General features: G+C 32.0%; 4 protein-coding genes and 1 long non-coding RNA gene across 12 annotated transcripts in view; 3 read left to right on the plus strand and 2 right to left on the minus strand.

The window, feature by feature from the left end:
• Window positions 1–644: 644 nt before the first annotated feature.
• Window positions 645–6,188, minus strand: LOC115717462 (peptidyl-prolyl cis-trans isomerase CYP63). Of its 5 annotated transcripts, XM_061105407.1 has the most exons (15): window positions 6,145–6,188; window positions 5,653–5,854; window positions 4,523–4,605; window positions 4,338–4,392; window positions 3,856–3,944; window positions 3,699–3,723; window positions 3,560–3,598; window positions 3,362–3,479; window positions 3,089–3,249; window positions 2,619–2,970; window positions 2,419–2,516; window positions 2,148–2,319; window positions 1,673–2,011; window positions 1,496–1,579; window positions 645–1,322 (listed from the first exon to the last, which is right to left on the minus strand). In XM_061105407.1, exons 3-15 carry the CDS (start codon window positions 4,598–4,600, stop codon window positions 941–943), a joined length of 1,992 nt encoding a protein of 663 aa, XP_060961390.1. In that variant the 5' UTR covers window positions 4,601–4,605; window positions 5,653–5,854; window positions 6,145–6,188; the 3' UTR covers window positions 645–940. The 5 variants fall into 5 exon arrangements, with proteins under 5 accessions (XP_060961390.1, XP_030502393.2, XP_030502322.2 ...); XM_030646533.2 differs by lacking the exon at window positions 6,145–6,188 and having other exon boundaries at window positions 2,419–2,513; window positions 5,653–5,864; XM_030646462.2 differs by lacking the exon at window positions 6,145–6,188 and having other exon boundaries at window positions 5,653–5,864.
• An 11,035-nt stretch (window positions 6,189–17,223) lies between these two features.
• LOC115717691 (calmodulin-like protein 11) lies at window positions 17,224–29,606 on the plus strand. The gene is made up of 4 exons (XM_030646689.2): window positions 17,224–17,431; window positions 17,535–17,692; window positions 19,323–19,400; window positions 29,360–29,606. The coding sequence occupies exons 1-4, from the start codon at window positions 17,362–17,364 to the stop codon at window positions 29,492–29,494; spliced, it is 441 nt and encodes a 146-aa protein (XP_030502549.2). The 5' UTR covers window positions 17,224–17,361; the 3' UTR covers window positions 29,495–29,606.
• Window positions 21,610–24,571, minus strand: LOC133032464 (uncharacterized). The gene is made up of 2 exons (XR_009685092.1): window positions 24,252–24,571; window positions 21,610–22,838 (listed from the first exon to the last, which is right to left on the minus strand). It is a non-coding gene; the product is annotated as an uncharacterized LOC133032464 (long non-coding RNA).
• Window positions 29,607–53,093: 23,487 nt separating the features above from the next.
• LOC115717846 (uncharacterized) lies at window positions 53,094–61,389 on the plus strand. Of its 4 annotated transcripts, XM_030646863.2 has the most exons (4): window positions 53,100–54,059; window positions 54,654–54,724; window positions 56,548–56,875; window positions 56,993–57,196. In XM_030646863.2, the coding sequence occupies exon 1, from the start codon at window positions 53,301–53,303 to the stop codon at window positions 53,943–53,945; it is 645 nt and encodes a 214-aa protein (XP_030502723.1). In that variant the 5' UTR covers window positions 53,100–53,300; the 3' UTR covers window positions 53,946–54,059; window positions 54,654–54,724; window positions 56,548–56,875; window positions 56,993–57,196. The 4 variants fall into 4 exon arrangements, with proteins under 4 accessions (XP_060961187.1, XP_030502692.1, XP_030502723.1 ...); XM_061105204.1 differs by lacking the exons at window positions 56,548–56,875; window positions 56,993–57,196 and adding an exon at window positions 61,053–61,389 and having other exon boundaries at window positions 53,094–54,059; XM_030646939.2 differs by lacking the exon at window positions 56,548–56,875.
• A 7,544-nt stretch (window positions 61,390–68,933) lies between these two features.
• The window catches only part of LOC115717997 (calcium-transporting ATPase 12, plasma membrane-type), a 3,785-nt gene continuing 629 nt past the window's right edge, over window positions 68,934–72,089 (plus strand). Inside the window, exon 1 of the mRNA XM_030646978.2 lies at window positions 68,934–72,089. This exon is cut by the window's right edge and continues 629 nt beyond it. Within this exon, the coding sequence (XP_030502838.2) occupies window positions 69,261–72,089 (2,829 nt within the window). The 5' untranslated portion in view covers window positions 68,934–69,260.

Consider the following 72,089-nt stretch of genomic DNA (forward strand, 5'->3'; position numbering starts at 1 on the left):
GAAAAGTTCGAAGAAGAAATGATTTGATGAAGAAACTAGTTTTCATAATAGAATACATTTAACTTCTCTAGTTTATGTTACAAACAAAACAAGGAGAGAAACTTTAAAATTATAACATTAAGTATAGGATTTAGAAAAATATTTACAATATTATGGAAAACTTAAACCCATAAAAAGCTCAAAAAACAAGTCATAAAAAATAGACAAAATTAAATTTGCCATATTAAAATAAAAAGCTTTTAAAATCTCATATTAAATGCAATTTCCAACCTTGTAAAAATATTCTATAAAAATTATTATAAATTATATAAGATACTATACTTAATTGGATCAATGCTATAGCCTATAATACCACAAAATGTGCTAGGTAGCTCTGTTGCCTTTTGGCATTTCTCAAAGATAACTAGCAAACTATGCCCAACATACAACATGGTCAAACAATGGCGTTGTTTTATGATATTGATCATGGTTTTTATTTCTTTTTCAAAAAAAAAATGGATTTTATTAATAGTGCTCATGTTTGTGCAAAATGACATTTTTATAAGTGACCAAACAATGACAACTTTTTTTCCTTTTTGGGAATAAATAATGACATAAAATTTCAGGTATTCGTTCTTATCAAACCTATTTGAAAAAAAGGGTCAGATCGAAATAATCAACTCATACTCACTGGGTTATTTTGAGCTCCTACATCATATTCAACCAAGTTTTTGTAGCCAAACATATCCATAAATATTCTACTAATATCAGTCGCTGTTTTAATCACGCATATCACAGATTCAAAGCCAACTACAGGGACGATCTCGTCTTGCCCTGCAATATTTGCGTTGAGATGGATTTGACTGAAAAGGTAGGTCAGCCCTTTTGAGAAGGGTGATTCCATCCATCGGTAAACGAAAAAACTATTGCCTCTCTTCATGACCAAAAATGCCAGTGCAAACTACCTTGTATCTGGACTAAGATCTCCATATGAAACCAATCCCCTTTGTCCTGGTGGAGAGCTTGATCTTGACTTGCTGGAAGATGCCGGTGTTCTATTACGACGCCTTGGCGGTGAGGGATTTGGAGACCTGGAAACAGATGGTTCTTTGCTCCCAGACCTGGACCTGGACCTGGACCTTGACCTCCTGCTACTCTTAATTGGGGAGCGTTGATGATCAATCCGGGGACCCAGACGAGATTTAAGTCTCTCACTAACAAGGGGTCGCTTGTCTGAGGGACTAGGACTACGGATAGGACTACGGCTACGATCCCTGTAACGCCTATGACTGCGCCCTGGACTACGAGAAATGCTCCTACTTCGACTTCTGCGACCTCGATGCCTATAGGGAACATAGGAGAACAATAAACAAATGAAAATATGCATAAGTATAACAATTCATATTAAATGCCAAAACATCAAGAAGCAGCATCATTGGACTATCAAAGATTCAAGTGCAATGAAAAAAGCAAGTCTGATAGAGTTTCATTATATTCTTTGAGAAAGAAAGTGAACCTGGGAGGGCTCTCCCCTCTAATTGGACTTCGGTTACGCCTATGTGGTGGTGATCTTTCAGGATAACGTCTGTAGCTTGAATACCTTCCAAGATGAGGAAAGCATAAATAAAAATATTAACTGCATAAATGTTTTAATAATACCATTTTAATTATCAAAACAAAATGCTGAAGTTACCTATCATTTCTTCTAGGTAAATTTAGTCCTCCATAACGATAACCACGAGGCGAACGATCTGGAGAAGGAGTTCGATAGCGACGTGCATATGAGTAGCGGTCAGTAAACCCACGGCCTTTTCTAACACGCTTTGGATTGCCATTAGGAGACGGGCTTCTTGTTAAGCCCTGGACAAGATTTGGAGCATTATGTTCAGGGGCTTTGCGAATGGGACTCCTTGAAGATATTCTATTCTCCCTACCAAAATTTCTAACAGGGCTATCACGAGGGTTTCTTTTAGGACTCGAGCTAGGACTTCTCACAGGGCTCCCTCTTAACCTTCTTTTGGGAGATGGACTTCTGCAAATCAAAGTAATATCCAAACTCAGCTTCAAAACTCCAGATGTACATGGTTGCCACTCCAGTAAAGTATCCAATATGCAGCAAAAAAATTTCATGACAAAAACAAATAAGGCAATAAGCCAGTGAAAGAAACCTTGACTGATTTGAGTCAGAATGTCGAGTATCAATTTTAGCCTCCGCATTGTTTACAAGTTTCGGAGATAATTCACCCTCCTCTTGGGATGAAGTCCCCTTATTAGTCTTCATCTCAGAACTCCTATGCCGTTCTACATCAGTGTCTCTAGCTCCTCGAGAAATTTCCACATCTGTGAATCCAAATCAACCAAGTTTTAAGTTGATTTGTCAATGTGACAATATAAATTAATGAAACCAATTAAAATGCAAGTCTTAAGTTGGTTTATTACCCTTTTTCTCCAATGAGAGACGGCCATTTTTACGATTGTCACGGCTACTTCCACCACTGATACTTTCACTATCTGTGCCACTGGAACTATCTGATCTACTGGACAAGCAAGGTCATGATCAACATTAGTTTTAAAAAAAAAAAAACCAAGGATACAATGAAATTTAGGAAAGTTTGCACTTAAAATAATTATGATCACACCGTTTGGATATGCGCCTTGATCGTTTGTCCTTCCGACCTCTCTTCCTCTCCTTTTCTCTTACTTTCCTTTTCCTCCCCTGCTGGAATTTATCTTTTCTGGCAGATTTCTTCTTCCTATGCTTTCCATCACTAGAGCTTGAGTCAGATAATGATGAATCTGAATCTGAATCTGAATCCGATTCAGAATCAGAATAAGAAGACTCAGATTCAGAATCAGAGCTGTATGAATCTGATGATGAGTATCTTTTTCTTCTTCTTTTCTTTCGTTTGTCCTTCAATGACTTCTTTTGTCTTCCTCCACCCTTATCAGCACTATCATCAGAGGTTGGTACTTTCCCTGATTTTTTCTTCTCTGGGGAAAAATAAAACAATATCATCAAATAGACTGACAAAACAATCAATACTATTGCATCACAGTATGTATGAACCAAGCAACAATATCCAACAGCACCAACATTTACTTTTATTACCTTTCTCTTTCTCAACTACATCAGTAATTTTACTTGCAGAAGTTTCGCCACAATCTGCAATCTTTACAGGTCCGGAAGGTTTACCATCAGCGGATCCCAACTGCTCAATTCTCTCAAGTACATCCATTCCCTTCACAACTTTTCCAAAGACAACGTGTTTCCTGCAAAATTAGATTGAGATCACACAATTATTAGTAAATTCAGACTAATATAAGGAGAACAAGAATCCATGAACTTGAACATGAAATTTAGCAACGAGCATTTTAAAAATACCCATCAAGATGAGGCTGCCGCCTGAAGAGTATGAAGAACTGTGACCCGTTTGTGTTTGGACCGCTATTTGCCATAGAGAGAAAACCAGGTCCATCATGTGTAAGCTTAAAATTCTCATCTGCAAAGCAAATGAAATAACGCATCACCAATGAAGAATATTTAATAAGCATGCCATTAAGTGCCCACACAAATAATCACCTGCAAACTTTCCTCCATAAATACTTTCTCCACCAGTACCTACAAACCAACCAAGTGTTGTTAAATATAAGGGCACGAATGTAGGAGTCAATAGGAAAATTGCATTGGTAGGAAGGGATTGCAGAGAAAGATGTCATACCATTTCCCTTGGAAAAATCCCCACCCTGTAGGACCAAAGATAAACAAAATGCAAATGTTAATTATAATTAAAACTTGTTGAATAGATAGCTAAAATCACACTTGTACAGAAGCAATTTGAATGATGCAAATGTTCAAAAGAGATTTAAACAACATACTTGGGCCATGAATCCTTTGATTATTCGATGAAAATGTGAACCCTTGTAATGAAGGGGTTTGTCAGTAGACTTCCCGATGCCCTTCTCACCTACAGCCATAAGCAAAGCAATTTTGATAGTGTTGGCAACTGCTTTTACACCCAAAAAGAATAAAAATGGCAGATCACACAAATAAGACAAGTTTGAGCATTATTTAGTTTTTTGCTTTCTTTTTCAAGCTTGAACTAGTTGAAGCATGCACAAATACTTCCAGAATCTAGGATTCAAGATAACATAATAGAATATAAGAAAAAGCCAATTAGGATTTATTCATTTATTGATTTAGTCTACTTTTGTTAACAAATCATAAATAACAAGACATGAAGATTTTTGTTCCTGCAACCACTCTTAACGGAAACTAAATAATACATAATAGCAAGAAAATCAAATCATCAGCAGAATACATAAAAAAAAATAATAATAAAAGAGAATGGCTAAATTACCAGTGCAGAGTGCTCGGAAATTTTCTGCTGTCTTGGGGACCACATTAGCAAAAAGCTGCACATTTCAAAAGAACAAATTTATATGCACCCTAAAGATAAACTGCTTGGCTTAAAGTTTCTTCCATAAATTGAAGGAAAGCCAGAAGCTCAAATAAATGAAACAAGCTGCTAGTTTGGTGTTTCACCTCAATAACAATTCTTTCCACAGAATCTCCATCAATTGAAACATCAAGAAAAACATGAGGGTTTTTCTTCTTGCTCATAGCTCCTTCATTAAAAAAAAAAAAAAAAACACACACGCACACACTCACAGGGGTCAGAGAGAGAGAGAGAGAGAGAGAGAGAGAGAGAGAGAGAGAGAGAGAGTGACAGCAAAGGACGCTTGAGAGAAAAAAGAAGCACTTAGCAATGTAGCATATCAAGAGAGAGACCGGTTACAAGCATGTCTTCACATCAACAATTTGTGTTATGAAAAGGAGACCAATTAACGCTTAAGCATTGAACTACGAAATTAGGATCATAATGGTGATACAATCCATATGTTGGACAACTAAATTACCAATATACGACTTCTAAGTTTCTGATAGCTCAGAAAATCAACAAAATCTGCTATGCAAGTTCAAGTTTCTGAATCAGAAATCTTTAGTCCTTCCAAATGATGACAAAAACTAGTTCTTCCTCAATCTACCCAATGCCTAATTTACTGCCTAAACTGTCTAACGATAAATGTTTTACAAGAATATTATCAAGGACCGTAGATTTTACTGCTTTCGTGTTCAACCTCTTGATAAGGAAACTGATTCGGCTCTCAAACTAGAAACCTTAATGTTTAATTATAAATTATTTTCACCTTGGGTTTACTGGTTCATAACTATAATAATCACAAAGGGAAAAAATTCGAAAAGTAATGTGAAAGAACCCACTTAAAGAATAGTAAATATGATCATAATTCCACCAAAATATATACATATATTCATTCCAAATTAAACCCTTAAACCCTACCTACTCCAATCACATTGCGAGAACTGAGAAGTTTCATCTGAATAAATACATACTTAGTAGCAGTGTGAAATTAGGCACTTTTTAAACGCATTTTATTCGAACACCAAGAAACACTAAACCCTAATGTTCCGTTCAATACCCAGAATCCTACAAAACCCTAAACCAAATTTTCCGGTCGACCTAAGTTTCAGGCAGAAAAGATGTGTACTCGCGACCAGTACCACCCAAAACATCGAACATTATACCAAGTATAAACGAAGACAAAGAATTTAAACACGAAAAAATGGAGTAGAGAAGAAAAAGGAAAGCATACCGAAGCTTGAGAAGCAACTTCAACTTCGTAGGGAGTGAACTAGTGAAACTGACTCAGTGAACTCAGATCAGAACTCCGAGTTACAAATTACGGTGGCGGCGAAGAGAACAATCAATGAAAAACATAAGAACTTTAGGAATCTTCGGTTATCTTTTAAGACAAAATGGGCTTCGGCCCATGTTTCTTCTTTAAACCATGGCAGCTATACGTTAAAATAGGGAAATTTACAAAAATACTGGAATTTGGGTTAACTTTTACAAAAATACTGTTACACGGAAATTTTTTCAAAAATACTGTATTTTTATAAAACACCAGTAAAACACAAAGCAGAACAACTCAAAACAACAGTAGAACACTAGTAAAACACTAGTAGAACACCAGTAAAAACTTAACACAGTATACTGCAGTATGAAACTTATAAAAAAACACAGTAAAAAAGTAAAAAATACGTCTGGCAGTATTTTTGTAAAAAAATGGCAAAAGTTAGTATACCATGTAAATTTCCCTTAAAATATTTACATCCTCAGCAATTCAGCATGTTACAGAAAAAAAAATAAAGAAATCTTACAAAAAAATGTTTTTTTTTTAAGTTTTAACAAAAAAAAAATATATAATTTTGTGTGAAACTACTACATTATAAACTAAAATAGGCAATATAAGGGTGAAAATCGTTTTTCGCGCGGCTAATTTAATTTTTTTAAGTAATATAATAAAAAATAACTATTTATTCATTTAAAATTGTTGTAATTATTGTATCTTATATGTTTTTATCACGAGGAAATTACACTCTATACCCTTTTTATATTGTCCTCTTTTATTTTTACCTTCTTTTTTAAAATCTATCATTTTTACCTCTTTTTTTAAACATTGTACCAATTTTGCCCCTGACACTTCAAGATACTCTCCATGTGATTCTCTTATGTAAGGGTATTTGGGTACAATACATATAAAAAGAGGTATGTTTCAAATAAATATAAAATTAGAGGTAAATTTGATTAATTGATGAATAAAAGAGGCATTTTTCAACTTACCCCTTTTATCACTGTATTTCACATGTTGTCATCACCGTAACTAATTTGTTGTCAGAGAAAACCTTTCCGTCCATGTTACTCGTTATTCTTAATTGATATGTTTAAATTTCATATGATAACGTGAATATAAAATTTTAAATTGTTAATATAAAATATATGGAAGGTTATTTTTAAATATTTTATGTTAATATTGTTGATGATATTTTTAAAATTTAGATTATTTTTGAATTTGATATTTATATACATTTTTAAAAAAAAAATTAAATTTAATATTAAAAAAAGTAAGAATGAAGTCAAGGGTGGAGCCAGGACGAAAAATTTAGGGGGGCCAATTATTAAAACAAAATATTTTTATAAAATTGCACGTTACAAAAATTATTAATAAGGAGTGTTTAGATATAATTGTATAATTACTATGATATTAATTTCCTAATTATACATTTTAATAATTATATTATATTTTAAAATAAATTATGTATTTTAATGTAAAAGTGATAATTTCATATTAATTTTTATTGTTTTGTTTCGTAAAATAATTAGGAATTACATAAAAAATCATATTATATAATAATTAATATTTAAGATTGAATTTTTTAATAATTATAATAAATTTTTTAAATATTTTTTAATATACTAGTAATTAATTAGTCAAAATTCTTTTTCGTTCCAAATATTCATGCCAAGTGTTAAAGTTATTATATTTTTTTTCTAGATTAAAAATAGGGAAATTACCTTATATATTGTTTTTTTTAATTTTTTTTTCAAATTTACGGTTTGGATTTCTAAAGTGGTTACAGTGCTAGTTGCAATAGAGATTTTTGTACGATTTTTTGTTGCAATTTAAGTTGTAGCGCTAGTTGCAATCGGGATTTCTATGTAGAATTCCGTAAAAATACAAAAAAAAAAAAAAAAAATGTTTTAAAGTGTAAAAGTAAAAAAGCCCCAATTTTTCTTTTTGTAAGCAAATAAAAATATCATTTTGTGTAACAGTAGATAATAGAAATTACAAAATAATATTTCTGTAAAAGAAAAATGCTATTGAACTTGGAATACAAAAGTATATGTAATATTTTAAGTGACACATTTTTTATTTAATAAATTATAAATTTTAATTATATATCTCTAAAAAAATTTAAAATAACAATATTTTTAAAAGTTTTGTTTTAATGGTGCGAGATAGGAGCTGCCATACCTGAACTAAATTTTCAGGACGTTCAGAGTTATTAGCTATGACAATGAGAGAAAGCTTCGGCGATTAGAGAGCTTCATCTTTTTTTCTCTTTCTAGAACTCGAAATGTTTTGATCCATCTTCAGCGCAATAACCTCCTCCCTAGTTCAGTTCAAAGTCACTTCAGCGCACGAAATCCAATAAAAAGCTAATATATTAAATTTTTATTTGGTTTATTAAATTATTTTTTTATATATTAATACTTAATTCAACTGTCTTGAATTGTTAGATTAAATACATTCGGATCCTATATATAAATATCTTTTTTAATTCTTGTATTATTCTACAATTAAGTTGTAATATATCTTAATTTATTTTTTATAGTAATAAAATTTCTAACAAACTATCCTTGTCTATGTTCAAATCTCGGGAATTGTTAGATTTTTATTTGCCCCATAATTTATGGTATGATTGTTTGTTAATTACGATTATCCTTGGTCGTTTTGCTATTTCTTTTTATTTTATATAATAAATAATAGGATTATTATTTCTCAATTTTTATTGGAAAATATTTAGCTAATAGTTATTGATAGGTGTAATTTGTCACATGTTTATTTGGATTGGAGATCTAACATACTTCACCCTTCTTTTTAGTCCTTACAATTGAGTTGTAATATATTTTGATTTATTTTCTATTATAATAATTAAAATTTCTCACAGACTATCTTTGTCCATGTTCAAATTTGGGAGATTTTCAAATTTTTATTGGCCCCATATTATTATGGTGTGGTTGTTTGTTAATTATGATCGTAATCGTTATGGTTGGTTGTTTTGTCATTTTCTTTTATTCTAAAATAAATTTTTATTGAAAGATTTTGAGTGATAGTTATTGATAAGTATGATTTGTCACATATTCATTTGGATTGACGATCTAACATATTTAGCACATCTTTAATGTTTCAATGCTAGCGACTTATTGGAATGGTGTAATTAGAATTTTTATTCCTATTTTTGTAAACGATATGGTTTGTCTATCTCGTTAATTCTATTCTTTTGGGTGATTATCATGTAATATTGGACTATTGTCTTCATTTTTAAAATAATAATAATAAATAAATCAATAGTTTTCTCGTTAGATAATTATTACTATGTAATTCGAAATTTAAGAAAATAAATTATTTTAAAGAGAACTTATGTAACTAATTATTTTTAAAAAATAAATCTGTTGAGAATCATGGGGTTCCATCTCAAAACCAATTGATAATGAGTGGAATAGTCCATGTTCTTATATATGGCTCAATTCTCTACCATTTATTCTATGTGGGACAATGTCCACAACATTTCCCCTCAAGATGATGACTATGTTTTGCTCATCAATCTTGAACCGTATCAAAGTGGACACGGTCACTATCTGTATAGGTGCGGATCGGATAAGATCACTTGCCCGCAAGAGGATATGGCTCTGATACCATGTTGATAATCATGAGATTCCATCTCAAAACCAATTGGTGATGAGTGGAGTAGCCCATGTTCTTATATATGACTCAATTCTCTATCATTTATTCTATGTGGCACAATGTCCACAACAAAATCATTTATATAAAAAATTCCTAATATTAAATTTTTCAAGAAAATATGAGTAGTAGTTGTTAGACTTTTTATTTGGGCTTACATTAAGTTTTATTGGTTTTATTAAAACTTGGGTTGATTGGATAGTTCTTTGCTGTGTTAGCCCATGTTGTTGGTGATCAATTGTTAATGGGCTTAACATCTGTGAGTAAAGTCTAGGTGAAGCGAAGTGTGGGCTTTTCTAGTTATTGAAGCCTTTGATGAGCGAGCCCGGCCAACTAGGGTTTTGTAGCTAAGTCCTCCCTAACTCTATAAATACATATTGTCTCATCACAATTGTATACCTTTTGATAATCAGAGAAAATAAACTGCTTCTGATTTAGAGATCTAGGGAGGAAGACTTAGTTGATAGTATTGCACTATCGAATTGGAGTAACTGTTGTGGATCAATCAGAGATAATTGCTATGGATCAATCAGGTACACATACTCAATTATCATATACTATTATTGTGTTCTATGTTATATACAAATAGATCTTGGGTTAATTGTTAATTTATCTAACATGTGGTATCAGATTGCCTATTGTATATGATTTAGAACCTATAATTTTTTATAACAATTAATATGTATATGTTATTTTTTTTTTTCCAATTACATATTAATTTCGTTATTATTTTATGTTGAATTTTTTATTTTTCGATCTCAATCAGTTTAGGGGTTTTATTCCTCATTAAATTCTCTTTCTTTTGATATATTACTTGCATAAAATCATTGAGTAAATTAGGAAAATTTTAAGATTAATTTTTTTAGGGTTTATGTATTTTTCTTTATGAAATTCAATTTGGGATTTTTGATTCTATAGTTTATACACTAAAATTGGTGGTGCAAATCTCATTACCAACCAATTTACAATGTTTCTACATAGTTTAATTAGAATTCGGCTGCAACAAAAAAAAAAAAAAATCAAAATCGGGCATTTTTTTTGTTCTTAGTTTTCGGATTGAACACAATTCGATCGAGACCCTTATCATCATTAATACCCGAAATTAATACCATAGATTGATGAGAAATCGTGTCCCGAACAAAACCCATCAAGAATCGCGAGTTTTCGTGGTGTTTTTTGGCCGGAATTCGTCCGAGACCCGCACAACGGCCGAACCGGAGTCGTGCGACCCACCGGAGATCGGCTCGAGGTAGAAGATGACATCCAGCCAGCAACGCCCACTCGCGCAGGCGGCGCGTGGGGGCGCGTGGGACCCCGTCGGAGGTCGTTTTTCGACGTTTTTTTTTTCCAGCGTGCTTAAAATTCAATTTCTAATTTTTCTATGATTTTTAATTAATTTTTTGACTCCGTTTAATAATTATTATTATTTTAATGATAATTATGTAGTTAAAAAATTATTAAAAATAATTTTTGATAATTTTTCGAAATCTGTCGATCATAGAAAATTTTTTGAGTTCCTTCTCGTTCCATATGACATAGTCACTCTCTTATTTAATTTATTTTGACTATGTAGTCTCCACCAATTTTCTCATTAATCACATCTTTTGATTATTTGTTGTTCTAAAATTATAAAACTTGGTTGTTTGATACAAAAATAATGTGTTATGGTGGACACTTTATTTTTTTTATTATCAATATATTACAAGCAATTTATATATAACTTCTTGGAAATTTGGTTGAAAATTATTAAATTTTTAATGATTATTTTATTACCAAATTTCATATGTTATAGAAAATATTTATTTTGGTTGGCTATATGTGTAATTACTTGCCCAAAGGTAGTAGTTATACATATTAGTTCACATTCCATGAAGTGAGTTAATATTAAATGTGTATATTTTAATTATTTGCCCAAAGGTAATAATTTAAATATATATATTTATTATTATTTTTTGATTGAATTAATATATATTATTTAAGAAATTTATTTGCCCAAAGGTAATAAATTCTTAATTGATATGTATTTTTTTCTTTATTGTTAACTTCATGAAGGTAGATCATGTGTGTGTTATATTCTCACCCCAAAGGGGAGTTTATAATGACCAGTTGACTCTACAATATTTTCTAATTGCTTGGCTCATATGGCTTGATCAAGTTTTAATTTTTGGATTTTTCGGTCTCCTTTCTGCGAACAACAATAACGTTTTCATCTGAATTCTGAATGCTTCAACTTTAAGACATGGAAACGAGATGTGAAAATTGCTTTAGGCATAATAGATTTGGACTTATGCTTTCGAGAAGAAAAATCTGCTGATCTTATTCTAATATCAGAATTGTTGCCCAAAAATTCTTCATGCACAATGGAAAAAAAAAAAAATTCAAATCATCTTAGTCTCATTGCTGTGAAACGTTTAATTCCTGAACATCTTTTGGTGGTTTGCCAAACACCACAAATGCTAATGAATATTTCAAAACTATTTCACACTAGTGAAATCGCTGCAGTTGGACATCTTATGAATGCAATGACAACCATTCAGTATGAGGAATTCAAAAGAAGTGCGAGATTTTATTCTGCATTTTTTAATGTTCAGTCCAAGTTGAAAGATCATAATATTCCTCTTCCTAACTCTTTCATTATTCATCGAGCTCTTCATGCACTTCCTGCCTCTTTCAGCCTTATCAAGACAACCTAAACACTTATAGTAAAATATAAAGTGTTAGTAACCTTATTTCTCAGTATAAAGCTGAAACAAGCAAGCTAACAAAATGAAAAGAATGAGGCTTCTCACTTTGTTTCTCACCTCAAGCCCAACAAAGGATAAAGAAAATATGAAGAGAAACAACCACAACCAGAGGCTAAAAGATTTTAAGAAGATAAGTGAGAAGGAGTCAAAGCTTAAAGTGGCACTTATGTTAGCGATGATGTTATCTATGTTGGCACACTTATTCTTGAATTACAATTTAGTGTTCAGATTATTTTGAACAGTAATTTCTTGATTCCTACTTTTAAAGTAATTCAGTTTCGCTTCCGCTTTTAGTTAAACAAGAATTTCTTTTCATTTTGCAAATGATAATGTTGACATTATGATTGACTCTCGAATTATTGGAAATTGCTTTTATTCTGATGGTCTTTACAAGTTGTCATTGGCTCCTTTAGATTCCTCTTTTAATGTTGTGAATACTGTGGGTAAAAGACCTCATATTAAGGAAACATCCTTATTGTTATGGCACAAAAGATTGGGTCATATTTCCAGAGAAAGGGTTGATCGTTTAATTAAATCTGAAATACTTCCTCCTCTTGATGCTTCTGATTGGGATACTTGTGTTGATTGTACTCGTGGAAAATTGACTAAAACAAGAAAGAAAACTGCAAACCGCAGTCAATCTTTATTGGAAATTATCCACACAGACATCAGTGGTCCTTATTCCACCACGTTGTGCAGAAATAAGTATTTTATCACTTTTATCGATGATTTTTCTCGTTATGGATTCACCTATTTAATTAAAGAAAAATCTGACGCCCTTGATAAACTCAAAATTTTTCGAAATGAGGTTGAGAAACAATTAGGAAGAGTCATCAAAGTTGTTCATTCTGATCGTGGAGGAGAATATTATGGTCGTTATACAGAATCTGGACAACACATGGGGCTTTTTGCAGAGTACTTACAAGAAAATGGTATAGTTGCTCAATACACTATGCCTGGTTCACCTGAGCAAAATGGCGTTGCTGAAAGGAGAAATCGCACTCTCATGGATATGGTTAGAAGTATGATGAGTAGAACAAATCTTCCAGAGTTTTTATGGGGTGAAGCACTTATGACTGCAACTTATATTTTAAATCGTGTTCCCAGTAAATGCGATTCCCAAGACCCCTTTTGAGTTGTGGGTCGGGCGGAAGCCTAGTACGAATCATCTTCGTGTATGGGGTTGTCAGTGAAGTAAAGATTTATGATCCTAATTTGAAAAAGTTAGATCCGAGAACAAATCGCTGTTATTTCATTGGTTATCCAATGCGCTCAAAAGGCTATCGCTTTTGCTATCCTACTCGTGGTACGCGAATTGTTGAATCTCAGACTGCTAAATTTCTTGAATTTGATGTTGCTAAAAAAAATTCCTTCAACATCTCTTGAAATGGGGGAGTCCTCTAAAGGAATTTGTATTCCTATGTCATTTTCAAGAGATGATAACAGTAGTCTCCATCCTACTCCAGTTGGTAATGCTCCCATTGTTGATGAATATATTGCTCCCGATATCGAAGATGATGAAGGTCCTATTATTGATGAAGGGCCTATTAATGATGAAGCTCCTATTGTTAATGAGAATCCTGTTATTGAAGAAATTCCAGTTGTGGAAGATGTTATTCAAAACAATGATCAACAAAGAGAAGTTATTCCGAAAGTACCTCCTACAGAAGATCTCGGAGACAAAAGAAGTCAACAAAGTGTCATGATAATTTTGTTTATCTTGGAGAAGGAGAATATGATATTGATCATTTTGTGGATCCTGTCACTTTTAGTGAAGCACTTAATAGCCCACAATCTTCAAAATGGTTAGCAGCTACGGATGATGAGATCGACTCCATGAAGAAAAATGGTGTATGGGAGCTAGTTTTATTACACGATGGTTTTAAACCAATAGGTTGTAAGTGGATTTTAAAGGCTAAAAGGGATAAAAAGGGAATGATTGAAAGGTTTAAAGCGCGTTTAGTGGCTAAAGGCTTTACTCAAAGAGAAGGTATTGATTACACTGAAACTTTCTCACCTGTTTCCACTAAAGATTCATTCAGAATTATTATGGCCTTAGTTGCGCATTTTGATTTAGAGTTGCATCAAATGGATGTTAAAACTATTGTTCTGAATGGAGAATTGAGTGAGCAAATTTTTTATGTCTCAATACGAAGGCTTCGAGGAAAATGGAAATGACAATTTGTTTTGCAAATTGAAATGATCCATTTATTGTCTCAAACAGGCATCTCACCGGTAGTACTTGAAGTTTGATAAGGTTGTGACAACATTGGGTTTCATCGAGAACAAGTTTGACTAGTGTATTTATATGAAGATCAGTGGGAGTCGTTATATTTTTCTTGTTCTTTATGTAGATGACATTTTACTTGCCGGCGGTGATTTGTCACTACTAAATGAGACCAAAAATTTTCTGTCTTCCAATTTTGATATGAAAGATCTTGGAGAGGCATCCTATGTTTTGGGGATTGAGATCCATCGTGACAGGAATCGAAAAGTTCTTGGCTTATCTCAAGAAGCTTACATTAATCGTGTGCTCAAAAGGTTCAACATGGATTTGTGTAAAGCTGGTTCTGTTCCTATTCTGAAAGGGGACAAGTTCACTAAGCAGCAATGTCCTAAGAACGACTTGGAAAGAGGAGCAATGAAGAACATCCCTTATGCAAGTGTAGTAGGGAGTTTGATGTATGCTCAGGTTTGCACTCGACCTGACATAGCTTTCGTAGTCAATGTTCTTGGGAGATATTTATCTGATCCTGGCCTTGATCATTGGGTTGCAGCCAAGAAAGTTTTGAGATATTTGCAAAGAACGAAGAGTTTTATGCTTGTGTATAAGCGGAGTTGACAATCTTCGAGTTGTTGGTTATTCGATTAGGATTTTGGTGGTTGTGTAGATGATTTAAAGTCAACTTCTGGCTATATTTTCACTTTTGTTGGTGCTGCTATTTCTTGAAAAAGTGTTAAATAGACTTTAATCGTATCATCTACTATATATGTTGAATTTGTCGTATGTTATGGTGCATCTTTGCAAGCTTTATGGTTAAAGAATTTGATTTTAGAGATACGACTAGTTGATTCTATTTCCTCTCCTATACTAATCTATTGTGATAATAATATTGTTGTTTTCTTTTCAAAGAATAATGAGATTAGTAGTGCTTCCAAATATAAGGAAATAAAGTATCTCACTATTAAAGACTTGGTCAAGAAAGGAGACATTGTGATAGAATATTGAGAGACCAAGTTGTTGTTTGCAGATCCTCTAACCAAAGGATCAAGTGCCATATTGTTTGATAAACATGTTTTTGATATAGGCATTTTATAATCTTTTGTTCCTTTGGGTTAGTGGGAGTTTCTTGCTTTATCTTTTGAGATTACATTTATATGTAATTTACTTGTTGATGTTATGAACTACTTTGTGGGCCAATAATTTTTATTATTGGATGTTTATGCTTTCAGTTAGGCTTTGTTATATTCTCGAGAATAATTGAATTGAAAGCATGTAGTTCATATCTTGTTGTGATCATTGTATTTTAAGTATATTTACTAAAAGACAATGATATGTTATTGGCTTAATTCTTTAAGCATATTTAGTGACACTTACTTATTTTAAGTGGTGTATGTTTAATTTCACTGGCTTATTTATTAAGCATCACGGTATCAGTGAAATTGAGGAATCGATAAGGATATTATGTTATTTTAAATTGATCACATGTTGAACATAATTCCTTACCACACTGCTAGACTTATTGACCATGTCGATTTAATACTTTGGTATTTGTGATTATGAATGTCTTTTGTTGAGCTAAAAACAATATGACTGTCATAGTTCATTATCAAAGGTTAAATTGGACCGGTATGTTGAGATGCTATCAGAGAACTATCATTTTTTAAAGTGGCCACAAATGTTTTCCTGTTGTTCAACCCATGAGTCGTTTTCAAACAAAATTATTTTGATATATAATATATATGTATTAAAATCAATGTAGCCCAAGTGGGAGAATGTTAGACTTTTTATTTGGGCTTACATTAAGTTTTATTGGTTTTATTAAAACTTGGGTTGATTGGATAGTTCTTTGCTGTGTTAGCCCATGTTGTTGGTGATCAATTGTTAATGGGCTTAGCATACCGTGAGTAAAGTCTAGGTGAAGCGAAGTGTGGGCTTTTCTAGTTGATGAAGCCTTTGATGAGCGAGCCCGGCCAACTAGGGTTTTGTAGCTAAGTCCCCTCCCTAACTCTATAAATACATATTGTCTCATCACAATTGTATACCTTTTGATAATCAGAGAAAATAAACTGCTTCTGATTTAGAGATCTAGGGAGGAAGACTTAGTTGATAGTATTGCACTATCGAATTGGAGTAACTGTTGTGGATCAATCAGAGATAATTGCTATGGATCAATCAGGTACACATACTCAATTATCATATACTATTATTGTGTTCTATGTTATATACAAATAGATCTTGGGTTAATTGTTAATTTATCTAACAGTAGTTCCATTGCTTTCCGATTCTTGATCATGCATTACGTTAATGTAATTTTTCAAGGAGGGCTCTTCCTCAATATAGTCACAACAACAACTCCCTTTCAAAAAAAGAATAAAAAAGTCACAACAATCATCTTTCATTTCAGTTGGACTTTTTCTATGTAATTAACAAGTAATATACACCTTTCTTTCTGTTGAAGTCACGCATTAAAAAATAAAATAAAATAAAAACATTTATAGAATATGGAGCCTATAGGCTAGCTATATACATTATATATATCTCTACTTAAAACTACAGGTACGTGTTTGTACATGTGTTCATATTACAAAATATGTATAATTTACGTTCCCATCACTAATGTGACCAAAAAAGTGAAAAGTATGTTGAGATTATAATTTACGTGACTTTGATGAAAACATTATATTCATATATTTAGACACACAAAAAAAGAGAACCAAAAGTCAGGGCCATGTTGACATTTTCATAAATAGAATAATACAAAAAGTCATTGAAAACTTTCTTTCTTGCTTTAGAAAAGGTCACAAGACTCCAAATTCTTTACAAGCGTGTTTGACTATTCTCATATATATGTAAATATATAATTCAATAAAAAAACGTTTTTCTGAATATATAATAGCCTCTCACATATATTCTCAAAATTAATCAGTACTTCAATTATTAACTTCATATATCTCTTCGAAACTGGTTTTGTGTATCTTTATTTCTGTTTGGTTCCTGGGAAAATTGTAATTACAATTTATACTTGACATGGCATTGACAGATAACCAAATCGCAGGGTTTCGGGAAGCATTTTCTTTGCTCGACAAGGATTCAGATGGTGCGTGATTTTTTTTTTTTTTTTTGCATTAAGTGTATTATTTCTATATATTTTATTTTGTAAATGTTAAATATTGGTGTTGGATATATAAATATATATTTAGGATTAGTAACAATGGAAGAGCTGGTTGGGATTATAGATTCATTAGATGAACAACCCACAAAAGATGAAATTCGGGACATGATGAATGAGGTGAACTGTGATGAGAATGGTACTATTGATCTTGATGAGTTTTTGAGTATTATGACAAGAAAGACAAAGGTACGTATATAATTATAATGTAATTTCAGTTTTTTTACCCTTAGAATTTAATAATTAATTCATATTTCTACTCAAATTAGTGCAACAGTGGCGGACCTATACCCTCGGGGGTAGAGGGTGCAGCTGCCCCCACTCAACCAAAAAAAATCTTTTAAAAAACTAATACATGTTTTTATATATTTTAACATATTTTATATATATGTTATATTAAATCTGTTTATATAAAGTTTATATAACAGAAATTGTTGCTTTTTAAAATATATATATTACAATTTAAATTTAAACTCACAATACATATTTCTTTATATTTCTTTTATCTTTTAGGTAAATAAATATTTTTTTAACGTTTACAAAAAAAACCAATCTTTCAATAAAATATATGATATTTCTAAAAAGAAAAGTATTAACTAAAATTATAATTAACAATAATTTTAAATATTATTATATATTTTTTTTTATAAATAGCACTTAAATTAAATATTTTTTAATAAAAAATAATATTATTTATTGAATAACATAAAAATAAAACTAATTATATATATACGTGCATTAACCTAATTATAGGATAAGATTATAGTAGGACTAAGCATAAATTCTCTACATGTAGAAAAGCTTTTTCGACTATTGATTTTAGATCATGTGGTCATTAAAATTTAAGGTGTATACTCTTACGATAAGACTTTTATATACAATTAATACTTTATACATATTATAATAATATATAATTATATATTTATTTTAAAAAATAACATAATATTAATAGTTAAAAAAATTTATAAATTTTTAATTTAAATTATTATTACTTTTTTAAAGTTAATTTGTATTATTTATATAGGTATTTATTTTTAAAATATAATTTTACATACGAATTTTACTATTAATTTTTTTATACTAGTAGCTAACTATAACAAAATTGAACACTTAAGTCTTTTTGCCACTAATTGGTTTAAACACATAGTTCTACTATAATTATATTTTAAATTAATTTTTTTTATATATTTTTTTATCAAGAAAAATAATAATTTCTATTAATCAAACCGAGTCAATTAAATCCAAAATGAGATTCTCTTTCAAAATAGAAACTCACAACTCTTTTACATTTTTAAGAACAATTTTATCTATGTTAGACAACTTTTTTTTTTTGTACAAGTTTGTCTACTCTACTATCTATAAAACTCGGATTCATACACAAATTTTAGTTAAGTCAAATGCCATAAATTGTTCTGCTAACACATTCTTATGAACATAATATAATTTGTATGACGCATTATATTCTAATATATATCATTTTTATGTATTTTTTAACATATTTATTTCTTTTTCAAATAAAAAAAAAAACTTAAAATAACAAAGCTCATTAAAATAACAAAAAAAAAATCCATTATATACATACGTACACCATATATATATAGCAACCCTCTTTCTAGCTTTTTTTTTTTTTGAAAATTTTTTTTTAATCAAAAAAAAAAATCACATGTGTATGTACACACTACCATACTATGTAATCTCTTTTTGACTTTAATTTTATTGGCCAAAACAATTATCTCATACCATGAGGTACAAACTAAGGATCCTACAATAAAATTACCTAAAGCAAAATATAATAATATGATTTGATTATATATCACAGGAAAATTTTGCGGACGAGCTTAAAGAGGCCTTCAAAGTATTTGACAGGAATCAAGATGGATATATTTCTGCCAACGAGGTATCTTTATGTATGAATGAGTTTTTCCTTTATTTATTTTTTGATATGTGATAGATTATAATACAAGAATAATTACTATTATTAGGAAAAAGAACAAAAGAAAAAACGAGAATAAATACTTAGGGGTGTTTTTTGTCGAATCTTTTTAAATTTATCCATACTCGATTATTTAATTATATATTAGATATTCAATTTTGTTATTCAATCTCATCAAATTAATTTCAATCATTTGATCGATCGATTAGATTAGATCAATTTTATTGATTGTATCTATTTCATGTATATTTATTACATTTTTAGACTAAGTATTTGTTAGCTCGGATTGAATCCATCTAATTTTTTAAATCTAATATTTATTGGATTTGATTGGATCAATCCAATCCAAAACAAAGTAAAAATTTAATCTTAATTTTCATATATTCTGATATTTTAAGTATAACAATATAAAATTTAATTACTCATCCAAATTAAATGAAAGGCTAATTAGGATTTTTGCCCCCTGAACTTTGACATGTACCAAATCATGCCCCCTGAACTTTTAAGGCCATTGAAAATGCCCCTGAACTATTGAGATTGTTGGATTTAAGGACTTTTGTCTAATTTTATTCAATTTTACTATTTCAATGATTGTTTATGTACTAAACTATGTTCCCAAGACTTTGATATCTACCAAATCATGCCCTTCGAACTTTGACATGCACTAAATTATTCCCCCTGAACTTTCATCCATGTTAGACTTTTTTACTAAAATTAGAAAAAAGTCCTTAAATCCAACAATCTCAATAGTTCAGGGGGCATTTTCAATGACCTTAAAAGTTCAAGGGGCATGATTTGGTACATGTCAAAGTTCAGGGGGTAAAAATCCTAATTAGCCTAAATAAAAATACTAATGAGTTCGATTGGATATTGGATGTATTGGATTCGGACATCCCATCCAATATCCGATCTGATCTAATTGGATATTCAAAAATCATATCCGACATAATTACATTTGGATATTCAATATTTGACGATCAAATGTAATTAGATTAGATCGATTTATGCGCCCCTGATTAATGCCATCAACACACAAATTATTATACTAACAATATATATATATATATTTACGTATTTAACTAGGTATTCAAGAAAACTAATTAATATTTCATAAAAAAAAAACTAATAAGTATTTTTGTTCCTTATATTACCATACTATTGCCTCTTAAAATTACAATTTATTAAAAATGTCTCTGAATTTTTACATTTATATGAAAAATTAGTATTTATTAAGTTTTGTTTCATTTTTCTATTTAAATGTTAGATATGTGTCATTATAAATTGGAAAATTTACATGGTATACTAACTATTTTGTTATTTTTTTACAAAAATACTGTCAGACGGTATTTTTTACTTTTTTACTGTGTTTTTTTATAAGTTTCATATTGCAGTATACTGTGTTAAGTTTTCACTGGTGCTCTACTAGTGTTTTTTAGTTATTCTACTGTTGTTTTGAGTTGTTCTGCTTTGTGTTTTACTCAGTATTTTTGAAAACTTTTCCGTGTGACAGTATTTTTGTAAAAGTTAACCCAAATTCCAGTATTTTTGTAAGTTTCCCTTATAAATTCGTATTTTTATTTCTCGAACAGAAATTTCACCACTACCTAGTCATACTCCTAAAAAAAATTCAAGATTCGTTAAAATTAATTCAAATATTAAAAGATAAGAAAAAAAAGTTTTGAATGACTAAAAGAATAAAAAAAATACCAAAATTTCAAAATTGATTAAGAAAATTTAATAAATTATTTTTTATTTAAAATTCATTTAGACAAGGAAAAAAAAAAAGCTATACTAAAATTAAATTTCATGGGAAAAAGCTTGAATATGTTTTATCTTAAAAAAAATTAAGTTTGTTTAAGTAAACATATATAATGAGTTGTTTTTTTTTTTAATTTTTTTTAAATAATTTTATTTTTTTATAATATTTTTAAGATACTGTAAATATAATTAAACTTGAATCTTTATATTTTCTTGTGATGAAATCATAGTTTGTTTAAAAAATCTATTAGTTTTTTAATAATTCTTTTTGTTGATTTTTTAAGATATGTGTTTGTGAATATAATTGTAATGCCTTAAACTTAGGCACACCACAGTGTCATACTGTTGTTGTGCTAATCCTGATAACAAGAGTCTAATAAGCCAATTGTATTTAAAATATAAAAGACTAAATAACTAAAAATAAACTTGTTTCATAAACTTTAAACCAAAATGTTTACAATGTTCGGGATACTGTAATTTTTTTTACAAAAACTAGAAAAGTCTCTCTAAGCAAAACCAAGAAACAAAAATAACAGTAGAAATTTTTTGAAATCATGCTCGGGGGGCCTAATTAAGACCATACAAGGCTCTTTTTAGCTTGCAAACCTCTCCTTACTTATGAGGCACACCAAGAGGAGGAACCATGTAGACCTCTTCATGTAAGTCACCATTCAGAAAGACATTCTTAACATCTATTTGAGATATAGTCTATTGATCCATTGCTATAAGAGTGCGAATAATAGTCATTTTTGCAACAGGAGAAAAAGTTTTCTCAAAGTCTATATCATACTGTTGTGAAAAATCATTAGCCACTAATCGAGCCTTGTACTGTTCAATAGACCCATCAAACTTGGTCTTGATTTTATACACCCAGCGAGAACCAATAGCATGTTTACTAGGAGACAAAAGTACCAAATCCCAAGTATGAGTCTTTTGCAAAGCATAGAGTTCCTTATTCATAGCACGCTGCCAAAGAGGGTTAATAACTGCCTCTCTATAGGACAAAGGCTCAGAAAAGACAATGAATAGATACCAAAAACAAAGTAAAAGAAGCAGAATAAGAAGAGTATGTAAAATTTGGTTGGTCAGTAGAGCTTACGAATGTATTAAGGATAGCGACGAGGAGGATCCACAATCTTAAGATGATCTGGAATAATTACAGGAGGAGGGGGGAGCGTTTTCAAGTTGTGAAGTACCAGTATCTAATGGAGAAGCAATTTCAAGTTGCAAAGTGCTAGTATCTAATTTTTTTTTTATGAATCAAAAATTGTATTAGCACAAAAAACAGTTTGCATACACCCAAATAGCACCCAATAAGGGCCTAAAATAATCAACTTTACATTTTTACAGCTATATCTTTTAGTTACATTTTATTTACAGTGTTTGAAACCACCTACTGTCTTCATCCGAAACTTTTTTAGGCCAAAACATCTCAATTATGAGCTTCAAATCCGATTTTAGCTATTTGATCATGGTGACATGGTTATGCTCTTCTTTTTTCCAGAATAGCTTGTTTCTCAGCAACCAAATGTTGTAGACAAGGCTGCAACTGTGTAAACCAGCTTCCTGAATTTGCTAACTTTGGCTTTCCCAAGCCATTTGATAATATGTGATTGTCCTCCAACCTAACTAGATTTTTGAAACCTATCAAAAGGACGCATGCGAGAGTAATGAAGAGGAAAAGGAACTGTAGAATTAGTGGATGATTCAGACTCAAACTCAAAGAATGGGTCAATGTGAATAAGATCTGATTTTGTCAAATTATGAGAATTACTAAGAATAGAAAAGGATAATTGCCAACCTATATTCCACATGTGAGTTAAATGAAACGTGGGGATTGTCCACGTTTCATGAGCAGTCATATTTGAATCAATCCTAAAAAGAATAACTGCTAACCTATATTCTTATAAATAGGGGCAAATTCGTGGAGAAAAAGAAAGAGCATTTTGGAGATTGAATGATTATTCAAAATCAGATATTGTATTATGTACTCTAAAAATATCGCTAATAATAAGTACTTATAGAGTATGTAGATTTTAACTACAAAACCACGTAAAAATATTTGAAGTTATTTTATCATTTATTATTTATTAATTTCTGTAAATGATGTATTACTAAAAGGCTATTTATTTTTTATTAACCAAAATCTTTATAGGATTATGACTACGATGACCGCTACTTTAACGAGGTCGTCTATCACTAAGAATTTTTCCACTTAGTTTGGAATCCCAGTAAGAAAAGTGAATCTTATACTTATAGTTACCATTGGGTGCCTATATGCGATATAATTAGGGATGAGCATTTGTTAGAGTTATTACTCTTAGTTGTTTATATGTGAGCATAATTTATTTGATAATCTCAATCACATAACATATTCTTAAATAATTAGAACTTATAATTTGGATATAATGATAGAGCTTTTCACAAATTTTCTAATGGTGTAAAAAACATTCAAATTTGACATTATAATTATAAAAATTTATGGCCAAAATACAAAACTACGAAAACTAATAATTAGGAGTCAACATCGACTCACCAATTTCTAGGGATAGCGAAGCTCAAAAATTTTATTTTTAAGGCCACAAAACTCAACAATTTGACACCACCCTACCCAAATTAGATTCTAACATCCTAACACGATGAAATATCAAGTTTTCAACATAAAATTATCATTTAAATAAAGAGATTAATTCAATTAATCAATTTCTACTATTGTTAGAGTTTTACCTAAACTTAAGCTTTTAAAGACTAGTAATTATGACACTAACAATTTAGTTCAAAGAATCTAACCCAAGTCAAATTACACAAGCAAAAATTCATCTTATGAACTCAATTTAGTTTAAAGAGTTATACCACTCAGCTTGTTTCATAAATTTAGGGTTCAAACCAAGACAAAAATTTTAGCAAACAATATTGCAAGAGATGAGTTCTAGAATCTTATACACTTAAAAAAGTAAATTTAGTTAATCATAAAGCATATTAATCAAATAATCAAATTTTACAAATGAACTCATAAATCAAAGACATACAAAATGAAAAGCTTAACAAAATACTCACCTCCACTCAAGGAAATTATAGATAAAATTAGAAGCTCCTCCTTAAAAATTATGTCCCAAAACTTGAAGGTTTGTTATTTGAAAGAAAAGAATAAATGGAGGAGATGAGGATGAGGACCAAAAGGTGGAGAAAATATATGATATATTCAAGGAATATTATTTAGGCTGTGTTGATAAGTAACAATGTAATTATTACGAGGGTAGTAAATAAATAATATAGTAGTACATTCTATTTAAAATAAATAAACAATATAGTAGTACATCTTATTTAAAATTTAATGTGTTTGGATATAAGATAGTAATTAATTATGAATTTTTAATATCTTATTTAGTAAAATAGTTAGTTACACGTAAAATAATATTTTTTTTTTTTTAGTAATTACACAGTGTAATTATACCTAATTCATTTAGGGGTATGAGAATTAGAAAGTGTAATTGAAACCTCTAAATTTTTACTAATTATACAATTATAGTATAATTACGTGGTTAGAAAAAACACAAAACTATATGGGATTAATTGAGGAATATCTCTTTTTTGTATCTATTAATCAAAAACACATTTATATTATATTTCATTAAAATATACTCACTTTTGTGGGTAAGTTACCCAATATATTATTATTCTCCACTTAAATCTAGCACATAATTTATATTAATCTAAGGGATATAATATGGACATCATCTATAAAAGTAGATATATTTTTTTAAAAATAAAAATAAATAAAATAAAATGAATATCTAATATAATTTTCACAAACTATGGTGCCGTTTGGTAACACTTTTGTTTTTTAATTTTTTAATCACAAAATGAAAGTAAAATTTTTGTTTTTAAAAATTTTATTTTTGAAAAACAAAACTGCGTTTTGTAACCACTTTTGTTTTTCAATTATAAAAACAGAAAACAAAAGTGTGTTTTGTAAAGTTCATTTTTATTTTTATTTTTTGATTTTTTTTAAGTCGGGTCTAGGTCCGGGGTTGGATTCGGGTTCGGGTCAGAAGGCGGGTTCAGCACCATGGCCGTGGGGAGAGGATTTGGGTCCGGGTCTAATCGAAATCTAAAATATTGATTAAGAAAAAAAAATTGATTAAAAAAATATTGAAAGTAATTTTTTTTGCTTTTAAAATTTTGATTTCTAATTAAAAAATTTAAAAGTGAAAACAGTTTTATAGAATATGTTTTTAAAAAATATTTTCACTTTTTTAATTTTAAAAACAAAAAATTGACTAAAAAAGTGTTACCAAATGCCACCAATAAAATTATTTTCAATTACACTAAATTACTTTCACTTTCCAAATGCACCATTAATGAATATAATAAAAAGGATTTATATCATGTTTAATAAATCATCTACTCTAAAAGACTGAAAAGCCGCAACAATACAAAATACCTTAATTATATTTGAAGGATAAGAAAGTAATTACATATTTAGTAGCAATTATTCATACATAACACTTATCACATATATTTCATCAAAAAAAAAATACACTTATCACATATATCATTTGTAACCCAATAATGGGACCCCAAACACTTTACCCTACTAACTTAATAATAATTACCAACAATACAATAGAAAGAATACACTATATAATAACATAATGCATTAACATAAAATGTAATAAAATTATTATTTTACCCTTAACAAAGCCAAATTATAAAAACACCATAAATAGAGATTTAAATTCAAATATTCACATCTTTATATATTAAAAGTGCCTATCTAACGGCATTTTTTAGTTTAACAGAATATACTTTAAAAATAAAAGAATATTCTATTAAATTTAACGATAGGTTTGATCCTTCCGTTAACTTTCAAAAATATATAAATAATTAAACCCAAAAAATTAAACAATCTTTTTTTAAACGTTTAAACCCAATAGTTAAACCTTAATATTAATATTGTTACACGATTAGCTTAACAGGCTTACACGATTTTTTTTTTAAACCCAAAAAATTAAACAATCTTTAAACATTTAAAGCCAATAATTAAACCCAAAAAATATTGATATTAATATTGTTACACGATTAGCTTAACAGATTAGGCGTACACGATTTTTTTTTTAACCCAAAAAATTAAACAATCTTTTTTTAAACGTTTAAACTCAATAATTAAACCCAAAAAATTAAACAATCTACCCACCCTAAATAACAATCATCAATATAAAATTTAAACTCTATACAAAAAAAATCATTTATAACCGTTAACATTCAAAAATATATAAATAATTAAACCTAAAAAATTAAACAATCTTACGTTTAAACCCAATAATTAAACCCAAAAAATATTAATATTAATATTGTTACACTTAAGCTTACACGATTTTTTTTTTTTTAAACCCAAAAAATTAAACAATCTTTATTTAAACATTTAAACCCAATAATTAAACCCAAAAAAATTAAACAATCTCTTTTTAAAATTAAAAAAAATAACTACACCGATACCCACCCTAAATAACAATCATCAATATAAAATTTAAACTCTATACAAAAAAATCGTTTATAACATAAAACATTTGAATAACAATGTGTATATTATAGGTTTATATACACAATTATGACATTCTTAACAATTAGTTTTATAAAACATATCGTTTTTAACATAATTTACAATTAGTCACTAAATTCTTAAACAAAAACTACAAGAACTTAAAATAAAACTAATATTTACGTGGCTTGCCACGTAACTCTATCTAGTATAATAACACATGTCATATTATATAATAATATGGTCTCATATTGATACTTAAACAAATTAATTAGGGGTTAGTAATTCTCATATAGACTTTAAGATATTACAATATAAAGCTTGAATATAATTTTTTAAGAATAATCTAGGTCAGTTTAAGTAAACTAATTTTTTTTTTTACTTTAATTAATTTTTTTTATTAATTTTAAGATTTTTATCAAATTTTTAAGATTTTTTTATTAGTTTTTACAAATTAAAAGAAAATTTTAATTTTTCTAATAAAAAAGGAAAAAATTTTGTGTTGGTCAAAATTCAGGGGGTAAAATACTATTAACGGTAAAAAAAGAATAATTATATATTTGTTATATTTCGAGATAAATTTTAACAAGAACTATATGTAAAGCGGCACAATCTAGTAGTGCCAAAAATTAAAGAGGTAAAAATACTTGTTATTCTTGAGAAAATGTGAGAAGCCGATTAAAAAATAAAAGGATCTATTATATCATTTTATTGTGGTATCGAATCAGGGTCGTTTCTAGGCATAGGTAGGTTAGGCCCGTGCTTAGGACCCACTCATTTTAAAGGCCCAAATAAAAAATATATTTTAAAAAATATACATATATTTTTTTTAATAATTTTTAAAAATACAATAAGGACTCAAAAATTTGTTTTTACCTATAATCCATTTCAACTCAAGATCGATCCTATATCAATTTAATGTATGATTGTTATTGGCGCAAATCTAATTATTCTATTTTTCATTTAAGATGGGAAAAAATTCCTTTTGGAATCCACTTCCCAAGTTTTCTCAAGAGATTTAGGCTTTGTTTTGTCATAATAATTATTATTATTTGTTGAACAATGATTATTATTTTTTAAATATATATAAGTACCAACTTTTTTAAAAATAAATGTGTAAATGGCGGCAAAATCCTCAATACTTTCGTTTTAGTTTCATTAAACCCCCACAACCTAAATTTCTGCGGGTAAACCCCCAATACTCGGGTTCTGTTAGCAATTTAACATTTCCGTCCAAATTTAGCTGTTAACTGCCAGGTTTGATTGTCCACGTGGACACAATATACACGTGGCACAATTTTATTGGTCCACCTAAAAAATTATTTAAAAAAAAAAATAAAAACAAAAACTAATTTAAAATTAAAAAAAAATTATAAATAAAAAATTAAATATATTTTTTTTTTCCTTTCTTTCTTTTTCTTTTTCTTTCTTTTTTTTCTTTTCTTTCTTGCAAACAGTCTTTCTCGATCCCCCTCTCTCTCAGCACTCGATCCCCACCTCTCTCAATCTCAGCCATCAGTCTCGCTCTATCACTCTGCCCAGACCACCGCCCACACCACAACCACCCTTACTCCGCCCAGACCACCCTTCCTCCACCCAGACCACCACATCTGCCCACCACAACCGAACTGCCCACACCACCAAAACCACATCTACTCACCAAAACCATCACCGAAACCTCCTTTTCAGATCCAAATAAAAATCGACATCCAGATCTAAACACATCAAAGAGACTTCAGATTAAAGAGAAATAAAATCGCAACTAACGGAGAAAGAAAATCGCAAGGGCGAGAGAGAGGGCTTACTGAACACGAGGCTCGTGAGGTGTGGGGCTCGTGAGATCGGAGATCTGTCGATCTCCTCCTTAGTGTCAGGCGAGGCTCGTGAGGGTGGAGGCGTGGTGGCCGCGGGGGTTTTGAAAACCCTAGATTGAAAACGAGAAAGAGAGAGGAGATCGAGAGAGAGTGATGTAGAGAGAGAGGGTTTGTTTCAGACTAAAGAAAAAGAAAAAAACAGAAAAAAAAAACAGAGAGGAGATCGAGAGAGAGGAAATCGAGAGAGAGTGATGTAGAGAGAGAGAGGATTTGTTTCAGATGAAAGAAAAAAAAAAAAAAAGAAAAAACAAGAAAGAAAAAGAAAAAGAAAGAAAGGAAAAAAAAGAAAGAAAAAAAAATGATTTAATTTTTTATTTATAATTTTTTTTTAATTTTAAATTAGTTTTGTTTAATTTTTTTATTTTTTTTAAATAATTTTTTAGGTGGACCAATAAAATTGTGCCACGTGGACAATCTAACCTGGCAGTTAACGGAAGTGTTAAATTGCTAACAGAACCCGAGTATTGAGAGTTTACCCGCAGAAATTTAGGTTGTGGGGGTTTAATGAAACTAAAACGAAAGTATTGAGGGTTTTACCGCCATTTACTTAAAATAAATTGCTACTCTCTTTTATTATTATTATTTTAATATATATAAGTACAACTCTTTTAAATAACTGGTCATCTCTTTTTTTATTATTATTAAAAATTAATTAAGTAACTCTAACAATTATAAATTAAGTTAATAATTAAATTTACTTCAATTTCAATCTCAAACAATTTTAACACTATTATTGATAAATTGTGCAGTTAAGACAAGTAATGATAAACTTGGGAGAAAGATTAACAGACGAAGAAGCTGAACAAATGATAAGAGAGGCTGATATTGATGGCGATGGTCAAGTGAATTATGATGAATTTGCAAGAATTATGATGCTTAACTGATAAATTACTGCAAATAATAACTAATTTAAACAATTTCCCACCTTTGCACATGCTTTATTATATAAACATTTTGAATGGAATAAAATTTAGAGCTAACTTTCTATTTTTAATTTTTCAAACTGGATGTTGGTATTCTATTTTTTTTTTTTTTTTTTTTTGAAGTGTTGGCTATCGATAATAAAAAAAATAGTTAATTAAGATTTTTATTCTCAAAATTTTGACATGTATTAATTCATGCTCTTAAACTTTTTAGACTAAAAAAGACTTAATTTTAATTTTAATCTTATTATAATCAATAAAGTTCATAAATCATATTTTGACTATCAATCACTTGGTTCACATAATGTTTATTTACATGATTATGTGCTTAATATATAAATCTTATATTAAATCCAGAACATATAGGTATTCACATTTATAGTGATATCATCACAGTGAAAACCATTTGTGATTATATGATTCAAAGTATTAGTCATGAAGAATTAATAAGTTAGAAAATTTACATGTCAAAATTTGGATCTATCTTATTGGGGGGGATTTACAAAAATATTAGAATTTTGGGAAAGTTTTACAAAAATATTGCCACAGGGCATTTTTTACATATATATTGCCCTAGAACTTTTTTATTTCTTTTATACTGTGTATACTCCAAAACTACGAAGCCTCTCTTCAATACCTACGGACCGAACCACCAGAGCAACAGCTGAATAGATGGAAAATAATTATTTTTTCAGTCAGAACGTAAGTATTTCAAATTCCAATCCTAAAACAATAACATAAAAAATTACTAAAACAATTGTAAAACAACAGTAAAACTACAAAATAAAATAACCAAATAAAATCACAAAAAAAATATTATACCTCAATAACTCTTTTACCAATGGAGACTACTATAACATCACGAGAGGGAACCTTTGCCTTGGAAAATTTTCCCTTACCCTAAATACATTAAAAAAAATCAGAATAACCAAAGACAAGCGTTAAAAAATATAAAAATCAAGTGTATAATACTAAACACCGAATAACACATTCAGAAGAACAAAACATATATTTAACAAAATCAGGGAGTGATGAACAAAATCTTAAATTGATATCTGAGACTGAACATGCACAAATAAAAAAAATAAAAACTGAAAAAGAAGTTGAAGAAAATTTTAAAGATGATGGAGATGAGAAGAGTAAAAATTAATGGTAACTACAATTGAAAAAAGTGGATCAATCTTTCAAACAAATGAAGAAAAAAATTGAAAAAGAAAGCCTAAGAAGAAGAAGAAAATTTTGAAAATGATGGAGATGAGAAGATCAGTAAGTAATGGATTTTGAGTGTTACATGTATTCAGTTGTTTTTTTTTAAGAAAAAAATTACCTCAAAAGAACAAGCCAGAACAACAACAAATCAACCGTTAAAATAACATTAAAAAGATGAATACAATAAAAAAAAAAAAAAAAAAAAAAAGCAAAATACACAACAATAAAAAAAAGAAAATAAAATGAGTAGAAGACATATATCACAGAAAAAACCTAAAACATCTACGTCGAAAAAAGAAAAAAAAAATCTAAAACAACATAAATAATTTCAGCACTTTGGATATCTCAAAATCTTTATCATCAAGTTCGAAATAAGAGTTTGAATCTTCAATAATCGGTTACAAACGTTTTGATTTTCTTTTTTCCAGAGAATGAACAACTTATTTTCTTTTGGAAGCTATAAAAGATGTAGGGCAAGGCTATAGGGAATTTTTTAAAATTTTTCTTACTCATTGCTAATTTACTAACAAAAACAAGAGAGAAAAAAAGAAAAAACTAAAATAAAAATAGAAAATACAAAGACAAAAAAATAAAAAACAAAAATTAGAAACATGTGTGATTTCTTAAACACAAAATATAAAAAAAGAAAAAAGAAAAAATGAAGAAGAAGTTGAATAGGGAGAGACAATCAAAATAGAATTAAAAACAAAGAAAAAAATTTAATATAAGTACAAATATTTAAAGCATACGTGTAAAAGAATGTTTTCTCATTTTTCATAATTAAAAAAATATTGTCAAAAGTTACATGAACAATCAAATCATAATTTTTACAATCTTTAAATATAATAAAAAAGGTTACAATAGAAACTGGGGTGACAAGTATCAATAAAAAAGAACAAAATTTTATTTTAACAAAAACTCAGTATACAGTATAAAAAAATTAAGCAGTAAAAAAAATCATTATATACGTGTAACAATAAAAATGTAATAAAAATAGAAAATGCAGTACATAGTGTAAATTCCGCATCTTATTGGGAGCCTGAATTACATGGGCCCATGGTCTCCGCAATATTTAAGATAATGTTTAACAAGAAGTTACAACCAGAGGTGAAGCCAGGATTTTATAATTGGGGGGGCCAATATCAAACAACATACAACAAATACAAATTTTTGTAACCAAACATTTTTAAGATGTGTGTCAATTGAGAAAAATATGTTATAATTCTTTTTTTTTTATTATTATTATTATAATACTTTAAAAAATGAATAATTTTTTAAACTAAAATTAAAATGTAACCGGTACTTAAAGTGTTTGGAGTTCAATTTAATTTTATCAATAATTAATATTTATTGCAAATTCAAGTAAAAATATATATATATATAAATTAAACAATTGTGTAATTTATTAATTCCATTAATATTAATTAAAGAATTCAATTAATATATATATTTTGAAAAAAAAATATATATTTTTTTTGAAATTAAAAAAAATATATTTTTAAATTAACACTAGTCTAAATAAAAATAAGTATACTACAATTATACTATTATTAAATTATTATATTTGTGGGACCTACTTAATATATATAAGTAAAATTATATATAATCATAAATCAATATCAATTCTTTACCTTTTTTTTTTTTTTTTTCTATGTATAGCATAATCTTATATATAATTATCTATATATAACACATAATAAGTTTTAAAATTTCAGGGGGGCCACGGCCACTGTTAGGCCATATGTGGCTCCGCCCCTGGTTATAACAATTAATTATTTAATTCATAAATATTTACATTATTATTTTGTCAATTTTAAGTATTTATTTAATTCATAAATATTCACATTGTTTTAGTAAGGATCCAATTTTGAGAATAATGTGAATACTTACAGATTAAATAAGAAATAGAGAATAAAGATTTTATTATTAATTCCACATTTTGTTGTCATAAATTTATAATAAGTATTTATATATAATTTTTATGAAAATGATTATCTTGATATAGTTATTTTATGGAAAGTAATATTTAAATACAAGGAATAAATTAATTATGACATAAATAAAAAGAAATACATTATTTAAGTTTATTGGGCTTTGAAATAATTAAGAGCACAATAAAAGAGAACAAGCCTTATAGGTAGGGGTGTTCATTGGGGTGTCTATCTAATTATATATTGGATGTTAAATTTTGCCATCCGATCCGATCCAATCAATTTCAGTCATCCATTCGATCCAACATCTATTGAATATTGGATTTGATTGGTTCTATCCATTGGATGTATTTCATCTATATTTATCTGTTCAATTTAGGTTTATCTAAAATTTTAGACCTAATATTTTTTGGATCGGATCGGATCCATCCAATATTTTATGTCCAGTATGTATTGGATTGGACTGGATTTATCCAATCTAAGAAAAAAGAGTAAAATTTTAATGTTATTTTTCATACATACATATAGATTTGACGTATAACAATATAAAATCTAATTACTTATCCAAACTAAATAAAAATACAAATTAGTTTGATTGGATGTTGGATGTATTGAATTTTTAGACACCCCATCCACCATCCGATCCGATCCGATCCAGTTGGATATTTAAAATAACATCCAATACGATCCGATCACAATTGGATATCCAATGTTTGGCGGTCGATTCTCATTGAATTGGATCGATTTATGCACACCCCTACTTACAGGGTTTGGTCAAGCATGGTTGGTGACCAAGCATGACTCTTTTATTTACTTTACTTTATTTATCTAATTAATTGGAAGGAAAAAGTCTTAGGATTTCCTTTTCCTTGTAAGACCTTTGTTAAGGAGAGACTTTCTTACACTTGATTTTCTGTAAGAAAAAAACTCATAAAAAATTTTCTTCTCATTCTTTCTAAATTTTGAAACACACACACACTCTCTCTCTCTTATTGTAATTTTTGAACCACACCTTTGTGGTTGTAAGAATTTTCCACTCAATTTTATCACAACACCTAGATTTTTGTGGAAGACTGTAAAGAAACTGAAGATTGATAGCAGTGTTCTTGTTCTAGTAAGGATCCAAGTTTAGTGATTTGTGACATTCTTCGACAGAAAGAAGTAAGAATTAGATCACAAAATAGAAGGACACATATTCCTATATGACCTTTGTAAGTATTCTATACTCAATATATGAAATTAATATTTATACAAATTGATCTCTATAAGCATGTTTTCCCAACAGTTTCAATCTAATAGTTCCAATTCCAATCATTTTACAAGACTTGTTATCACCAAGATCAACAGTTCCATATTCCCCAAGTTTGAACTCCTCGAACCAAGACCTGATTGTTGTCATATGAAATGAACACCCAGAATTCAAGATCCATTCAAAATCTAAATTTTCAGAGGTAACAACTAAGAATTATTGTATTAGTGTCATAAATAACGGTGGTTGCCCTACAATTAACGGAAGTTCCATGATGCCTTGGCTGACGACACTATTACCAGTGAATCCACATAAGCTCATCATGCAGGGTTTTAACTTTGCATCTTCTAATCCTATTTTTATTAGTGTATCCTTATAAAGGATATTTACCGAGCTTCCATTATCAACTAACACTCTATTTATCCTCTTGTTAGCGAGCTGAACTGTCATGACGAGTGGATCGACATGCGGATACCTCACATGTAATACCCGGAATTAAGAAACGGATTAACAAAACCCTAACTAGATAATTATGTATAATTGAGAAAATTATATTATTATATAATTTAATATATGAGAATGTATATGAGTTATGCTATGTTAAGACCCCGTTGGTGAGCCAGGGGCATTTTAGTAATTTTGACCCGAGAAGGGTAAAATAGTGAACTTATTTTATTAACGTGCTTGTGGAACTATATTATTATATAGTATGCATGTGTTGTCTTTTTCAGGTGTGTTCTGACAGGTTGGCGCGGTATAGTCACAACTGGGTATTTCGGGCCGAACGGGGTTCGGGCCCGAAATGCAATTTGGATTGAAATATTTGGCATTTTTATTTATTAAGTGATAATCTGAAAATTATGTTGGGTTTATATGTGAATGAAATGACATTGTTACCCTTGTTTCATGCATATGCTTCATTTAAGCCCTAGGGGCAATTTGGTAATTTTGACCATTTGACTCACTTTTGCAACAAAATGAATTTTTGGTAAAATAGAAAATTCATTTTCTGGATTCCTAGCCCTAACCGAACACCCCTCTCTCTCTCTTTCAAATTCTCATTTTGTTAATCTTTTTCAATTGGATTTTTGGGAATTTGGCTTGGATTTTGGAGTTCATTTTTGGTGTTAGAAGCTTGGGATTGTGGTAAGCTTCTATGTTGTTCTTCCTCTGAATTTCTTTTCTGTTATTTGAGATTGAGAAAGTATGTTTTTTTGATTGAATATGCTCTTGAATGCATGCTTGTGAAAGTTTGATGAATTATGTGTTTTATGCATGGTTGTGTTGGTAAAAGAATGGATGCTCTTGGTATATTGTGGCTGAGATTTTAGGGGATTTTTCTAGGTTGAAAATTCATGTTCTTTTGGTATTGAGCTGCTGGAAAAGAAAATTACTTGAATCAAGTTGGTTTGAAGCTCAAGTTATGAGCTTGAAGAGTTGTTAGTTTAAAGCATGATTTTGGGTTGAATTGTAGGTTTTGTTTTTGGTAAATTCAGAGGCGTTTTTAAGGTTTTATTGAGTTTAAATATGATTGTAAGCTCTGATTTTGGTTGTGTAAAGAAAGCTTGAGTTCATGGAACTCAAGCTTGGTGCTTTAATGACACTTTTTGATTTTTAGTGCAATTGTTGGGTTTAAGTTGTGTAATATGTTTATTATGACATATATTGATGCTCTGGAAAGTTTGGAAATGTTTGGGGATGATTTGAGTGAGTTTTGGGGGTTTAAAGATTGAAAAATTTCGTGTTCTCTGCCCAGACAACTGGAATTCCAGTTGGTTCATCCGGAATTCCGGTTGGAGTTCATCGGGAAATGCTGAATTTTGTTTCGGCCATAACTTTTGACTCGGGACTCCGTTTGGGATGTTCTTTATACCGTTGGAAAGCTCTTTTCGAGCTCTATGTGATTATCTGTATTTGAAATGCCATGAATTTAATTTATGAATATGAAATCAGGGGTTAACCCTATTTGTGAAAATCCCGAATTGTGTGACTAGGATTACCGGCACCTGGTCAGGAGCACTCGGGGATTCGGAATCTCTGCCTTTGCGGGACAACAGGTAAGATAGTAGTTGCACGTAGAGATATGCACGGTGGTGCTTATATTGAATATTATATTGGTGATAATTAGAAACCGAGATTAGGGTTATTACCCTAAAGTGAGCGGTTTAATGGCCTAGGGTTATTACCCTAGTAATTATTAATGTGTAAATGCTATGCCATGCTAAATATATTGTAATAAAGAATTATGCGCACAAGGCATAATTAAGTTAGACTCGGTAAATTAGTACCTTGAGTTTGATAGTAATGCGGTCCAGGGTTATTACCCTAGAAGTTATGTGAAGGTAAGAAAGTCATGATGTACAATAATATTGCTAATCAAGTGAAAGCATGAATTAGAGTTATTAATCTCTATAAGTGTTATTTTGAGCATGCAATGATATGTTATATGAGAGACTATTTGGTATGTAATTTAGGGTTATTACCCTAAGATTCTATATGTTTTGTTATCTATTGAATGCATACATATATTTCAAGAGTTATGTGCATAAGACATAACTTGGTTAGACCTAGTATATTACTAGGATAACCCACTGAAAGAACGTAATGTATGGATTACGTAAATATATATGAATAGGGTTATGTGAGCAAGGCATAACCAGGTTAGACTCGGTAATTATAATCGAGATAAACCTTACTAAGGCCTTATTGTAAATAGACGTGTGAGCGTAACACGTAGGTCTATGCTACATAGACATATATAGACGTGTGGGAGCAACACGTAGGTCTTTGCTACATAGACATATATAGGCGTGTGAGCGTAACACGCAGGTCTATAGCAAATAGACAAATAGTGCAGTGGCACCAATAATTATATGATAAATATATATGTTGAGACTAAGGGTTATGCGCTCAAGGCATAACCAGGTTGGACTCGGTAACAAGAACCGAGATGAACTGATCTAAGGCTTTATTGTAAATAGACGTGTGAGAGCAACACATGGGTCTACGCCACGTAGACATAAATAGACGTGTGAGCGCAACACGTAGGTCTACGCCACGTAGACATAAATAGGCATGTGAGCGTAACATGCAGGTCTGTGTCACACAGACAAATTTGAATAGCATTGTTGTTTATATTGTATGATGAGCATATTATTGATATGTTTTATACTGTCTTGTTGGGCTTGGCTCACGGGTGCTCTACTGTGCAGGAAAGGGTAAGTCAGTGGCTGATCAACCATGAGTTTGAGGAGCAAGATGAAGAATGTACATGTTCAAGCCATATCACACCAAGCGGGTTAAGGGTCTATCAGTGATGAACTTTTGAATTCTATTTTGCCATTTAGGTCGGCTAGAAATAAATGACTTGTAATAGCGTTCGTAAATATTTTTGGGATCCCAACTATTTTAAAAGTTTTAAATATATTACAAGTTTATTTTCTTTCTGTTTAATATAAAAGTTTAAATTCTGCGCTATTTTGATTAGTAATCCCGTTTAGGGGATTAGGGTTTCATAAGTATTTTGGGTAGTGTGCCTAATTATTTAGAGCGTTACAATTTGGTATCAGAGCGCTAAGGTTTTTAAACTTCCTGTAGACCGGCCGAACATGTACATTCATCGTCAGAGATAAGCTCGACTCATGGTGCAGTAAGTATTGAGAGTAAATACTTGACTGTATGTGTGATCATCTGTTTACTGCTTTCCATTTTAGGCAGTATGCAAGCATCTAGAGTATGTATGTGTTATGTGATGCCATGCTATAAATGCTAATTGTTTATGTAAATATGTATGAGGTAAATAGATGAGTTAGGGTTTAAGGCATTAAGTGCGTAAGTGTGGTATTAGTGCTTAATTCGCTGGGGTTGTTGTTTACATGGGTACTAGTAGTGGACCCTCTTTAATCATCTAGACCACAGGGCGAGTTAGTAGAGCTTGGTGTAGACCAAACCAATTCACCGCACTGCCCCCACCTCCACGGAATCCGGGGAAATAATGCGGAGGTTGGCAATGCTAATCCTCTTGCTGAATGGCAGCAGATGTTTCAAGAAATGCGAAGTGTCATACTTCGTCAAGAAGAAGAGTTGCGACGATTAAGATAACCGACTACCCCTGTTGATCAAGTGTTACCTCCAGCACCTGTGCCAGTGGTGGGTAACCAGGGGTTTGTTATGCCGCATTGAGACTCGGTGTTTGAGCGGTTCGTGAAGCTGCAACCTCCGAATTTTCTAGGAGGTATTGACATAATTAAGGCCAAGCAGTGGATGAAGAGAGGACTGAATGCCACAATCAGTCGGGACTTGAAGGTCACCACTTCATATGACACTTTGTACAAGAAAGTGATAGAGCTAGCCTTAATTGTTGAGGAGGTTGAATAATCTGTAATAAATGAGTAGACCGCAATGGATGTCATCATGACATCGAATCCGCCTGCTAGTGGTAACGTCAGTAAGGGGACCGACAGTGGCAACCCTGATTACAAACGGAAGGCTGAGGCTTTCGAAGTATCAGGGAGTAATAGAAAGTATCGGGGAAATTGAGGTGACCGTCAAGGTCACGAATCCTCTTTCAAGTCATATCTTGAATGTCCGAAATGTAAGAATCACCATCAGGGTGAAAGATGGGCCAAAGCTACGTAGTATACTTGATATAGATTATATGAATCGGACGTTCCACGATTACCTGATTAGATGTGTGATCGTGTTTATCGATGACATCTTGGTGTAATCTGAAACAGATAAAGAACATGAGTTGCATCTCAGATCAGTTTCACAATGATTACGGGACAATAAGCTGTATGCTAAATTCAAGAAGTGTGAGTTTTGGTTATCCCGTGTCTCATTTCTGGGGCACATAGTGGATAAAGATGGGATCATAGTGGATCCGTGTAATATCCAGATTAAAATAGTATTTAATTTTTTTTTTTTTGGATATTAATTGAGCGAGGATAATTATCTTGTTTCTTTGTGTTGTTAGTGAGTTGATATTATTGCTTAGAGTAGTTGTACCAATTTTCTAGAGAGTTAAAGTTGTATTAACTACGAAAGTAAAATATTATGGTATTTTTACAGAGTAAGTAATCGTTTAATTAAAGCCCAATATGAAGGTCCATTAGGGTTTTATAATATATTTAGTGAGTTTAATTAATTAATGTTAAAAATTCGTAGGTTTGGATAAATTCGCAGGATTAAAAACTGTTTTACTAAAATGATCATATCTGGAGTTCTAGAGCTCGGATTGAGGTGATTTCAGTGGCCTTGGAAAGATAATTCAAAGATCTATCAATTATGTAGAAATAGATTTATCGTAATTTTAACTTTATTGGGGTCAAAATTAGGTTACAAAGTGACGACTTGTTAAGTTTAGTATAGAAACCCTAAGTTTTAAAATTTAAATTTAAAACTTATATCTAACAAATAAGATTTTTATTTAATTATTCTATTTAGAGTTAAATTAGCATCAGATTATAGGGGTTATTTTATTATTTTCTTTTATAGATTTAATTAGATTATAAAACCTAAATCTATCACATTCTTGATACGTAATATGCAGAGTCTCTAACCCTAAGAAAAATAAAACTCAATCTCAATCTCTTTCTTTCAGCCTGAATACAATTCTTAGAGAGGACACTCATAAAATCCTATATCCTACAAGTTATCCATCTCGCTACCTATCAAAGATTTAAAATTTTCCTTCTTGTTTCATTCTCTTCGCCAAAGAACACTCATGATTTTCATCAACATAACATTGAGATCATCATCACCATTCTAATAATTTGAGATTTCAAGATCTAGCACTGATTATGAAGAGTCATCAAGAGGTAAGAGAGTTCTTCCACTTATTGTTGTGAACTTTTAGGTTAAACTATGAAATCTCGTTTTTATTTTTTTCTGAAAATTATTGTCTTAGTAAAATAGTCATATCTCTCTCAATATTGATCCGTTTCCAGCGATTTTTGTATCGTTAGAAAGCTTATTTGATGATCTAAAATTTTTATGAAGAAACTATTCACCATTTCGGTGATATTCTATGTCGAAAATTATCATCTTTCTGATATTGTTATAAATCGTTTTTTCATATTCCCAGAAAAAGTACTTTCACTTAAAATACCATAACTCTCTCAATTCTTGTCCATTTTTAATAATCTATATATGGTTTCAAAGCTTATTCAATTTGCCATAAGTTTCATGAAGAAACATTTCGTGAATTCGGAGTTATACTATGTCGAAAAGTTAGTTTCCTTCTGTATCATGTAATTCGTTTCTTGAATCTTGTTCTTCCAAAACTGTTTTGGTAAAATTGTAATATCTCTTTGAATATAATTCCAATTTCAGAGATTTTGGTATCATTGGAAAGGGAATTTAATTTCCTAAAACTTTGATGAAGATGTTATCTTCTAGTTCTGAACCATTCAATGTCAAAAGTTTGTATTTTTGCTAAGTTGTGTAATTCGTTACTCCATATTCTTTCTCAGAAATAGTTTCAGTAAAATAATCATAACTCTCTCAGTTTTAATCCATTTTTAATGATCTTTATATCATTGGAAAGATAATGGAATTTCCTATAATTTTTATAAAGACAACTTTTACTGAATTAGTGTAGTTGTTGGTCAAAAATAGTAATCTTTCTGCTGTACTGTAAGAGTACGAATTTTAATATTAGGGCCTTGACCCATGTCTTATTATAGGTAGTAGTGACGAGATAACAACTCTTAAGCAGCGGGATTTGAGGTAAGGAAATTAGATAGTTTTGTATGTGTTTATCTGCATAAATTTAAATTCTTTATGTATTGAAATATGACTTATGATTTGTTTTTATGAATATGTATATGGCACTGAGAATGTGTGGTATGGACACAATATGAGTTTGTGAATTGATACATAGATTATGGTTGTATGACTTGTATATGTTGTATGTTGTATTTGTATGTTTCAAGTTGTGTGTTGTATGATGTATTTGTATGTTGCATGTTATATGTTGTATGTTGTATGCTAACGTCTCAGGTAAAGTGGGGGACCATGGTGGGGTATGATACGGGATAAGGCCGTTGAATGTAGAGATACCCTACCCTGCATTTTACTGAGTCGTGTATGAGATTGTTATGGTGGGTATGATACAGTGATGTTACTGTTGAATATAGAGATACCCTATCCTATAACAATGGTAGGGCTGCATAGGCCCATGTTATTATATGGGCAGATTAGGCCCAGGATATTGTAGGGTCAGACTAGGCCCGGGTTATGTAAGTAATGGCTATGATATGCCAATGTTGTGATAATGACATTATTATTTATAGTATTGATATGATTATGTTATGAGTATGATATTGGAGTTATGATCTCTGTATATGTGTACGGTGTGAACAAATAGTATAGACTTGTATGATAAAGGTTTCCATATGTACAGTTATTTGGTTATAGTTATAAAAGAGCATGTATGATATTGCTAAAACTTAATAAATACATTAATGGTATGTGTGATATTATATGGTATTGTTTGATAAGCATTTCCTTACTGAGCTTTTAGCTCACCCCCTTACTTTCCCCCTACAGGTATTAGACAAGGAAGTATGTATAGTGAGCAGGGTCAGTTCTGGTACGTATACTGTGAGCGGCTACGGGCGGACAAACGATCTAGAACGCCGGTGGTGCCTTAGTTTTATTTTAAGCAGTTGATAAATCTAACACAGTGGAAATGTATTATTTAAAATTATTTACTTACTGTATCTTGTTTTACAAATGAAGGATCCTTCTCTGTTGCATTTTGATTTTTTTTTTAAAATCCACTGTTGTATTTAAATTATTTTTTTTATCTTTTCAAATTATGCATGAAAATAGTATTTTTGTAAAATAAGGCAAAATATCGGGGCGTTACAGTTGGTATCCAGATTAAAATAGTATTTAATTTTTTTTTTTTTTGGATATTAATTGAGCGAGGATAATTATCTTGTTTCTTTGTGTTGTTAGTGAGTTGATATTATTGCTTAGAGTAGTTGTACCAATTTTCTAGAGAGTTAAAGTTGTATTAACTACGAAAGTAAAATATTATGGTATTTTTACAGAGTAAGTAATCGTTTAATTAAAGCCCAATATGAAGGTCCATTAGGGTTTTATAATATATTTAGTGAGTTTAATTAATTAATGTTAAAAATTCGTAGGTTTGGATAAATTCAGGGATTAAAAACTGTTTTACTAAAATGATCATATCTGGAGTTCTAGAGCTCGGATTGAGGTGATTTCAGTGGCGTTGGAAAGATAATTCAAAGATCTATCAATTATGTAGAAATAGATTTATCGTAATTTTAACTTTATTGGGGTCAAAATTAGGTTACAAAGTGACGACTTGTTAAGTTTAGTATAGAAACCCTAAGTTTTAAAATTTAAATTTAAAACTTATATCTAACAAATAAGATTTTTATTTAATTATTCTATTTAGAGTTAAATTAGCATCAGATTATAGGGGTTATTTTATTATTTTCTTTTATAGATTTAATTAGATTATAAAACCTAAATCTATCACATTCTTGATACGTAATATGCAGAGTCTCTAACCCTAAGAAAAATAAAACTCAATCTCAATCTCTTTCTTTCAAATTTCGAATACAATTCTTAGAGAGGACACTCATAAAATCCTATATCCTACAAGTTATCCATCTCGCTACCTATCAAAGATTTAAAATTTTCCTTCTTGTTTCATTCTCTTCGCCAAAGAACACTCATGATTTTCATCAACATAACATTGAGATCATCATCACCATTCTAATAATTTGAGATTTCAAGATCTAGCACTGATTATGAAGAGTCATCAAGAGGTAAGAGAGTTCTTCCACTTATTGTTGTGAACTTTTAGGTTAAACTATGAAATCTCGTTTTTATTTTTTTTTCTGAAAATTATTGTCTTAGTAAAATAGTCATATCTCTCTCAATATTGATCCGTTTCCAGCGATTTTTGTATCGTTAGAAAGCTTATTTGATGATCTAAAATTTTTATGAAGAAACTATTCACCATTTCGGTGATATTCTATGTCGAAAATTATCATCTTTCTGATATTGTTATAAATCGTTTTTTCATATTCCCAGAAAAAGTACTTTCACTTAAAATACCATAACTCTCTCAATTCTTGTCCATTTTTAATAATCTATATATGGTTTCAAAGCTTATTCAATTTGCCATAAGTTTCATGAAGAAACATTTCGTGAATTCGGAGTTATACTATGTCGAAAAGTTAGTTTCCTTCTGTATCATGTAATTCGTTTCTTGAATCTTGTTCTTCCAAAACTGTTTTGGTAAAATTGTAATATCTCTTTGAATATAATTCCAATTTCAGAGATTTTGGTATCATTGGAAAGGGAATTTAATTTCCTAAAACTTTGATGAAGATGTTATCTTCTAGTTCTGAACCATTCAATGTCAAAAGTTTGTATTTTTGCTAAGTTGTGTAATTCGTTACTCCATATTCTTTCTCAGAAATAGTTTCAGTAAAACAATCATAACTCTCTCAGTTTTAATCCATTTTTAATGATCTTTATATCATTGGAAAGATAATGGAATTTCCTATAATTTTTATAAAGACAACTTTTACTGAATTAGTGTAGTTGTTGGTCAAAAATAGTAATCTTTCTGCTGTACTGTAAGAGTACGAATTTTAATATTAGGGCCTTGACCCATGTCTTATTATAGGTAGTAGTGACGAGATAACAACTCTTAAGCAGCGGGATTTGAGGTAAGGAAATTAGATAGTTTTGTATGTGTTTATCTGCATAAATTTAAATTCTTTATGTATTGAAATATGACTTATGATTTGTTTTTATGAATATGTATATGGCACTGAGAATGTGTGGTATGGACACAATATGAGTTTGTGAATTGATACATAGATTATGGTTGTATGACTTGTATATGTTGTATGTTGTATTTGTATGTTTCAAGTTGTGTGTTGTATGATGTATTTGTATGTTGCATGTTATATGTTGTATGTTGTATGCTAACGTCTCAGGTAAAGTGGGGGACCATGGTGGGGTATGATACGGGATAAGGCCGTTGAATGTAGAGATACCCTACCCTGCATTTTACTGAGTCGTGTATGAGATTGTTATGGTGGGTATGATACAGTGATGTTACTGTTGAATATAGAGATACCCTATCCTATAACAATGGTAGGGCTGCATAGGCCCATGTTATTATATGGGCAGATTAGGCCCAGGATATTGTAGGGTCAGACTAGGCCCGGGTTATGTAAGTAATGGCTATGATATGCCAATGTTGTGATAATGACATTATTATTTATAGTATTGATATGATTATGTTATGAGTATGATATTGGAGTTATGATCTCTGTATATGTGTACGGTGTGAACAAATAGTATAGACTTGTATGATAAAGGTTTCCATATGTACAGTTATTTGGTTATAGTTATAAAAGAGCATGTATGATATTGCTAAAACTTAATAAATACATTAATGGTATGTGTGATATTATATGGTATTGTTTGATAAGCATTTCCTTACTGAGCTTTTAGCTCACCCCCTTACTTTCCCCCTACAGGTATTAGACAGGGAAGTATGTATAGTGAGCAGGGTCGGTTAAGTACGTATACTGTGAGCGGCTACGGGCGGACAAACGATCTAGAACGCCGGTGGTGCCTTAGTTTTATTTTAAGCAGTTGATAAATCTAACACAGTGGAAATGTATTATTTAAAATTATTTACTTACTGTATCTTGTTTTACAAATGAAGGATCCTTCTCTGTTGCATTTTGATTTTTTTTTTAAAATCCACTGTTGTATTTAAATTATTTTTTTTATCTTTTCAAATTATGCATGAAAATAGTATTTTTGTAAAATAAGGCAAAATATCGGGGCGTTACAATCCGACAATAATTGAAGCTGTTCGGGATTGGCCAGTACCGAAGTCAGCTACAGAGGTCAGAAGTTTTTTGGGTTTGGCTGGTTATTATCGTCGGTTCGTTGAGGGATTTTCAAAGATTGCTGTACCCTTAACGGAGTTGACCCAAAAGAACCAAAAGTTTGTTTGGATTGATCGGTGTGAGAAAAGTTTTCTGGAGTTAAAGCAACGCTTGATTACCGCTCCTGTACTAACTCTTCCTTCAGATAAGGAAAAGTTTGTGGTATATTGTGATGCCTCGAGACAGGGTCTCGGCTGTGTGCTTATGCAGCCTGGGAGGGTAATAGCTTATGCTTCTCAGCAGTTAAAGGAGTACGAGCAGAGGTACCCTACTCACGATCTAGAACTCGCAGCAGTGGTATTTGCGCTAAAGATTTGGCGGCATTACCTTTATGGCGAGAAATGTGAGATATACACTGATCATAAAAGTCTGAAATACTTCTTTACCCAGAAAGACCTGAATATGAGACAGAGGCGTTGGCTAGAGTTGGTGAAGGATTATAATTGTGAGATCCTTTATCACCCTGGTAAGGCCAACGTGGTTGCTGATGCCTTAAGTAGAAAGGGTCAGAGTCAGTTAAATACGGTGAAGCAAATCTCCCAGCAGCTAGCAAATGAGATGACTCGAGCTAAGATTGAGTTGGTTGTAGGGTAATTAGCTAATATTACCCTGCAATCTACTCTTTTGGAGCGAATCAAAGAAGCACAAGTGCAAGATTCAGAATTAGTAAAAACTCGAGCTAGGGTTTCGGCTGGCAAGGCTAGTGACTTCTCAATAGATGAAACGGGAATGTTGAGATTTGGGAATTGAGTTTGTGTGCCCATGGATGAGAACATCAAGATAGAGATCATGGATGAGTCTCACACGACTCCTTATTCAATTCATCCAGGGTCGACAAAAACGTATCAAGACCTGAAAGCCATGTTCTGGTGGCCAAGCATGAAAAACGACATCGCTGAGTATGTTGCAAAGTGCCTTACGTGTCAGCAAGTGAAAGCTGAGCACCAGCGACCTGTAGGGTTGCTGCAACCACTGAAAATACCAGAGTGGAGATGGGAAGACATTGCTATGGACTTCGTGGTAGGTATGCCCAGAACAACGGGACAATTTGACTCTGTGTGGGTCATAGTGGACAAGTTTACAAAGTCTGCTCACTTTTTACCTGTTCGGACGAATTTCTCCATTGACCAGTATGCTGAGTGGTATGTTAGAGAAATTGTTCGTCTGCATGGTGTCCCAAAGTCCATTGTGTCGGATAGAGATCCGAAGTTTACATCAAGATTCTGGAAAAGTCTACATCGAGCTATGGGAACTCAGTTAAAGTTTAGCACAACTTCTCATCCTCAGACGGATGGGCAATCCGAGAGGACCATTCAGATTTTAGAGGACATGCTACGGGCATGTGTGCTTGACTTTGAGGGATCATGGGTAAAGTACCTTCCCCTGATCGAGTTTTCTTATAATAACAGCTATAAAGCAACAATCGGGATGGCTCCTTATGAACTTTTATATGGAAGAGAGTGTAGATCGCCCATTCACTGGGATGAAGTGGGTGAAAGAAAGTTCTTGGGTCCCAAAGCTGTTAAAAAAAAAAACAAGTGAGGCAGTTGATAAGATTAGAGCACGAATGTTCGCGGCTCTGAGTAGGCAGAAGAGTTATGCCGATCCAAAGCGCAGAGATATTGATTTTCAGGTCGGGGACATGGTATTTTTCCGAATATCTCCGATGAAAGGCATAAAACGCTTTGGGAAGAAAGGAAAGCTTAGCCCGAGGTTCATTGGACCTTTTGAAATCCTTGAGAGGATAGGGCAAGTAGCGTATAGGTTGGCTATGCCCCCAGCGCTGGCAGCTGTACATAATGTGTTTCATGTTTCAATGCTTTGGAAATATGTCTCAGACTCGTCCCATGTTCTGAGTTATGAAGCATTGGAACTTCAGCCGGACTTGTCATACGAGGAACAACTAGTGCAGATACTTGATAGAAGAGAAAAAGTCTTGAGAAGCAAGACAGTGGCACTGGTTAAAGTACTGTGGAGGAACAGTAAAGTAGAAGAAGCAACCTGGGAACTCGAGACGGATATGCAGCAGAAATATCCGGAGTTGTTCAGGTAAATTTCGGGACGAAATTTCTATAAGGAGAGGGTAATTGTAATACCCGGAATTAATAAATGGATTAGCAAAACCCTAACTAGATAATTATGTATAATTGAGAAAATTATATTATTATATAATTTAATATATGAGAATTTATATGAGTTGTGCTATGTTAAGACCCCGTTGGTGAGCCAGGGGCATTTTAGTAATTTTGACCCGAGAAGGGTAAAATAGTGAACTTATTTTATTAACGTGCTTGTGGAACTATATTATTATATAGTATGCATGTGTTGTCTTTTTCAGGTGTGTTCTGACAGGTTGGCGCGGTATAGTCACAACCGGGTATTTCGGGCCGAACGGGGTTCGGGCCCGAAATGCAATTTGGATTGAAATATTTGGCATTTTTATTTATTAAGTGATAATCTGAAAATTATGTTGGGTTTATATGTGAATGAAATGACATTGTTACCCTTGTTTCATGCATATGCTTCATTTAAGCCCTAGGGGCAATTTGGTAATTTTGACCATTTGACTCACTTTTGCAACAAAATGAATTTTTGGTAAAATAGAAAATTCATTTTCTGGATTCCTAGCCCTAACCGAACACCCCTCTCTCTCTCTTTCAAATTCTCATTTTGTTAATCTTTTTCAATTCGATTTTTGGGAATTTGGCTTGGATTTTGGAGTTCATTTTTGGTGTTAGAAGCTTGGGATTGTGGTAAGCTTCTATGTTGTTCTTCCTCTGAATTTCTTTTCTGTTATTTGAGATTGAGAAAGTATGTTTTTTTTGATTGAATATGCTCTTGAATGCATGCTTGTGAAAGTTTGATGAATTATGTGTTTTATGCATGGTTGTGTTGGTAAAAGAATGGATGCTCTTGGTATATTGTGGCTGAGATTTTAGGGGATTTTTCTAGGTTGAAAATTCATGTTCTTTTGGTATTGAGCTGCTGGAAAAGAAACTTACTTGAATCAAGTTGGTTTGAAGCTCAAGTTATGAGCTTGAAGAGTTGTTAGTTTAAAGCATGATTTTGGGTTGAATTGTAGGTTTTGTTTTTGGTAAATTCAGAGGCGTTTTTAAGGTTTTATTGAGTTTAAATATGATTGTAAGCTCTGATTTTGGTTGTGTAAAGCAAGCTTGAGTTCATGGAACTCAAGCTTGGTGCTTTAATGGCACTTTTTGATTTTTAGTGCAATTGTTGGGTTTAAGTTGTGTAATATGTTTATTATGACATATATTGATGCTCTGGAAAGTTTGGGAATGTTTGGGGATGATTTGAGTGAGTTTTGGGGGTTTAAAGATTGAGAAATTTCGTGTTCTCTGCCTAGACAACCGGAATTCCGGTTGGTTCATCCGGAATTCCGGTTGGAGTTCATCGGGAAATGCTGAATTTTGTTTCGGCCATAACTTTTAACTCGGGACTCCGTTTGGGATGTTCTTTATACCGTTGGAAAGCTCTTTTGGAGCTCTATGTGATTATCTGTATTTGAAATGCCATGAATTTAATTTATGAATATGAAATCAGGGGTTAACCCTATTTGTTAAAATCCCGAATTGTGTGACTAGGATTACCGGCACCTGGTCAGGAGCACCCGAGGATTCGGAATCTCTGCCTTTGCGGGACAACAGGTAAGACAGTAGTTGCACGTAGAGATATGCACGGTGGTGCTTATATTGAATATTATATTGGTGATAATTAGAAACCGAGATTAGGGTTATTACCCTAAAGTGAGCGGTTTAATGGCCTAGGGTTATTACCCTAGTAATTATTAATGTGTAAATGCTATGCCATGCTAAATATATTGTAATAAAGAATTATGCGCACAAGGCATAATTAAGTTAGACTCGGTAAATTAGTACCTTGAGTTTGATAGTAATGCGGTCTAGGGTTATTACCCTAGAAGTTATGTGAAGGTAAGAAAGTCATGATGTACAATAATATTGCTAATCAAGTGAAAGCATGAATTAGAGTTATTAATCTCTATAAGTGTTATTTTGAGCATGCAATGATATGTTATATGAGAGACTATTTGGTATGTAATTTAGGGTTATTACCCTAAGATTCTATATGTTTTGTTATCTATTGAATACATACATATATTTCAAGAGTTATGTGCATAAGACATAACTTGGTTAGACCTAGTATATTACTAGGATAACCCACTGAAAGAACGTAATGTATGGATTACGTAAATATATATGAATAGGGTTATGTGAGCAAGGCATAACCAGGTTAGACTCGGTAATTATAATCGAGATAAACCTTACTAAGGCCTTATTGTAAATAGACGTGTGAGCGTAACACGTAGGTCTATGCTACATAGACATATATAGACGTGTAGGAGCAACACGTAGGTCTATGCTACATAGACATATATAGGCGTGTGAGCGTAACACGCAGGTCTATAGCAAATAGACAAATAGTGCAGTGGCACCAATAATTATATGATAAATATATATGTTGAGATTAAGGGTTATGCGCTCAAGGCATAACCAGGTTGGACTCGGTAACAAGAACCGAGATGAACTGATCTAAGGCTTTATTGTAAATAGACGTGTGAGAGCAATACATGGGTCTACGCCACGTAGACATAAATAGACGTGTGAGCGCAACACGTAGGTCTACGCCACGTAGACATAAATAGGCATGTGAGCGTAACATGCAGGTCTGTGTCACACAGACAAATTTGAATAGCATTGTTGTTTATATTGTATGATGAGCATATTATTGATATGTTTTATACTGTCTTGCTGGGCTTGGCTCACGGGTGCTCTGCATCGTGCGAAAGGGTAAGTCAGTGGCTGATCAACCATGAGTTTGAGGAGCAAGATGAAGAATGTACATGTTCAAGCCATATCAGACCAAGCGGGTTAAGGGTCTATCAGTGATGAACTTTTGAATTCTATTTTGCCGTTTAGGTCGGCTAGAAATAAATGACTTGTAATAGCGTTCGTAAATATTTTTGGGATCCCAACTATTTTAAAAGTTTTAAATATATTACAAGTTTATTTTCTTTCTGTTTAATATAAAAGTTTAAATTCTGCGCTATTTTGATTAGTAATCCCGTTTAGGGGATTAGGGTTTCATAAGTATTTTGGGTAGCGTGCCTAATTATTTAGAGCGTTATATCACATGTTTTGTATCCTCATTTGAGAATATAATTGGAGGTTCATACGTCCATACTTTTTTCAGTGGTTTTGGAGCAAACATCGATTGCTCGTTCTTTATTTCATTGACATATCTTTTCTGGGCATTATTACTTTCTCCAGCGAGATGCGGTCCTGCCGAGATAACCTATATATCATCGCCCCAATAGGGGTGGTTGCAATCTTTGATTATCTAGGTTGTTGGGTTGATTAGGCTAGTTTGGCTCGTTCCCTTGACGCTTCACATACTGTCTAAAATATCCACGTGAGATTAGGCTCTCTATCTTGTCTTTCAGTTGCTGACACTCTTCGGTAGTATGCCCTATGTCTTTATGAAATCGACAAAATTTTGTTGAATCTCTTTTATGTCTCGCATGTCTCATTGGTTCCGGCTTGTGGAATACCACCCTGTGTTCACTTGCGAGAAAGATGTTTTCACGAGTTTCATTCAACTCGGTGTATATTGTGTAAATCGGAACGTATTTGTCGTGTTTTTTCTGTTTCTTCTTATTTTTAGATAATTCTCTTGAGTCATCCTTTCTTTTGGAGTTCGAACTACTTGGATTATCTACTTTTGTCGAGACGGTACTTGTTGTGGTAGTACTTGTGCTGGGTTTGTTTCCTGAGCCGGTCTTTACCAACTTCATCTCATTTTTTGCTTCCTCTTTACGCACATATACTTGCGCTTTTTCTTTGAATTCATTGATGTTTCTTACTAGACGACCCTGTAAGTCATTCCACAACTCGCCCCAGCTGTTGAAAGGTCGGTTGTGATCCCTGCTTGAAGAGTAATAAGCTGAATACTGTCATTCAAATTTCTAACCTTCGCAGTGGCTGTGCTGAAGTGACTTAGGTAAGCCTTTACCGACTCGCCTGGTTGCTGTTTTATGTTAGTTAGGGATGATGCTTCAAGTCGTTTATCTTTGGCAGCTTGAAATTATTTCTTAAAGTCTCTGGACAGCTGTTCCCAAGACGTTATCGAATGGTGAGTAAACTTATCGAACCAGCTACTCACTGCCCCAATTAAAGATGTCGGTAATAAAATGCACCACAGATTATTCGAGATGTTGCTGGCTCGCATTATGGTATTAAAGTTATTCAGATGAGTGATTGGGTTCGTAGTCCCATCATACTGCGAGACATGTGGATTTTTGAATCCATGAGGGAATTCAGAATTCAGAATATCAGGATGGAATGGCTCGGTTTCCTCATCTGAGTCATAGCCAGGTAATTTCTCATGTTCCCCATCCTGATATTTTCTAAACTTATCATCCAACTCAATGATTTGCCACTGGATGGGGTCCACTTGCTCATGTTTGGCATTAAGTTGATGGCATAAGCCAGGTGCATTCTGATTTAGTCGCTCACAAAGATCAGGTTGTCTTTGATTCAAATGTTCACGAAGATCGGGTTGTCTTTGCTCATAATTACTCACAGATGTTGTCTCTGAGTAACTCTCAGATTGATAGCTTTGTGTATTGCTCATGCTTTCTTGATCAACATAATGTTGAGGTCTGCTTCCTTCTCGCGTTTGCCTTCCTGATCGACTGTGTCCTCGAGACCTCGAGTGTCCGAACCAGAACTTGCTTTGTCTTATACTGGTCTTCTCCTTCAAAAGAGGTTAGATACACGTCCTCTACTTATGTACGTGTATGCACCTTCCCTCTCTGATCGAGAAGGACGTTGAGGGTGTCTCGGTGGTAGCCCACTTGTCCAAGGTTGAGTCCCAAGATTTCTCTCGTTATCACGAGGGATTTCCTGTTCCCTAGGTTGGGGAGCTGTCTCGTGTCCTCATTCCTGCGAGAAGCCTCTGGTACATCAGTATGTTCATTCCCTTGGTTCATAAATCCTTGGGATCTTTGAGGCGCATTTCGATGTCGCTCTTGATTATTTTGTTGTTCATTCATTAGAACATCCCTAGTACCCCCGCAAGTTGTTCCTCTTAGGTGTTTTGGGGGTTTTTCGATTTGCTTCCTGTCTCCTGGTTCTTGAACCTCGAGGTCTTCCTCGTGGTCTCCTCACCCCAAGATCAGGTTGATTCTGAGTATCAGTTCCTTGAGTCGCCCTAACTACTTCAGCCTCTCTTTCCAACTCAGCATTTCGTCAAGAATATCTTGAGGGCCAAAGTCCAATCAACTTTATGGATTTATAAACACAAAAAAAAAAAAATAAATAAATAAAGAAGGTTTATCAAAAAAATAAATAAAAATAAAGAAGAACATGAAGAAAAAGATGAACACGGGAGAGAGATGTATAGCTTAAGAATAAAGGTGATGATGAAAAAAATATGAAATGAGGAAATGCCAAATGAGGGGGTAACATGTGATTACAAAACAAATAATAATATATTAAGTTTTTTTTTTTTAAAATTTTATTTGTTATTTTTTTTAAAAAAAGGTGAACGGCCATGAATTGACCATGAACATAACACCACAAACTTTTTAAAAAATTAATTAGTAAAAAATAAAATAAAAAAGGGTATGCAAAAAAGACAGTATAGAACTTCTCAATATTTTTGTAAATTCTGCCGTGTGGACCTATAAAAGTAATAAAATGTAAAAATATAATATAGCAGGTAAAAACCCCAATTATTAATGATAAGGCCGAGGCCGACTGATCCAATTGCAAGAGGAAAATTTACATGGTATACTAACTTTTGGCATTTTTTTACAAAAATACTGTCAGACGGTATTTTTTACTTTTTTACTGTATTTTTTTATAAGTTTCATACTGCAGTATACTGTGTTCAGTTTTCACTAGTGTTCTAATGGTACTTTTTAAGTGTTTTACTGTTGTTTTGAGTTGTTCTGCTTTGTGTTTTACTGGTGTTTTATAAAAACACAGTATTTTTGAAAAGATATCCGTGTGACAGTATTTTTGTAAAAATTAACCCAAATTCCAATATTTTTTGTAAATTTCCCTATTTGATTTCAATTCCAAACTCTGCCCAGCCCATTACACCAGTGACATGTCGTTTCCCACTATTATATCGAGCTAATATATAGTCGTTTCAACATATAAACGTGTCGTATCTGATTCGAAATATCCAACCAGTCAATCGGTACACGACAAAATAAAAAAGAAAAACCCCATTTCCTAGCCATAAGCTCGGAAGAAGCTTGAGTAGCTATCTCAGGTGGCAAGCCCTGATGCCCTTTCAGCTTAAATTTCCTTTTTATATTATCAAATCACATTTTTGCTTCCCTCTGACGCAAACTCCAAAACCCTAACATGGAACCCTCACCACCCGAGGATTTCGAAGATTACGGACCGTCATCAACACTTATCGGGTTTGATCGCCCGCTTCCCTTGCTCCGTGGCCCCGTCCCGGTTGGTCCGCTTGATGATTCATCGACCGGTTTGTTCGTTCTTGCATTCCGTAACCCCAGAGCTTGGGCGAAAGCGTACAGAGCCTGTGAGTCCAAGATTATCGACCAGTGCGTCTCTGGAGCCAGGATCGGGTGCTCGATCAGCGCCTCGAGCAAGTGCAAGCCCTCGTGGTGGCTGAATCTGACTGGTTTTACGGCTTCGGATTTGAAGGAGAGGGAGCAATGTGAAGAGCGTGAAATGAACGGCTGTTTGGCGGTGGCAAAGGAGAAGTGTTTTGGATTCGCCAAAGAACGGTGCTTGAAGTCGTTTAGGGATGCGAGGGTTGTGGAGAGGGGTAGGGGTTTGAATACAAAGCAGGTTCAGAAGTTGGTTGGCTTGGTAACTATGGGGGATAAGAGTACGTTGGTTCGTTTGATTGGATTCAATCAATTGGTTTCTCATCGAGAATTTGGGACAAGGTATTATAGGGCCAGTGAGTTACTTGGTTCTTGTAGTGATATTGATTGCATTCTTGATGGGTTTAGTGGCAAGGAATCATCACAGTAGTGGGATTTCACTTCGAAAAAATTAGCTCATGTTTCACAAAATTGAAAGCACCTGGATGGAGTCTATCTCGGGGCAGTACACACTTGAACCTGGAGCTGCTGTGTCATTGCTGAGGTATGTGCATTTCACCACCTTTACTTAATATTTAGCTTGCGAAGATAAAACTTACTGCTTTAGAGTTTGTTAATTTTGATGCATACCTTAATGAGATATTGGTATGCAACTTTCGTAGCATTTCCTTGTTTATATTTATAAAATCATTTCACTAAAATTGTTAATTCTGTGAATGCAATTGGAAACTAAAGGAGAATCTTTGTGATATTGAATATAATACTCTGTGTTTTCGATTAGGCAGCTTCTGAATTAATGTCAGGTGTAATTGCATCGCCCTTTTGTATTTTGACTTTTGATAATGCCAGGAGTTGTATATGTTTGTTCGCTGTCATGGCTGTATCAGTATCACATGTTAGCGTTTTCCATTCACTTGCTTTATTGTTAGCCATGACATCCAATCATTTTCATAGCATAACCTTGATGCACATAGATGATGAGATGATTATAGAAATGTGTCTTTAATGTCCTTTTCTCTATGTTTATGGTGGATTACCTTTGTCCAAATACAACCATGAATCACTCTCACAATTGTTGTTTTCTATTTTTTAAATAACTGTCTGTGGCTACTAAGCTTATATTGATTGCATTTTGTAGTGCTTTTTCATTGCCGGTGACTGGTTTAGTCTCATTTCCAATCTATCGGTACTGTCTGCCACAGTTTGGAGGTAACTATAAGTATAACAACAATTGGGTGCTGTAGGTGCTGGATTTACATTGATATTGTTGCCACCTCAAACTTCGCCATATTATTTTTACTTATTTCATTGCAATTGTGGCACCCTCTCATCCATATTATAGTTGACCACAATGTTTGGTTACCCCTTATCACACATTATAGTCAACCACGAGATGCTTTTTTTACACGAGATGCTTTAGTTGTTGCCGTGGTCTTAGACTCTAAAGGAATAAAACGATTGTGGCTTACACCTTGAGGTGAGGTGGTCCTATAAAGCTTCAAAGGCTTATCCTTAGATGTGATTTGTAAGGCTTTCCCCTCACTGTGTGAGGTATAAGCATTTGAGGTTTAAGGCTCACATAAGTGATCCATGTGTATGTCATTTTATTTGTCTAACTCTACATATTTCTTTGTGGTTCAGCACAGTACTACGTTCCATGCTTCTATTTAGAAACTCTGTTTCCTGTTCATGGTTAAAATAGTCTTTCAGAAAATTCAAATTATGCTCAAACCTTGAAGCATGTATCCGAAACAGAAGTAGTTTTTTATGCATTGTTATTTGGATTTCATCTAAACGTTTTGAAAGGCGGAAACGGATTCCGAGGCGTTTTGCCATAGTACCGTAAGCCTCGACAATAAGAATAAAAAAATTCATAAAAATGATATATATCATTAAATTCATAACAAAAAGTCATAAAATTCATGAAATTATTAACTATAAGTCTTAAAATATAACTAAAGGATGAAAGGTGTAAAACTAAAGTATCCTAATTAATAGAGAAATAATAAATTTGAAGTCTAAAGTTTCAAACTAAAGATTAAAAGACATATTCCAAGTTCTAACTTTCAAGTTCCATGTTGAAATTCATATCTCGAAGAAGTTATCATGATCACGATCATTGGCGTTATTATCATCTGAAGAATAAAATTGCATAGCTCGACCATCATCACTCTCATTTTCTTCTTCTTTTTCAAAATCATCCTCCTCAAAACTCACATCCACTTGACTATTTTTCCCTTTCCTTATACCGCAAGTAATATGTAAATAATAAATTTATAAAATGCCAAGTCTATTTATAATGTAAATATGAAATGTAGTTGCAATATGCAATGAGTTCTAAAAGTAACCTTTCTTTGGTGGTGGTGGTGCTTGGTTTCTTTTCCTCTTCCTTGGTGCTATAGAACTTCCCCCCTCATACTCATCCCCAATCTCAGTTTCTATGTTATCATTTTCTTCTTCATCATTTGGGTTGGGGTTGGCTATCCACTCACTATCTGAAGGCACATTTTCAATGATCAAAGGATCATCTTTCTCTCATCGGGATTGTTTCTTAAAAAATTTGTGTCTCCATTTTTTTGTTGTACATAATGTACACCAAACTATTCATCTTAGATGTGCTTAGGCGATTTCTTTTCTTGGTGTGCACTTGATTGAATGTGCTCCAATTACGTTCACAAGCTGATGCTGAACAAATAAGACCAAGAACTTTCATTGCAAATAATCTTAGTTCTGGAACTTCATCTCCAAAACTCTCCCACCAATCAACTATCATTAGAAATAACATAATAATAAAAATAATTAGTTAAACTTAAAAATTTATTTTATATAAAATATTAATGTAAGAAAAATAGGTAAAGATAGTACACTAGGTGGTCGTGTTGTGTATGATGCCAAAGATGATCTAAGGCCAAATAATCCTCGCTTGTATTTATACTTATTAAGTTGGGCATCAACCTTCATATAAATTTTCTCATCCTTAATGAGTCTATCCATGCACTTATACAAACAAATTTTAATCTCTGGATGCTCAGAAACATTAGGACTCCATCTAAATCGAGGATTCAAATAGTATGCAGCTGCATGCAAGTTACGGTGCAATTGAAACTCCCACTTTTGATCGATGATATCCCAAATCTCCTAATAGGAAGACAAGTCTCCATCTAGGTTCTTGGTTATGTTTTCCTTTGCCTCATCCATAGCACCATAAATGAACCCCATTGTCGGGTTTTCACCATCAACTAATCTTAATACATGGACAAGGGGCTTAGTGGTTTTCCAAATGTTGTTGAGAAGCTTCAAGAGTTAGACACTGAGACTCTTGACTACTTGATATCCAACACCCTCAGAGACCTTTAATCTGTAAGTCGTTTATCTGATTTTGCTTGAGGTGTTCGTTTGTTAGCGCTAGCTGGCCTATAGATTTCCTTGGCTGGCCATGGTAGCTCGATTTCTAACATGCATTTTCTTTGATTTCAGGTTATGCTGAAGCTTAACCACACCCATGCAAGGGCTAAGGGCTCTGCTATTGCTCACAGGAAGAAACTGAAGGCCAACGAGGTTGAATTCAAGGCGGAGAAGGATGCCCGTGTTGAGTTTTATGCCTTAAATAAAACTCATTTTATATAATAAGATTTACTTATTAATAAAGATCAGAAATAACATTTTATGTTGCATGGTTCACATGATTTATTTCATGATTATATATATATATATAATGTATGAATTCTATTTAAGTCCTGAACATATGAATTTGTTAAGATTATAGTGTTGTCAGTACAGTGGAATATAATCTTAATTATATGTTCAAAAGCTTATTCCCTGATTTGTCAAAACACTGGATTTAAACTGACGTGGTATAATCAGCGATAGGTATTCTTACACCTTGAAAAATTGTTATGTCATTTCCAGGACATTGGCAAAGTTTACCAGTATCGGATGTATGGAGTATACATCGGAAGAGACCGATATTGAACTTTGATTAGATATATTAAAATTTACCGTAATATCTATTCAATTCAATATCACCTGTTGATCCTAGATCAAATGATCTTAATCCTGATATGGTTAGGTTCAATCTTAAGAGTGTTATCCGTGTTCTTTGATTTGTTAGTTAAGCCTACTTTTGGATCAGGGTGATACATACATTTTGGGAACACGGTAGTGCAATTAAGTGGGAGCGCTAACATAAATATGGAATCTATAGCTTCTATCTGGCAAATAGATAGTAAATGATGATTTCCTTCGAGCTTAACCAAACGAAAATAAATGGTGGAGATCTCATTTCACTTAGCTGAAATATCATTTATATAGGGTTAAGTGTTTTAAGGATAAATACATTGCAGGGTGTTACGGTAATTTAATCCCTTTACAGTGTAAATCATCTATATAGAGGATCATTGATCACATTAGGGTTACATTAGGGTTATAACAATGGATAACTTATGACGTGTCTATATCGTGGAACATATAGAGCGTTCTATATGACTGAGAGTGCAATTCCAAGTTCTAAGTGTAGATTCAATAAGGAATTAATAAGTTAGGGAATTTACTTGGTAAATTTGGTTCGACTTATTGGAAGCTCGGTTATATAGACCCATGATCCCCATACTAGTTGAGACCATACTGCTTGTAAGACTCAGTTAATTGATTTTAATTAATCAATTATAATTCTAAAAATTTGACTATGTCTAATTTAAGAATTCTCACTAAGTAAGGATGAAATCGTAAATAAAAGGATTTCTAGGTTTAATTATTAATTAAGAGACTTTGTATGTCTAATTAATAATTATATTAAATGACAATATTATTTGATAATTCATTTTAGTTATTAAATAATTAGTTTTGGCATTTAAATGTTAGAATTGGAAAAATGACATTTTTGGAGAAATAGAAATAAAATTGAGGAAAGCAAAAACCCTTAGTGAGGCTAAAAGTCAAACCTATGGCCGACCACTATAGTGTGTTTCCCAATTATTATTTTCAATTTTAATTGTCAAGTAATTGCTAACCTAAACCTAGCAATAATAGGAAAGTGGTGGATCACACTAAGTAAGACAGTTAATCAATTACATAGTAAAAGAGGAAACTGTTTATTTGAAAAGTTGAGCTCTCCCTTTTCCCTATATATTGCCGCCCCTCTCTTCTCTTTGAAAGGCATCAGTATCACACGAAATCAAGAGAGAAAAGAGAGAGAATTTCGAAATTCCTTGAGTGAATGAGTAGTGCCCACACACATCAAGTGGTACCTCAATCATGTAAGACTATGGAAAATCAACCATCAAAGAAGGAGAGAAAGAGATCCAGGTTCAGATCTTGGTGATGCTCTGCTACAGAAAGGAATCAAGGGCTAGAGATCTGAACGGAAGGAGTCATAATATTCCGCTGCACCCACTGTAAGGTTTTCTTAAACTCTTATGTGTTTATTTTTATTGTTTTAGAATTCATATTAGGATGTTAATTAAACATACTTAGTAGTAAATCTAAATCCTGGTAAAATATTTCCAACAGCCCGTGCCAAGGTGCAAACTGACATAGATGAAGCATTGGCTTGCTTGGGTGAGGTGTAGGACCAATGTGAGGGCCTGAACCAATTGCTTAGCCTCCGCAACCAGGAGGTGGCCAGGTTGACCGCAACCAGGAGCTGTGCTGGGCTGGGGTTGGAATCATTAGGAAGTTGTGGTTGGGACGAGAGAAAAACATGAGAGAGAGGCGTTGGGCTGGTTGGGATCGTTGGCAGACGCATGAGAAAGAGAGGAGACGAATGTTTCACCGTGGCTGAGATGGCAAATGGAACCAACAAGGAGAAACATCAGGGAGAGTGTAGGGAGAAGAGAGAGAAGGTGATGAAGCTTTAGGATTTTTTTAATTACTTATTATTTTTTTTTTTTGAAAATAGATTAAAATATATTTTAATTATCTTTTTATTATTTTAAATTTTAATTAAAAATAGATGTGAACGAATTATATAGTAACATAGTATTTTAGTAGACATAATAAGTATTTAACGGAATGATAGTAACAAAAATGATAAACTAACATATGATATGTAATTCATCGGAAAAAAAAATAATATATTAGTGTATATGAAATAAAAAAATATAAAGTATTTTTCCTTGAAATGTAGAGAAGCATTAGGGGGAATGGAGATGAGAATTTTCGAATTAACTCTATAACACTGGACAAAGCTGAATTGTCCTTCTAAGTGCTCTTAACCTTTGAGATTAACTATAAACAATCAGATTCAATGGATGCAAGAGGAAGCTTGATGCGGTACACTAAAGTAGGTCTTCTAAATGAGCTTGGACTTCAGTAAAAAGAGGTGAAAATGCACTCCATTTTGAGATATCGAAGCTTGCAATCAAAATGCTAGAGAAATTTTAAGGCAAGATAAAGATCAGGTTTGGAGGTTTTAACTTCTCCTTCCTACTTTTGTAAGTGTCTCAGTTTAAAAAAAACATAAAATATTTATTTCTTAAATTTTTTAATATTTAGATTGTTGAAGTGGTAAGTATGAATAAATAATTACAATTGCTTATCAACCAATAGTTAGTCAACCATTTGTACAACTTCCTCGTACCTTCATATTCAAAAAATAATCAAAGAAGATATGATCTGAACGTTGATATTTGTTTATTAAAGTTTTTGAGCTTAATGACGTGTCTGATTAATAGAATAAAAAGTTCAGTTTTCTTAAGACATAAGATCATCTACAATAAAATGTTTTAAAAAATGCTTTATTGACATTTTTTTTTATAATTAATGCTTTATTGATATAGAGATATATTTTTAGTATCTTATGTTTATTATTTGAATGAAAAGGAATGCAATAATAATAATAATAATAATACATACATACATACAATTACATTCTTTATATTTTCTATTTCTTATTTTTTTTATTATTTTATCATAAAGTAAAAAAAATTAATTATTTTAATATATTTAAAAAATAATATAATATTATTTTAATAATTGGGTAAATACTATTTTGAACCTTATATTTTACAAAAGTTACTAATTAGACCTTCTGTTCTGTTAAATGACAAAATAGATCTAATATTTTTCAAAATGGTAAAAATAAGATTCTGAGCTCAATTTTCAACAATTTTTTTTTTAATATAACTAATTTTAAGACAATTTCTAACACGAAAAATATAAAAATATAACCAGTTTTGTTATAATATCTTTAGATTAGATTATTATTAAGTTTTATTTTGACAAAAAATCAGTTCATGGTCCTATTTGTATAATTTTGGAAAATATAGGGTCTATTTTGTCATTTAACAAAACAGATAGTCCAATTGATAACTTTTGTAAAATATAGGGTCCAAAATAGTAGTAGAAGTGTTTACTATTTAGAATAAAAAGTAATAAAAATATTAATAAAATAAAATATTATATTTTGGAATTATTACATGAAAAATACAAATTAATATTTTATTTACAAATATACTTTTATAAGGTGTGGACAACATTTATACTTCTTATGTGCTTTTAATTATCAAAATACCTCTTACACTATCACTTACACAATCAGACGATGGTTGCTGTGTGGTTGACAGAAGGTTGCATCAAACAAATATTTCAATCAGACGAAAGTTGCTGGGTGGTTAGCCGAAGGTTGCATCAGACGAATGTTTCAATCAGATGAAGGTTGCTAGGTGGTTGGCCGAAGGTTGCGTCAGACAAAGGCTTCAATTAGACGAAACATCTGTTAGCAAAATATTTATGCAACTGTTATGAAACATTAAAAATCAGAATAGTGTTTCTACGTACATAACTCTATCTACATGTCTCTTCATGATTTAATATGAACAAATTTACCATTAGAAATTTGAAAAATAACGAAAATACACCATGATACATATTTTACTGTAGTATTGATGTAATTTTTTTGGATTATACTTGAGTTGAAATATTTGGGAACTCCAATTTAATTTTATGAGATCTGCATTTTATGGATTTGAAAATTGAAGAGGACATTAGTTTTATGCAAATTAAACTGGATTTCCGATTAAATTTTAGTTTCGTAGTAGTTAATCTACACTTTTTTTTTTTTATGATTTCGAAACAACCCCTGTTTTGATTGATTGGTCGTCTTCTTTGGTGAAGTCACTGAAATTAATGGTGGTTCTCTTTCAAGTTGAATTTTTGTGTCGGTTGTATTGGGTTGCTGCGTGGTTGCGTCGATACTTGCCCAGAAAGCATAAATCCTGGGTTGAAGGTGTGTGTAAGTAGTATTTGTATATATTTTTTTTTATTTGTGCTGTATATTCATTTATTTAGCGAGCTATATTTTTGTAATATTGTTACTTTTTTTTTTTGGTAAAAACTTAAAAAAACCCTTATATTTTTAAGTGATGATCTAATTTTTTTTTTTTAATATTCTTGCATAATACTACAATTGGAGACGCTTTAACATAACTTTATTTTTTTAATCTAGGACCTTAGTTGTGAAAATGGCACATGTCTGGTCGGTGTTTAAAGTTTTCAAATAACCTCTTATGAAATTACTTATGCTATAAAAAATAATTGATCTGTGTTGTTTGGATTGGTGCTTATTTAGGGCTGTTGAGCGTATTTGTAGTGTGACACATCAACCGAGCTATTAGAAAATGACTCGAGTAATTTTACCCAAATCTTGAACCAACCTTTGAATGTATGCATGTATTGTGTACGTATTTTTTAGACTTTAAAATGACTTTTATGTATATTCAACAGGGAACTGTGAAACAATTTCCCAGTAGACCTTAATTGGTAGCTAAGATACCGCCATGTGAAAGAAAGACTCAAGAATTGGAGTGATTTTAAGTCTTCTTAATTAATCTAATATGTCCAAGTTTTTACAACTATACGTGGAGATGGGGTCCTGACTGAGCGTTTTCATCAAGTTTTGGTGTGACCCTCCCTCTTGCCTCCTATCCTAAGCGTCCTTTTACTGACATCTATAGTTTTGGTGCACTTAGCTTTTAGAAAAGCTAGAAATTTCTGCTCATTTTCTCAAATGGAACTGTTTTTTTTTTTCTGCATTCCTTTATCATTAAATTATTGTGGGAATAAAATGATTCTCACTTGTTTTTGTTTTGTTGTGGATTCCCCTCTCCCCACCATTACTGGTTAAATACAATATATGAGTTCATATAAGCTGCTGGTGTCATTTCTCTCTTGGTCAATAATACACGCCTATTACGCGTTTCTGGATTTTAAAAAATTCAGATTGAGTGAACTCAATTGCTCTAAAGAAGTTTCAATGAAGTTTCCTTAATATAGAGCTTTAGATGATAGACTTTAATTTTGCCACTTGTTATTTTTATAGTCAATGTTGTGTGATGGGGATTGTGTGGCTCTAGCTTGGTCAAGGTAAGTGTAACCCATGCTGTATTATTAAAGAGCATTATTAAAAGATCATTTTATAATCCTCCAATAGCTGCCCTGCCGTAACCATCATTTCCTAAGTAACTGAAATTTTTATATGTTTCCAAGATTATGGGACTCTTGTATAATTAATGTAAAGAGCAATTGCTATAAAGCATTATTTTTGCATGTACGGTTTTTAAATATTTAGTGATATTTCGTAATAATTATTAAATTAAATTATATAAAATTTAATATTTAATTACTCTAATAACATTATATCATAAATAAATAGTAGTAGGTACTATTTGGATATTTGGATCCTTTAGCATTTGTCTTAATATAACAAATGATGTTTTAATAAATTAAATCTATACTCTTATTAGTTCATTCTTAATGTGTTAACTTTATTTGTAATGTAAAATATATAGTCTTGAATATTAATGTGTAAACCTAATAACATATTTATTGAACTCATTTAAATTAGATAATTTATTTAACCCAATTTAGAATATTAGTTCAAATAAATTATCTTAATCTGTAAGTCCACATATTGAACTATTGAAAATAATAACCTAACAATCTCTTACTTGGGCTACAAAATAATTCCAATGAAAATTACATTTGATAACTTTATGTGCGCACATACTTGTTAATTATTCTTAAAACATCCCCTTTAGACAATCCGGTGCATCTCCTATACAAATATGAGACCAAAGCGACCTTCATTACATTTATCGTAATTGGACCCATCGATTATCACCATATCAAATATATTCATTGACATAGATCAAGTATGGATGTGCAATTGGAAATTATATGCAATGTGATCTTAATTATGTCTATTTACAATTAGTCCTTTATTCTTTAGTGAGATCAATTATTAGTTTTTCAAACTTTATGTCAAACCACAATTGAAAGATAACACATTCAAATAAAGATAATAAAACTATCAATTTTATTATGCAAAAAATTGAACCTACTTAAAGTAGTGTAATAGTGTCAATCAACAAAGTAACTAGTATAGAAAACAAACTCCCACTAAAATTGCACTTCATCAAATAAAAGTTAAAACAACATCCATATGAGCAGTATGCTCATGAAAGACCTTGGGTGTCAAAGCTTCAGTTAATAGGTTTGCTAGCATTAAGTTTGTTCCTATATGCTCAATAGTAACTATCTAACCTAAATCCTCTCTTTACCAATCAACTAGAAACTTAATGTCTATGTGTTTAGGCTTTGATAAGCTAATATAAAACTGCTGATAGATCATCATAATATACCTTTAGTGGTCTTTCAATCATAACTTGCATCTAAGTGACCAAATTACACAACTATATTGCATTATCGGTTGTCTCATAACAAGATATGAATTATGTTACCATAATAGAATTAGCTATGAGTGTCTGTTTAGCACTTTTGCATGATATAGCTCCTCAGACAACAAGTGGACATAGCCATAAGTGGATCTCTTAGTTTCTTGGCAGCCCACAACATCAAAGTTAGAATACCTGATGATTTCAAAATTTTCAAACTTCTTACAAGTGAGCATATAATCATTTATTCTTTATAAGTACTTCATGACCTTTTTGGCTGCCTTCCAATGATCCATACTGAGGTCACTTAAGTATCCGTCTAACATAGTCACCATGTACGTCAAAACTGGGTGCGTACATACCTGAGTATACACAAGATTTCCAATAGTCGAAGCATAAGGAATCTTCTTGCATCTTTACTCTTTAAATTTCGTTCTTGGAGCAATAGTTGAGACTAAAGTTATCTCTTTTCTCAACATGAGTTAGATTAATTTACTCCCATTGAACTTGTGAATACACAACTATCAACAACATTAATTTTAAATCTATATGAGACAATAATTTGATGAAATTGTGATACCATTAAAGGGAAGATTTCTTGAGACCATAGATTGATTTTGAGTTTACAACTATAGACTTTGGATAACCTGATACAAAATTTTCTAGTTGTATCATATATATGGTTTTCTCAATGTCACCATTGAAAAAAATTGTCTTAACATCCATCTGGTGTAGCTCTAAATCAAGATGAGCTAAAAGTGACATAATTATTCTAAAAGAATCTTTCGATGATACTGGAGAGAAAGTTTCTTTATAATCAACGCCTTCCTTCCGTATAAAATCCTTGGTGACTTGACAAGATCCTAAATGTCACTATCTTTCATGGATTTCATCTTATCATTCATGGCATCAATCAACTTTTGATAATTAACACTTTATTTGACTTGTTGGAAATTCATTGGATCATCTTCCATTGTCCTTATGTCGAACACGCTCTTTAATAAACATAATAAAATAATTTGAAACTGCACTTCTTTTCTCCCTAGTGGATCTTTTAAGTGGAACTTCCTCTTGAGGTTGTTGAGTTTGCTCTTCTTGAACAACATCTTGAAATTGAGTATCCTCATTTTTATCTTCGAATATGTCTTAACAATGTCAAAAATAGGTTGATTATTGTTAAAAAAATATTTGGTAGAAGAATTTATTTCTCTTTAAAAAACTACATTCCTTACTTTATCGTTCTCCTCAAACACAACATCCTCAAAAAGTCTCACATTTCTCGTCTAAACAAAAGGACTTGGCAGATGGATCATAAAACTTAAAACTCATCTTCCTTTCAGGATACCCAACAAAATAGCAAGTAAATGTTCTTAAGTCTAGTTTATTTTCATGTGGCCTAAAAGACCTTACCTTAGCTGGACAATCCCAAATATGTAAGTGTTTACTACTAGAATTTTTCCATGTCCATAGTTCATATAGGAGTTTATTAGCTACCAATTTGCTAGGTATTCTATTTAGAATGCAGACTGTACACTGCTAGACAATCCCAAATAAGATTTATTATTTATTTTATTAATAAATAATAATTAATTAACTCTCATTAATCTCTTATTTCACAAGGATTAAAATACTATTTTCACTAATATAATACATTTTCTCTCTTTAATACTATTTAAGAATAATATTACATTTAACTAGTTAATATAATTTTATCAAATAAAAATTAATTGTTAAATAATATTTAATTATACAATTTATAATTGTCATAATTATTCAAAATATAATTTTTATAAATGACTATTTTACCCTTAAAAATTATTTCTAATAGAAATTAATTCTCACTCAAATTTACTCATAAAATAAAATATTTCCTTGTACAATGTTGTATAGAAGTGACTTGGGACCATGGACTTATATTTCAAAGCTCCAATAAACACTTGATTATTATCGATCTCATCAATAGAATAATCTAATTCATAATTAATTCTATTATTACTCAACTATAAATATGAAATTGCACTCTTTGACAATATAAAATTATATTTACAGAATATGAAGTTTTTATTAGAGAAAAATAAAAATTTGTATTAACAAATATAAAGTGTTTTAGATATTTTTCTTTTACAAACTTGAAGCTTCATTAGATAGAACAAGAGATACAAAACTAACGAGTTCAAAAGGAAGGTAAAGAACCATTCTAAACCAACACACTATCTAACCCTATACCTAATTTAGTTAAGTTGTGAGCAATGACATTATGCTCTCGACCAACATAATCAATTGTAAGCCCATGGCTGAAGGATAATGAGTTCTTAACACAAATCAACAAATAATCAAGAGTGCTGTTATTCCAATTATAATTTATAAGTTTGTCTACTATAACCTTACAAATAGACTCGATGTCTGTTCTGTTATGATAAGATCGGACGTGTTGTGCATCTAGATATTTGAGGAGAAAACTATTACACCAATCAAAAATTTCATTAGGAGAAATAACATTATGCTGATAAAAGACATTGTTCTGTTGATTTCATAAAGCCCACAAGAAACATAACAATAGATCAACTGATTCTTTTTACAGTGTAGCAAACATGTTATATATAAAATCCATAATATCTAAATGTTTATAAATATTATAATAAATATCAAAACCCGAGGACTTCCAAGCTTTCTTGGATCTAGCGCAATCTAGCAAAGCATATGTAACGTTTTAGGAGCAAAATTGCATAAAGGGCACAAAGGAGAGGAAATAATATGCCTTTGAGAAAGCAAAGTAGCCATAGGAATAGAACTAGAGATAATCCTCCAAACAAAATGTTTCACCTAAGGAGGGACTCTAGAGTTCTAGATCTTACTCCAGAATTTTTTAGAAGCTTGAAACGATGAGGACGAAGGGATATCCTGTGCGAAGAGAGCTAGATAATAGGCAGATTTAACACTAAAAAAACCAAAATTCTCCCTTTCCCAAACTAGCTCATCCTTACCCAATAACTGGAACATCTAAAATGTCATCAATCATAACAATCATCAAAGTAATCCTTAAGCTTATTCAAATCCCAGGATCCAAAAGCATTAAAATGAAATATAAAAGTTTATTCGAAGTTGGTGTGCAACCATCACAAAAGCATTTAAACTTGTTGTTTGGAATCCAATGATCTTCAGTAGTTTTAACATTCTCCCCATCTCCAATTTTCCAGATCATACCCGAGGCCAAAAAATCCCTACCCCAAAGGGTACTTCTCCAAAAAAAAAAGAGGGATTGTGACTAGAACAACCTCTAGAGTAGACGAGTTAGGAAAATATCTGGCTTTAAGAGTAAGGCTAAGCAAAGAGTTAGGGTATTTGAAAATTCTCCAAGTTTGCTTAGCAAGCATAGCTTGGTTGAAATGGACAAGTGACCCAAAACCTAAACCCCCCACAAATTTAGATTGGCAAACAACTTTTCAACTTTTCCAATGAATTTTTTTAGAGTCTTCAGAGGACCCCCACCAAAACTTAGCCATCGTAACCTCAATTTCCTTACAGAGTTTGTTTGGCAATCTAAAGCAAGCCATAACACATGCTAGAATGGTCTGAACCACAATTTTAAGGAGGATTTCTTTTCTCGCCTTAAAGAACCATTTGGAATGCCAAGATTGAAGCACAAAGGTAACTTTATCCTTAAAAAAAGTAAATGAGTGATGCTTAGATCTAAGCAAACACTAAGGAAACCCTATGTATTTACTATAAAAGGCCTATCTTCAATACGAAAAGTGCTAAAAAAATGTTCCTAATGTCTTGAGAAGTATTAGGGAAAAACAAAATTTAGTATTTTACAAAATTTATTACCTCACGAGAGGCTCTAAAAAAAGTTGATAAAACATCATTAAGAGCAGTACAAGAGTTAAATGTTTTAAATATTTGGCACATCACATATACCGCTTTTTCTAAGTATTTTTTTTTTTATTGAAATTAAACTCTTATAAACAATAACCAAGAGTTAATGCATATCAAAATAAAAGATGTATAAACTTTAATCTAAACTAATTTACCATCCACTCTAAGTGCATATACAACTAATAAATATTTTTTTTAAGTACGTGTTTTAGACAATGTTTTTAAAGTATGTACGAATGTTAAAAAAAAGACTTAGAAAAAGCCGTACAATGATGTGATGTGCCAAATAAATAAAACACTTACATTAAATGGACTTTTGGCCTATAAAAAATATTATTAACAATATAGCGGCATGTGATATGTGACTGTGAGAGTCAATAAGATCCAAATTAGAATTGTAAAACAAAAGTTGGATTGGATTAGCATTCAATAATTATTAAAATTATTATTATAGTTGGTGATACTTCAACAATTCTTTTTATTAAGATGAACTATAATTTCAACTACCAAAAGCTTATCTTTTTATGTAATGCGATGACTATTAGACTTTAGAATAAACTTTATAACAATGTTTTGTTGGTTATCGTTATAGTACCTGATTGATTAGCTAAACTTCAATAATATTGTAATCGTTATTATTAGCTAAACTTCCTTTTTGAAGCTCGTGGATAAAATAAAAAGTTTGAATAGAAATAATCAATGGAAAATTTAACAACTCAAGGCCATAGAATTAGAAAGTAAAATGATCATCTAGTTTATAACTTCCGTAGCACGATATTTCATTTTCAACTAATAAATTCGTCAACCATTAAAGAAATCAGAAAATATGTCATCTTATACAAGAAAACCCTCTCTGGCTCTCACCCAGATTTGAGCTAGAATGAACTTTTACCATTTACATTGAATTTAGCAAGGAGATCAACCACAATATTTTTATTTATTTTTTATTTTTCAAAAAATAAGATTAATTGTATTATGCACATAAACCGCCATATTGAGGCACGAAACTCCTTTGTTGTTTCCCAAAGGATGACTTTTCGACGAAATTCTGTGTGTGTAAGCATCACAAAATGGCTGCTGACCAATCACAGTTAGATTTTCCTTTTTCTTTTTCGTATCTATTTAAGGACTGGGATTTGCATACTTTGAATGAACTTCTTTCTTGGTATTAGCTCTTACCTTTGTATAATTAATAAACCATGTCGAGTATAAACAGATCACCTATTAATTGTGGGAAATTGCTGTATGAATTCACTAAAGCCCAAAAACGATGGCGCATGGCTTACAAAGCTATTTATTTTGTCCGGATCATGCTATCGCTTCCCAAACATGTTGTTGTGTCAGAAATAAGAAGCTATTCCGAGACCTTGCTCTCACCTTCCAAAACTCCAAACAACACCTCTACTACTACTAAAGCTTCTACTTCAAAAAATCATGAAGTCAATAAAGCCTTTGATCATAAACTCATCATGGAGATTGTCAAGGAAAAAGACTTGACATCTCTACGCATACATGGAGGGGCTGAAGCTATTGCCACCACTCTTGGGACTCACCCTGAGAATGGAATCCAAGAAAACGAGGAAGACATTGACAAACGACGTCGAATCTTTGGTTCTAATACTTATCACAAGCCTCCTCCCAAAGGGTTGTTTTACTTTGTGGTGGATGCTTTGAAGGACACCACTATTTTGATTCTTATGGTCTGTGCTGCTCTGGCTTTAGGCTTTGGAATTAAAGAACATGGTGGAAAGGAAGGTTGGTATGAAGGTGGAAGTATCTTTATAGCTGTGCTGCTTGTTATTGTTGGCTCAGCTCTTAGCAACTATAGACAAGAGACTCAATTTGATAAGCTTTCTAAAATAAGCGACAACATCAAGATTGATGTGGTAAGAGGTGGCAGGCGACAAGAAATTTCTATCTTCCATATTGTGGTTGGAGATGTTGTTTTGCTTAACATAGGAGATCAAATTCCAGCTGATGGATTGTTCTTAAATGGACACTCATTGCTAGTTGATGAGTCAAGCATGACAGGCGAAAGCGATCACATTGAGATCGATTCAGTGAAGCATCCTTTCTTGTTCTCTGGTTCCAAAGTGGCTGATGGCTATGGGACCATGCTGGTGACCTCTGTCGGGATGAACACGGCTTGGGGGGAGATGATGAGCTCCATAACCCGAGATACAAACGAGAGGACACCACTACAAGCTAGACTCGACAAACTGACCTCTTCAATTGGAAAGGTAGGACTTACAGTTGCCTTTTTAGTTCTTGTAGTCATGTTAGTTCGTTATTTTACGGGTAATACTAAAGATGAATTTGGGAAAAAAGAGTACATCAGTGGTAGGACAGATGTGGATGATGTTTTAAACGCGGTTGTTCGTATAGTGGCAGCTGCGGTCACAATTGTGGTGGTGGCAATTCCAGAAGGATTGCCACTAGCCGTGACTTTAACTCTGGCTTACTCTATGAAGAGAATGATGGCTGATCAAGCTATGGTTAGAAAGCTATCAGCTTGTGAAACTATGGGATCAGCAACTATTATTTGTACTGATAAAACCGGTACTTTAACGTTAAACCAAATGAAAGTTACTAAATTTTGGCTTGGTCAAGAACAAATCAATGAAAAAGATTATTCAAATTCAATTTCAACAAGTGTTTGTGAACTATTCTATCAAGGTGTTGGTTTGAACACCACGGGTACTGTTTACAAACCTGATCATTATGATCAATCTAGCAATGTTCAACTTGAGTTTTCAGGTAGCCCAACTGAGAAAGCTATATTATCTTGGGCTGTTTTGAATTTGGGTATGAATATTGAAACGTTAAAGCATGATTATGAGATATTACATGTTGAAACGTTTAACTCAGATAAAAAACGAAGTGGGGTTATGTTAAAAAAAATCACAAACGACAATCTAAAGATATATGTCCACTGGAAAGGAGCTGCGGAGATGGTTTTAGCAATGTGCTCGAGTTACTATGAAAGTAATGGTAATAAGAAGCCATTAGATGAAGAAGTGAAACAAAAATTTGAGAAAATAATTGAAGGAATGGCGGCTAGCAGCCTCAGATGCATTGCCTTTGCTCAATGTGAAGTTTCAGAAGATGAGATTGAGTATGTTGATGATCAAGAGAAGACACATAGAAGGCTCAAAGAAGATGATTTGACCTTGCTTGGAATAGTTGGACTTAAAGACCCGTGTAGACCGGGTGTTAAGAAAGCTGTGGAAGCTTGCAAAAATGCAGGGGTGGCTATTAAGATGATCACAGGGGATAACGTTTTCACGGCCAAAGCTATAGCTGCAGAGTGTGGAATTCTAGAGGTAGCCAGTGGTGATGAAGCTAGCGAGGGACAAGTGGTAGAAGGCATTGAATTTCGAAACTACACGCCAGAAGACAGAATGAAGAAAATCAACAACATCCGAGTAATGGCAAGGTCATCCCCATTTGACAAGCTCTTGATGGTTCAATGCCTGAAAGAGCTAGGCCATGTGGTTGCGGTAACTGGAGATGGAACAAATGATGCACCGGCTTTGAAAGAAGCCGATATAGGACTTTCTATGGGGATCCAAGGTACTGAAGTGGCTAAGGAGAGCTCAGACATTGTCATCTTAGATGACAACTTCGCTTCAGTGGTCACAGTCTTAAGGTGGGGAAGATGTGTTTATAACAACATACAAAAATTTATTCAGTTTCAGCTAACTGTCAATGTTGCAGCACTTGTTATAAACTTTATAGCAGCAGTTTCTGCTGGAGAAGTTCCTCTCACGGCAGTTCAACTTTTGTGGGTGAATTTGATTATGGACACACTTGGAGCTCTGGCTCTAGCCACTGAAAGGCCGAGCAACGAGCTCATGAAGAAAAGGCCGGTGGGTAGAACAGCGCCTTTAATAACAAACATCATGTGGAGAAACCTGTTGGCTCAATCTCTCTACCAAATTGCCATTCTTTTGTTGTTGCAATTCAATGGCGAGTCCATCTTAAATGTCTCTAAGGAAGTAAATGACACCTTGATATTCAATACTTTT

Source organism: Cannabis sativa, chromosome X, assembly GCF_029168945.1.
Source record: "Cannabis sativa cultivar Pink pepper isolate KNU-18-1 chromosome X, ASM2916894v1, whole genome shotgun sequence".
Lineage (NCBI taxonomy): Eukaryota > Viridiplantae > Streptophyta > Magnoliopsida > Rosales > Cannabaceae > Cannabis > Cannabis sativa.

Coding starts and splice junctions, on each gene's coding strand:
- LOC115717462 (XM_061105405.1), bottom strand. CDS start 4,600: ATGAGCAAGAAGAAAAACCCTCATGTTTTTCTTGATGTTTCAATTGAT. Junction 3,599..3,698: donor GGATTTTTCCAAGGGAAATG/GTATGACATCTT, acceptor GTTGGTTTGTAG/GTACTGGTGGAGAAAGTATT. Junction 1,580..1,672: donor TTACCTAGAAGAAATGATAG/GTAACTTCAGCA, acceptor TCATCTTGGAAG/GTATTCAAGCTACAGACGTT.
- LOC115717691 (XM_030646689.2), top strand. CDS start 17,362: ATGGCATTGACAGATAACCAAATCGCAGGGTTTCGGGAAGCATTTTCT. Junction 17,693..19,322: donor TTATGACAAGAAAGACAAAG/GTACGTATATAA, acceptor TATATATCACAG/GAAAATTTTGCGGACGAGCT. Junction 19,401..29,359: donor GATATATTTCTGCCAACGAG/GTATCTTTATGT, acceptor TAAATTGTGCAG/TTAAGACAAGTAATGATAAA.
- LOC115717846 (XM_030646832.2), top strand. CDS start 53,301: ATGGAACCCTCACCACCCGAGGATTTCGAAGATTACGGACCGTCATCA.